Genomic DNA, 72,089 nt, shown 5'->3' on the forward strand with positions numbered 1-72,089 from the left:
GCCGCGCGCGGGCCCCGCTCAACCGCGTCTTTGGATTCCCCGGTGCATCCGTATGCACCCCAAACCCAATTTTTTGCTTTTTCGTGTCATACACGATCTTTTGCCCTACACCAAAAACATTTTGCAATCCAAAAAATACAAACACAATAATTATTTAATTATTTCACAAATAACAACATAACCAAATCTGCACGTAAGGAATTGAAATATTTCGACGATGGCTCTGATACCACTGAAGGGTAAGCAAGATCACTACGGGGAAAGCAGCGTAGTTCAAAATTTTGAACCTTACCCCGATCCCGGCAATTGGATCAACGTCAAAATCAAATCATTCACATACAAATAAATAAATCTAACATTTAGATTATCGAGTCGTTCGCATATTCAAGCCGTCCAAGCGTCCGGCCTCTAACTCGTGATATGCGGCACGCGTCCGTTGGCAAGGAGAGCGAAAAATTATGAGTTCAACATGCACACTTTTGTAGTAAAACGATCCTGAAATAATCATAACCAATGAATAAGATGAAAACTCAAAGTTCATAAATTCTCGACTTTCTTGACTCACGCGGACCTAGCCGGCAAAAAATCCCACATACCCACATCTAGAACCCTGCACAAGGATTTCATGAACTCGGTACCTACTAGACCTTCATCGCATCAATACTTAACTCAGAAAATTTCCAAATTCCAAATCTCTGTGAAGCATTCAATCAGAAAGATAGTCTTTCACCACTTGCAACCATTTAGTACTTCTAATGAACCTCAATTTAAGTATTTACTTATGCCATTCTCTAACCTACTCATCCCACTCACCCATCAAGTCCTCTATGTTCTTCAAGCTGTCATCTATATTTTTTTTGTCACCATAAAGCCTTCATGGTTAGTTCTTCTAATATGGTAGCAAATACAACTCATAGGGAATTTTCACTATTACATATGTACATAGCCATTCTTGACGCACTACTTTATTTATACTTGCCTAAACACTATCTTGTTTCCTTCGCACACATCCACGAGTCTACATCCTCAAACAACAAAATTTGTTCCTTAGGACAAGGTTACTCTTCCTCCGTTTCTGATCTTGGAGGTGGCGTAAGATCTCATTCTTCAGGTTCCTCTTTGCAACTCTAGTTTATCGCTTCCCCCACAGGGTTTAGGTATGCCTCTACCTCGCATAGATGGGTAATAAAAGTTACAAAATCATCATAGGGTCCCAAAATGTGAAGATTATTTCCAGCGTCCTGCCATTCTGGGGTTAGTAAGAAAATCAAATAGAATATTTGTAAGTCCACCATATAGGGATTCATCACATAGGTTGGAAACTGTTGTAAAGTAGGGGTAACTAAATTCAGGAAATCTACTAACTTCTCCCCCAGATGCATATATCGTCCTCCTAGCAACGCGGTCCATCCTCCCATGATGGCACGCTAAAATTGGTTTTCTTCTATCCGTAGATCCATTCCTGTCACAAACCAAAATATCTTCCAAGATTAGTCATATCAAAACTCAAAATAACTCATATCACTATTGCATCTTCAAAGTTAATTAACTCAAACCCAAACCAAACTATTTATTCTAGCTCTGATACCAACTGTAACGCCCCACTTTCCAATTACACAAAGAAGCATTAAGATATTCATTTTATGCTAATAATGACCTCGAGCGTTATTGGAAACCCTTACCAACGGAAGCATTGAATCGAACCTGAAAGCTTAACCAAAGCTAGATAAGGGGGTTTCCACTAGATTTTATTACCAAGTACAAGAAATGCTCATGACTTCCAACATTTCAAAAATGACTTAGCACATCATTGTAGGTACAGATGTAGGACACCCACATACACACACCTCTTACAACCCTAAGTACCCTACCTGCTATTCACAATACATTACTTAAGTTACAAGGGTACATAATGAAACCAAAATCCCAAAGGTAGCGAAGCTCCACCTCCTTGCCCATACTTTGATCTGGAATTTGAGACACTTGATACTTCTGATAAAGCTGGGACGTTGAATGTCCCAGGGGTATGAAACACCCGAGTTAGATAATTACATCTAAGTGAGTGAATCAGAAAAGGAAATATATGTGCGTGCAAATGTAATAATGCTATTATGAAATCTACCCATGTGGTAGCAATGCCAAGGTGTTGCAATCACCCTCGCGGTCATCATAGTCACTCCTTGGCTCACCGTAAGAGCACGAGTTCTTCCATGATGGGCCAATAACTAGCCACAGTCACCAACACAAACATGATATATGACAAAGCAGAAGGAATATGCATAGCCAAGGGAAAATATGACATGTAAGCCACAAAGGCATGATATGCAAGCCAACATCCACACACAAGTGAATCAACAAATGCTCAAAGTGTCACAAAAATGGAAGAATCACTCACCTTGATCGTTTTCCCTTCGATAGTACTATTCACAGCCCGGTTTCGAGCACTAGGGGTTGTTTCTGCAGAAATCACGCATTTTAGTGAACCAAAACTTAAATATTTTTACATGGAGTTGTAGATAATTAAAATAGGAGAATAATGATGAAAATTTCAGATCAAACGGAGGCCAGACGCACCCCCACACACCTCCAAAAGAGTGGCCACGCGCCATCTTCCTCTCTGTTACGGATTCTGTAACTGAAAATTAAAAATGCTATAACTTGCTCATTTTTTATCCGATTCACTCTCCGTTTGAACCTACGGACTTCCCTTTTCGTGCTCTATGACCTTATAGGAAGAAAATCAACTTACCTCTTTGTTTTACCCACTGTTTCAGTTGATTTCCGATGAGATGTCTCCACCCTTCTTCTTCCTTGCTTCCTTTGAGCCTTTTCTTCGTTGCTTTACTTGATGCACTCACTACACTTGTTATACTTCACTTCCACGTAGGTCTTCCTCCCCCCCTTTATATAAGCTTTCAAAGCATCCATATCTCAAGACATCCTTTCCCCTTAAATTATATCTTTTTCTTCCCAAGTCATCATTACAACCCTTGAATTATCCCTTTGAATTACCTTTAATTTCCATTTCCTTCCAATCCCAAGCCTCCAAATTACACCTCCACGTGACTTTTAGGATAAGAATCTATTATGACAATTATCTCTCTTTTCCAAGGCCAATCTCATTCTTCCAAGTCAAGCCAACATATGACTTTAGGGTAAAGGTTCATTATAACCATTATCTCTTTTCTCCAAATCCAATCTCATTCCTCCAAGTCATGCCTCCATGTGACTTTAGGATGAGGACTCATCATTACAATCATTCCCTTATTACGTTAATGCCCTGAATCAAAATACCATTCATTTTGCTACTATAATTTCCATTACAACATCCAAGCTTTATATCAAGTTCCGGGGTATTACAAATGAGATACAAAAACATGTTCTTTGTTCATCATTAAGTATTCGACTATGGTTCAAGCCTACTTGACTAAGAACCTAGATACTCAATTGAGCATAAATCTTAGTCAATTATTCTCAAGGTACAAACACTTGACACACTTCAACCTATGTCTTGCTCAATTAAAAGACTTCTTTACTCTGCTAAATAAATTATATACTCAATTGCAATAAGCCCAATTATCTATCTACTCGGTTGTTAAGATATGGATACTCAAGTGATGGTTTGAAAGTTGGTTTAAAGCTAACTTTCACATTTCATTAACTCGATTATTAGAAACCTTTACTCGAGTAGAATATATATATATATATACTTGATTTAGTATGGGGCTTTATTCGAATATTAATTTCAAATTAATTAAAATTTTACTCTATTATTCTATCATCATCATCATCATCAAAACTTATCAAAACATTAACTCAACAGCATTGAAGGTAATGATGGTAACAGATGGAAATCGACAACGATGGTGGGTGACAATGGCAGCAAGCAACAACGGCAACGGATCAGGTACAATGGCCATCAATTGATCAAATTAGGGATTTTGCGTATTTTGCACTTTACCAAAAATGGAAGAATAAGAAGAAGAAGAAGAATCCCAATCAGTTATATCAAATTTAGAGACAAAACTTTAGAGACAAAAAATTCTATCTCTGATTTTGTCTCCGATGAAAATTAACACGTCTTTGATTCCGTCATTGATAGAAAAACAAAACTAAAGATAGAAATGTTTTCTGTCTCTAAAGGTTGAAAACATTCAGAGACGGAAATTTTTCATCTCTAATGGAAAAAAAAGTTATAGAGATAGAATTATTTTCGTCTATGAGTCAAAGACAACAAAAATTCATCTCTGATTCTGTTTCTAACTTAGAAACATAAAAAATCTGTCTTTAAAACCATCTCTGAAAGCTTTTTTGGATGATTTTTGTCATTTGTCTCAAAATTCGTCTCTAAACTCAATTTTTTTTTGTAGTGCTACTATATCAATTACTCATCTCGAACTTTCCTCCCCCGGTCTAAGAATCCCCAGAACAATCATTGAGTGGGATATTGCCCAAGCATCATGGAAAAATAATCTCGTTCGTTAATGATCAGACAATATAAGCAGAACAAACACAACACAACACAAATCACAAAGGAATAAATGAATGATTTGAGTTGAGATGCATGATCCATCATGTTGGGCTAGGCTAGCGCACACAGGTTGGGCCAGCCCAATTACCAACTGCCGAACCACGCTTAGCCCACCATGGTGGCCCACTTCAACTTGACCCATGCCTTGTTTTAATTAAAAAAAAAATTAAAACATTAAAAATAAAAAAAATGAGAGAAATTAATAAATTCAGCACACATTTTACTTTGTTTATACTAACCAAAACTCTTAATTTTTTCTTCTTTTATGGGCACAAGTTACAATCATAATCAATTAAATTATTACGGTACAATAAATACAAAATTAAATTAATTCAACAAGCAGAGAGAAAACTTACATGATAGCAGTTGAACCTAAAGACTCTTAAGCTTGCCTTACTCTTAAATCTTTTAGAAATTATAAAAATGTTATTGAAATATGTCAAACTTACAAATTTTTGTTCTGAAATTTAAAATTTAGAATTTCTCCCTAATTATGATAATTTGAAATTTAAAGTTTATTTAAAGATGTAACATCTTTAATAATATTATGAGACATACAATTTAAAATTCCAATTTCAACTTTGAAGATGGTTACATAATATTAAAAACGTTATAAATAAATATCATATGTTTAATATAATTTTTATTTATATGTTAAAATAATTATAAATATTTTAAAAATATTATTTTTCAAAACAATTTGAACAGGCCAGCCCAGCCCATTCCGTGACCCAACTTGGGTTTGTTAGGAGGCAAGTCAACTAACTTGACCAGCTCATTTGACAAACTTTTGGCGGGCCTCAATTTACATCCAAATATCCAATTTTGTAATACAAACTAAGGACCACACTCGTGTTATTTGTGTGTTAAAAAAATTAAAAATTTTAAATAAAAGTTTATTAGGTGATGTTTAACGACAATAATTTATTTTTTAGGCAAAGTTTTAAACAAAATGAAATTTGGTATAGTGGTAAAATTATTTGAGAAATCAATTATTATTTAAAAATTATGAGTTTAAATCTTTGGTAATATTAATTTTTATTTTTAAGTAAAATATATAAAAATATATTTTCAAAAAATATTTTATTGACAAAAATCTAATATTTGCTTAGAAGATAATAACCCATAAATCACGGGTGCCGAGTCTAGATTTTTGACATATCATTAAAAAATAATAGGGAAAGATTGTGCCAACAAATTAATATCTCGCCTAAAATATATTTTCTCACTAAAAACTCGATTAATTATTATTGTAATTATTGAATATACAAACTATTGATTTAAATATTTTAGGAAAAATAACCAAAAATATTGTTCCCGATTCACATCTTAGTCAATTTTTTCTGCTTCGTTTCATTTAATTTTCCAAAGCAAAATATTGTGTTATTTCAACTTTGTTTTGGGATGAATATCATGTCATGTCCATCCAACAAAAAATAAAAAATGTTACTCATAAATAAATTTAATAAATAATTTAACATAACATAACATTCATAATAATTTTATTTATTTAAAATAAATAATAATTTAATAAATTACTAATTTTAAATAAAATTATAATAAATTTATGCTCAATTTATAAAAACTATCAGTTAAATTTGTCTTTAGTCCATTTAAGGGAAGAAGAAAAATGATTTGGCCTATACCATTTACCATTTTCAAGAACAAAACATAAATCTAAAGATGATGAATTACATTAAATATTAGAAAAATGAAAACAAAATTGAGATTAGGAAGCAACAATGAGAGCTGAATATGGTGTAAAATTAGGATTTAGAGCTTAATTAAAACAACACAGAAGATAATTTGTAGGGATCTAAGGGAAAGTTAAAAAAGCTATTACGGCTGCTGGCACTGTGACAGTCGTCGGAACACCACACTTGCATTTGCCGGTGCCACTATTAACACTCCACACTACTACTGAAGGCAGAGCCAAACAAAACAGCAGAAAATGCAAGGGGTATTGAACAATCATCCTGTCATCATTAGCTTTTGGGCCTGAGCATGGGCCTGGGCTTGGGCCGGGCCAACACAAAACAAAAAACCTAAAACATTTCGATGAATTGCTTTGTAAAAATATAGCCCAAAAGAGAAAAGAAAAGAAAAGAAAAGAAATCCAAACCTTACGGCAGAAGAAGGGATGAGCGAGGCCTAATTCTTCCACACTAAAACTATCCTCGTCAAATTCCCCCACCGACTGACTCATCAACCACTATATTCATTTCATTTGTACAATATCTTTCTACCCCAAACTCTAAAATAAAAAAAGAAAGAAAGAAAGAAAGAAATCCTCCAAATCCCTTTGAATCCCACAATTTTCAATGTTGTCATTTGTCGAAGACTAGAAAACCTAATGGTGTCTTGCATTCGTGCTCCGAAGGGTCACGCCATGCAAAAATTTGGTATAGCCAAGCAAGTTAAGTTTTCCATCCGAGGTTCGGATCCAATCTTTGAGGATGGAATAGGCTGTTGGGCCCACATTTAGTTCCTGCATCAGTGGAGCCAATGACTTTTTTAAGACTTAAAAGACTGACTGACACTGACTCACTGAACGAGAGGAAAAGGAAAAACAAAAAAAGAGTACATGCACACACACGCGCGCGCAGTAAATTCAGAAGCAACTTTCAGATTTGAAGATGGAATTTACCCTAGCCAACTCCTCCACGGAGACAACTCGATTACCCTCCACCTCAAAATGATCGAAAGCTGTTGATGCAATCTGCTCCCACCCATCAACGGCCTCCAACTGATATATGCTAATTGCAGCTGCACAAAACTCTTCCAAGTCCATCTTCCTGTAGGACAGTGGTGCCATCTGAAACAAGGATAAGCAGAGCAAATTAAGAAACAAGAATGTTCTCCTGAACAAAAGAAGGGTAATTAACATCACATGAGCACGCAAAAGTTTGCCAAGTCTACGATATACATAAACTCCGTAATTTCTGGTAAAAAAATAAAATAGTAGTAATCTCATGTGCCTTACCATATTTAGAATGTCAGGAACCCTAGATTCCCTCATTGCATCAGTGGCATTTCTCATGAGGGCCTGAAAAATTCAGAAAAATTCTTCATTAACCACAATGTCAATTCAGGTAACAAAACGGAAATAGCTCACAGAAAGCATTTAATAGAATCTTTTGCAATTTCGTATGCTAGTTTAGATATAGGACTTCCTGAAATGAAAACTCAAATATGAAAAATTCAAATACAGAGAGAGAGAGAGAGAGAGAGAGAGGAGAAATAACCATTTTGAAGTTATCAAGGGATATCCGCCCATCCTTGTTGGGCTCCAAAAGCATGAACTGAGCTCTAAGATAAACCAACTCATCCTCGGTTAAAGCTTTTGAAAGAGCCTGTAACAAACACAATAAAGAGAAAGCACGACGCATCAGAAAACTTCAACAATAATCACTTTCATGAAAAAATTACAAACTGCCATCTGAAGTCACATAATTGACTTCTTTTTTTTGGTCAAACCTGGCTTGCAAATTGAAGCCCTGCTGACCAATAGCCATAAAACACCAGTTCATATGATCCGTTCAGATTATAGACGTCTAGCAGCAGGTTGCCAAGTGAAGCATTCAAACAAATATGATAATGTGACTCACATGATCAATCCTGAATCTTTCATCTAAGGTTGAAAGTTCCCATACATGTATAGTATATCATATAAATATTTAACCCCTGAAATAAGTATCTCATTTCAATTGCTGACTATGAAATCCTACTATCCTACACTTCAATAAACACACATGATAAGTTGCATAAAAAATGAAGCAAGCTGTAGTTCACCAAACATCAAGTCACAAACCATGCATTTAATGATGCCAAGATTCAAAGAGAATATTCAGATCTCCTGCATACAAAATCATTCTTCATTTGTTTAGCAGTTGAATACAGATTTTTCCTAGTGAAAGGAGCTAATGTTGGGAGATAGGATAAAGCACAAATCTAAAAGATATTCTTAATCCCAGTATAAGACCATTACATATAAGTGGATATGCAACTTGCTCATGAAGATTACGGAAAAGAAAAAACCAAGGCAATAGATGATTTCTTATCATGTGATTGTGACTATTAAGGCTGTCCATTCTATAGTAAAAGGTACAGAACCATATACATTGGATGCGGCTAGTTTACCTAGACCCATTAGAGATGTGATTGGCAAAGAGTTAATTGAGGTTACTGGTTCTCCATTAAGAAATAAACTATGTCCATTCAAATTCTTGAACAGCGAGAAACAAGCTTAACCAGAACATTTTCATCATATTGATATGGCCAATGAAGAGTATTTACATGAACTTCATTGTTGGTAATTCCTTAGACAAACACAAAAAATGTACCTTTTGATTTATATCTCATAGTTGGCTTAAGCTTGATTTACAAGTTTAGGTATGAGCATCCAAGCCTAAGTGATTCAAGTGGAATCAAATGGAGAATAAATTGGAAGCAAAATGCAGTGATTAAATCTGAAATAGCTTCAACAGTTACCCATATCTTTTTACTCTTCATGTCTAATTGAGTAAAAATAAGGTAGCTTCAACAGTTACCCATATCTTGCACGTTAAAAGAAGGCTAAAGGCTTGCAGCTTTATTTCAGTAAGATTTTGAGATTCCAAGACTTTTGGGGGCTCAAAATCAGAGAAGCTGTGAAGGTAAACAAGACAGTTGATACCTCTTCAATAGTCATTCAAACAGTTTGGGCATTGGAACAAATCTAAAGGCAGATCAAACCATGTTTTTACATAAGACCCATTTAAATGTGTTGAAAATGGGTTTCAATATTTTCTGATTTTTTATCAGTTCTTGTTTGAAACTCATGTAGATGACCCCACATAGTGGGATAAAGACCTAATACGTTATCGTTCACTTGTTAGGAACTCCTAGCTCTGCTTGTAGATTAATTCCCTTAATACTTCTATGGTTGTTTGGCATTTGGATTAATCAGTGATGGGAAAAAGTTAAAGATGAGATAAAATAGTGATAGAATAAATTAATACTGTCACATTTTGGTAAAGAAGGTATCACTTGAGGTTATAACTATTCCGACATTTGGTGTATAAAATTGTTACTGAAGTATTATTTGACATTAAATATCAAATTACCCATTTGCTGAAAATATATATTTTTCATATATTCTGATATTCATATATATATATATATATATATCCTGATATTCACATTTATCATTAAATTTTCATTAAATATATAAATGTTACAACAATATTAAATTTTAAAAAAAAAAGTAGAAGCTCCAGCTGCCATGGCGGGAGCTAATCCCCAGCGGGGGAACTAACCATTGAGAGAGAAAGAGAGAGGACAAAGCAATGTTGCTTTGACACAGAGGGGTGAGATTTTGAGGGTGACAAACGATGTTTGGATCTGAGAACAACAGACGGGGTGATGATGGAGGGAGGCAGTGGTTTGGAGGCGGTTTTTGGTGGCTTCAGTAACACAGAATGAGAACAGAGACGATGATAGCAGTAGGCAGTGGCAAAGATGGTGTTGGTGGTGGAGATGGTGGCAATAGGTGGTGGTGGCGATTGGAAGAAAAGAGAGAGATAGAGAGAAGATGCAAAAATGTGGAGAGAGAACATGAGTAGGTTTCTATGGTTGAGGGCTAAAATCGTCCATTTAATGCAATTTTTAATCCCCGAGGGTTTGGGTTATTGAATTTTAGGGGTGGGGTTGGGTTCATTTTATCCCACATTTATGGAATTAGTTTATCCTAGGATTAGATAATGCCATGTTGCTTTTTTACCAAACAAAGTAACACCACTTAGATGGTAATACCATCTTATAACCCATACCAAATAGCCTGCAAGTGTTGAAGGTGTTCCTCCTATTTATGACAGGTCAAAACCTAAATAAAATAGGAGAGTTGCATTAAGTAGACAACAGACTATGTAAAACTCATGGATCAAACATTACGAATTCTATATCATAATAAGGTCCAAGCCACACCTATTAAAGATAAAATGAGGAACTCATGATTAAGCTGGTTTTGACTGTGAGGCAACCAATAGAATATGAGGCAAGTGGATGAAATGAAGAAAATTAATAGCAAATGAGGAAGTAAGACCAAAGAAAACTTAGTAAGTGTAAGAAAAGCTGTAATTGTATTTCATATATTCACAGTAGGGCCGATCACCCTATATATACACATAAAGACTTACAAAGTAGGAAATATTACAAGGAAACTACGAGGAAAGGAAACCTAATAAAATTTGTACAAAAGTCAACTAATAAACATGGAAATATTCTAACAGCCAATCCCACAATCGAAGGAGATTGATTGGGATGTCTGCTAATCAAATCAAATCGGTTTCTCCAACACTCCCACTCAAACTGACGAGTACATGTTGATCATTCCCAATTTGCATGTAATCTCATGAAATCTTGCCCATGGAAGACCTTTGGTGAGGATGTCTACTAATTGGTTTTTTGTTGGCATATAAGAAATAGTAATTAAGTCACTGTCCAATTTTTCTTTGATGAAATATCTATCGACCTCTATATGTTTGGTACGATCATGCCGAATTGGATTGTGAGCAATACTGATAGGAGACTTATTATCGCAGTACAATTTCATCGTTCCTTCTTATTTGATCTTGAGGTCATTTAAAATAATCTTTAGCTACAAAAGTTAACATACTTCATGAGCCATAGCTCTAAACTCTGCCTCGGCACTTGACCTAGCAACCGCACTTTACTTTTTACTCTTTCATGTGACCAAGTTTCCTCCTCGAAATGTATCGTAGCTTGATATGGATCGCCTATCCATAGGTGACCCTACATAATCAGCATCAAAATAGGTTTATAGAATCATACTACCAGTGTTCCGAAACATGATTCCTTTTCCTGGAGTTGCAAGTAATGTAGGATGTGGTTTACAACTAGTAGATGTTCTTCCTTTGGGTCATGCATAAATTGGTTGACGATTCCAACAGTGTAAGCAATATCAGGCCTGATATGAGACAAATATATTATCTTGCCAACTAACCTTTGGTAACTGTCTTTATTAACTGTGTTGCCTTCATCTTTTGACCCTATTCTGTGATTCGGATCAATGGGAGAGCTTGATGCTTGTTGTTAAGTTTCCCTATTTCCTTCAATAGGTCCAAAATATACTTCCTTTGGGGTAGAAATATACAATTTTTGGAGTAGGTTACTTCAATTCAAAGAATGTATCTCAGCTTACTAAGATCTTTAATTTCAAATTCTCGTGTCAGATATTTTCTTAGACCAAGTCTTTCAAAATCATCATTCCTTATAACAATGTTGAAATAATGCGCAGCTCTCTCTATGACACTTGCACTTAGCATCTTAGACTACCAAACCAAGAATCACTCAAAATACAAGAACAGAATCCGGAAACACACAATACAAAAGATTAAGAACCGAAATAGTAAGCAACCACACACACAAAACACCAGATTTTATCCTGGTTCAGTCTTCTAATGAAAACCTACATCCAGACTGCCTTGAGGCGCCATTTTCCACTATCTTGAATGAAGAACAAGAGGATTACATGCACTAACACTCTCCCACAGCCTTATACCTAGAACTATATAGAGTTTTCCTACCCAAGATTACAAAGATATCCCCTCTTTACTCTCAAGTATAACCTTGCGCATACTCCTCTCTATTTCTCGTTACAAGACAGAACAACAGAATAGCTAGAATGCCTCTCTCCCAACCTCTATTTATAACCCATAGAGGCGGTAACTTGAAAACAGAATAAGCCGGTAGTTACAACCAACTAACCGGACTAAACCATTAACTAACCCTTCTAGAATAACACAAGTGATACTTAAATGCAACAAACTAATATAAAACAGAAAAAACCCTCCCGAGATAATCCAAGAGCTAATCTAATACAAGTGATTACAACAAATTCTCCACCCACTTGATTTGATTTGCTTCCTCAGGATATTCTTTTCTGCTACCTGCACCTTCACATACTGCCCCGATTCTACTTCAGATTTGACTTGGAATCATATGCAATATCTTCAAGCAATGCTTTAGCTTTGAAACTAGTACAGCCTTTGTAAAAATATCTGCTGCATTTTCCTAGTATGAAACCTTGGTTAGAAAAACAATTTTCTTTTTAATAACTTATCTGATAAAATGATATATTATGTTTATATGCTTTGTTCTTTCATGATGAGCTTGGTTTTTAGACAAATGGATTGCACTTTGACTATCACACATCAAAGTGGTCTTAACCTCTACTCCTAGAATCTCACTTACTAATCCTTTTAGCCACAAAGCCTCTTTAAAAGCATTTGAAAGGGCTATGTACTCTGCTTCGATAATTGATAATGCTACCACATGTTGGAGACTCAATTTCCAACTAATAGTGGAGTTCCATAACCTAAAAACATACCCAATTGTGGACCTCCGTTTATCAATATTGACAGCATAATCCCATCCACATATCCTAGGATTATAAGCTAATCTTCTAGACTTTCACCACTATAAGACAAAGCATAATCAATGGATCCTTTTAGATATTTGCACATCCATTTAATAGCTAACCAGTGAGACTTACCTAGATTAGCCATGAACCGACTTATGACACTCATTCCATGTGCCAAGTCTGGTCTTGTGCAGACCATACCATACATTAAGCTGCCTACTGCACTTGAGTATGGTATATTGGCCATCTCCTTTCTTCCTTCTTCATCCTTTGGAGACTGATCTGAGGATAATTTAAAATGGGATGCAAAAAGTACACTAACAGCCTTTGCATTTGTCATTCCAAATCTTGACAACAACTTTGCTAAGTATGATTTTTGAGATAGATAGATTTTCCTATGTTGCTTATCCCTAGAAATCTCCATTCCTAGGATTTTCTTTGCCTCACCTAATTCCTTCATCTCAAGCTCAGCTTTCATCCTTTGCTTAAGAAGCTGGATTTCACTTGTGGATTGATTTGCAATAAGCATGTCATCCACATATAACAATAGATAGATAGAAATACTAGGTGTGACATGTTTAAAATATATACAACAATCATAGGAACTCCTTAGGTATCCTTGGTTTATCACAACCAAATCAAATTTTCGGTACAACTGTCTTAGGGACTATTTAAGTCCATACAGTGACTTTCTAAGGAGGCACACTTTCTCCACCTCTCCCTTAGCTTCAAACCCCTTTGGTTGGTCCATATAAATACTCTCTTCAAGGTCACCATGAAGGAAGGCAATTGTGACATCCATCTGCTCCAAATGAAGGTTCAATTTAGCTGTGATGGCCAGCAACACTCTTATAGAAGTATGCCTCACAATAGGAGAAAGTACTTCATTAAAATCTATTCCTGGGACTTCGGTAAAGCCTCTAGCAACTAGCCTAGCTTTGTACCTAGGCTTAGCATTTTCTTCAGCCCCTTCCTTGATTTTAAACAGCTATTTGCAGCCAACTACCCGCAGCCCTTTTGGTCTCTCCACCAAATTCCAAGTCTGATTTTTCTTAAGGGAGGCTATCTCGGACTGCATGGCTTCTACCCACTTATCAGAGTCCTTAGCAGATACTGCTTGTTCATATGTAAGTGGTTCTTCACCTGTTACTTCAGAAGCACACTTAGGGCATAGGCTACTAAATTTGAGTAGACATATCTTTGGGGTGGCCTGTGGACTCTTGGTCGTCGGTCCCTAGCCACACTATACCTATCTGGGTTTGGTTGGTCATCTGCTGGTTCTGGATCAGGTTCAGGTTTAGGAGAGTCCGACTCAATTTCAGGAATATTTTGGGGTAGATTAGGGGAGATTTCTAAGATCTCCACCTAGACTGACTCTTTTCTTTGATTTTTATCTAATTAAGATTTATCTTTTCCTACTTTCATGGTAGAATCCTCATCAAAGGTCACATCCCTTGTAATTATAATTCTCGGCCCTTCTGGTTCTAAATTCCATAATTTATATCCTTTGACACCAGATGGGTACCCTATAAACAAGCATTTCTTGGCTCTAAGCTCTAATTTTCCTTGCTTTACATGGGCATAGGCAAGACATCCGAACACACTAAGGTGATCTAGGTTTGGTTTATGCCCTATCCACCTTTCATATGGGGTTAGAAAGTCTATAATTGTGGATGGAGATCGGTTTATTACATGGGCTGTTGTTGTGACAGCTTCCCCCCAAAAGGTTTTAGACAAATTAGCATAGGACAACATGCATCTAACCCTCTCTAAGAGGGTTCTATTCATCCTTTCTGCAACAACATTTTGCCTAGGATTTCCGGGTGTAGTTAGGTGTCTAATAATCCCCCCATCCTTACACATTTGGTTGAAATCCGTATTACAAAATTCTAACCCATTATCCATTCTAATAGCCTTGATTTTCCTGCCTTTCTGATTTTCCACCATAGCCTTCCATGCCCTAAAAGTTTCAAATGTGTTATCTTTTGACTTTAGGACATACACCCATAGCATTCTTGAGAAGTCATCTATTATTAATAAGAAATATCTAGAGCCACCATGGGATTCAGTTTGAGCTGGACCACGTAAGTCTGGGTGAATATAGTCTAGGAGTTCTTTTGACAAGTGTATTGTTGTTTTACTGAATTTTACCTTTGTTGACTTACCATATATACAAGACTCGCATTTGCCTGAACTTATGGATTGACCTAAATCTAATATACTTTGCTTTGAGAGCTCTCTAAGGCCCTGCTCACTAATATGAGACATTCGTAAATGCCATAGAGATTCCTTAGATTTAGAGTTAGGACTTATTGAAGCAGCTTCACCACATACTGTGGTAGCCTACAAAAGGTAAATCCCATTTCTTAATACAGCCTTCATACACACTAAAGACCCTTTAGTTATTTTAACAACTCCTCCTTCACCTTTAAACTTTAAGCCATTTCTATTCAACTCCCCAAGAGAAATTAAATTTCTCTTTAATTTTGGAATATACCTAACGACAGTGAGGGTTTTATGGGAGCCATCATGCAATTTTAGCCTAATGTCTCCTATTCCTTTTACCTCACATTCATGGTCATTACCTAGTAAGACCATACCTCCATTAAAATTCTTAAAGTTTTGCAACCAGTGACGTTTTGGAGTCGTGTGAAAGGAGCAGCCCGAGTCTAGAACCCACTCTTGGCTTTCTGCACTTTCACTTACAACTAAGGCTTCAGAACTATCATAACCACTATCACAAAAGTTTACCCCTCCTCCTGAACTCTCCTTCTGGGCTAGATCCTTGTTTCTCTTTGGACACAGCCTCTTAATATGGCCTTCTTGCTAACAGTAATAGCATTTTATTGGCCCTTTTCCATTCCTAGATTTAGACCTTGATTTACCCCTATTTTTCTAATCTCTTTTAGTGCTTCTTGATCTTGTTGTTAAAGCCTCACCAGGGTTGGATTTACTATCCATCTTAATCCTTAATTCTTTAGAATTTAATGCCCCTATTACATCTTCTAAAGAAAGTTTATCTCTACCGTGTTGGAGAATATCCACAAAGTTTTCATAGGACTTAGGTAATGAATATAGAAGAACTAGGGCCTTGTCTTCGTCATCATACTTTACATTTATGTTTTCTAAATCTAAACATAGTTTGTTAAAGTCATCTAAATGCTCCTGAAGCTTTTGATTATCATGCATTTTAAGATTAAAAAACCTGGTCTTGAGGAATAATTGACTGGAGAGAGTCTTCTTGAGATATAAATCTTCCAGTCTTTTCCAAATTTCAACCATTGACTTTAACTTTGACACCTCCCTTAGAATTTTGTCTCTGAGGCTCAAAATCAGAAGGCTATAAGTCTTCTTGATCTCTGCCTGAGTCTCCTTCTGCGCAGCAGTTAGAACTGGAGTCTCGTTCTCAGTTGATATCCCGATTGCCTCTGGTTCCAGTGCCCCTTCCAGGCCTTGACTGCAAAGGAACGCTTCCATCTTGATCCTCCATAGGTAGACCCATCAAATTTATTGATGTCGTATCTTGATGCGATTGGCACCATAACGATTTGAGCCTTCTATTTTGACTCCTTAGATTTCTTGAAGAATCTTGGAATGCCACAGAGATTAAAGCTCTGATACCAAGTTGTTGAAATAACGCACAACTCTCTCTATGACACTTGCACTTAGGATCTTGGACTACCAAACCAAGAATCACTCAAAATACAAGAGCATAATCCAGAAACACACAATACAAAAGATTAAGAACCGAAACAGTAAGCAATCACACACACAAGACACCAGATTTTATCCCGGTTCAGTCTTCTAATAAAGACCTACATCCAGACTGCCTTGAGGCGCCATTTTCCACTATCTTTAATGAAGAACAAGAGGATTACATGCACTAACACTCTCCCACAGCCTTATACCTAGAACTGTATAGAGTTTCCCTACCCAAGATTACAAAGATATCCCTTTTTACTCTCAAGTATAACCTTGCGCATACTCCTTTCTATTTCTCGTTACAAGAAGAAACAACATAATAGCTAGAATGCCTCTCTCCTGACCTCTATTTATAATCCATAGAGGCGGTAACTTGAAAATAGAATAAACTGATAGTTACAACCAACTAACTGAACTAAACCACTAACTAACCCTTCTAGAAGCAAGCCTTCTAGAATAACACAAGTGATACTTAAATGCAACAAACTAATATACAACAAAAAAAATCCTCCTGAGATAATCCAAGAGCTAATCTAATACAAGTGATTGCAACAAATAATAATATCATCAACATAAACCAACAGGGTCATGATCTTACCTTCTCCATTGTGCTTTATGAACAGGGTATGATCTCCCGGACTTTATTTATATCTCAGTTGCCTCATTACCTTTGTGAACCTTTTGAACCACGCCCTTGGAGACTACTTTAACCCATACAAGGCCTTTTTGAAACGACACACCTTATTATCCCCAAATAATCCTTCGAACCCAGAAGGAGGCTCCATATAAACTTCCTCTTCGAAGTCACCATAGAGGAAGGCATTATTAACATCCAACTGCAGCAATGGCCAATTAAAACAAGCAGCAAGAGAAATGAGTATTCTAATCGTATTCATCTTGGCTACTAGAGAGGATGTCTCTTGATAGTCGATGATATAAGTTTGTGTGTATCCTTTTGCTACCAGTCTTGCTTTGTATCTTTTAAGTGTCCCATCAAATTTGAATTTCACTGCAAACACTCATTTACATTCCACTGGTTTCTTATTCTTTGGTCTAGGTATAACCTCCCAAGTTCTATTCTTTTAAAGTGCTTTCATTTCGTCCTCCATAGCAAGTGTCCAATTCTTATCTCTTAATGCATCCAGAACGAATCTTGGGATTTCTAGCGTCTAGTGAGGTAAGAAAGGCTTGATATTGTGAGGACAGTCTATGGTTGGATATAAACTCGGATATAGGGTAGATAGGATGTTTGGTGCATTCTCGGGTACCTTTTCTTAATTCAATGGGTAGGTCAAGATCATGAGGCTTACGTTCTTCCACAGAGATTGAAGAAGGGATACTAGTATTACCTTCATCCAGGCAGGAATCTTGAACTTGTGTGGGTCTAGGATCAGCCTCCTTCCTTCTTGAGTAGACAAGAGTTTCTATTCAACTCAAGGCCAGTCGTTGCAATTTGGTTGTGTGCTTATCACAACCAGTGTCTGACTGAATTGGGTTAGTGGAAGGTTGAGATGGAAGGGAACGAGATGAAAGAGGTTGAAGAAGGCTGGCTCAGTTGTTGAGAGGTGTCATGACCCAAGAATCTATTGAAGGGCAATATAGTAATAGGTTGATAATAGTTGTTAGAAGATATTTTAGATATTTTAACAATTGGTTATAAGCACATGGGTGCTGTTATGCAGTTAGTTAGGAGCAAATATGCCTATATAAGGCTATGTAAATGGATGGGATAGGGATGATTAAAATGATAAATGAAAACTGATTCTCTCTCTACAATTCTCCCAAATTTCCCTCTCATTTCTCTCTACTTCTCTCCCTCAATTCTCGCTACATTCTCTCCTCATTTCTGTCCATTTCTTCCTCTCAAATATTCTGCTCTTTATTCTATTCATCAGCTCCTTCCGATTGTCATTCCAATCCTAGGCTAAACCCTAGGATCATGACAAATGGTATCAGAGCATTGTTCCTCGGTAGTTTTTCTTGTTGATTAATTTCCGACGGGAATGGACGGCTGCTGTCCAACGCAAGCAAGATTGGTTATCGGATTTTGAAGACGACTTCGAAAACCAGAAGCAGTGGTGGAGCGAACTAAATTCAGCGAATTCGATTCCAGTTAGTCTGACGGAAGAGTGGCTCTTGGCTTGAAAAATTCGGAAGTGATGTTCGATCAAAAAAGGCGACCTCGGTTGTGGAAGAAAAGCGGAAGGTTCGACTATTGAATCCCGGAGCAGCAGGTTGATTCGCTGCTATATTTTTCGAGTCGCTGCAATTGCGATTCTGATTTAAGGGGAACCCGATTGTCAGCGGTGTGCTGCTCATTTGGATCGGAAGGTGATTCCGACCAGAGTAGTCATTCCTCGAAGCTGTTTGTAGGTGAATTTCGAAGAAACTGCAGCCATCGATTCTCAATTTTGGAGAATTCCACTGGTTGCATCACAATCGCCTTCCGCTCTGCACCTTCTTCGATTATTCCGTTGGAATTCTGTGGGTGTGGCCGCTTGTTCGGAAGGCACGATGCTGTTGCAATTTTGGGTAAAGAAGCAATTCTGACCGTATGGGTGAAGCGAGCTACCTACCTTGATCGAAAGGCAATTCCGACCCAAACGATGAACCTTTCGACCGGTGCGTTGCTGGAACTACCGCTTTGATTGGTCAGTGATTTTAACCCAAACGGTAGGAAGCGGATCTGGGCAACTTCTTGAACCCATTGTAGTTGCTACCAGATTTCAGAAATACCAGGCGAGAGCAGTTCCTTAACTATCGACTACTTCTGCTTGAGTTAATCGAGGGCCTTCTTCAGTTGCTTCAACCTTCTTCCTCCATTACCGAAATGAGAGCAAAGCAGCCAAACCAACTCTCACACGAGCTCTCAACAATTTATTCATCTGACCATGGACTAGAGCTACTTCAGCAAGGAGTGTTGTTGTGACGCTCCAGACTTAAAGGCGAAGCAAACCCAGATCGCTGCGGATTCCGTTTGAGGCGGATTAAGTCTGGGCGACTTCTTGAAGCAGTGGGTGAGGTGGCGCTCATTAGCCGTAAGCCACAGAAGCGGATTATAGGTTGCCAACTGCTTTGAGGAGATTTTTGGTTGAATCTCGGAATCGATTCCGATGGCTCTTCGTGGGATTGATCAAGCAGAGATTCAAGGTGATTTCTGAGAATTCCAAGAACTCGTCGGAAGCCGCAACAGATTCTCGGATCCAATTGACTCTCGGGGCCACTAAAGTGTGAAGTAGGTGTTGGACGGTGATTGGGTAATAGCAACTCTTGGCTGCAGTTTTGATTTGAGTTGAAGGCAGAGAAATCAGTTTATGTAGTTAAAGGTCCGAGTCTTGAAGAGGAAGGTGGACAGCTGAGGCCAAAAGAAGGAGCGTGGCTAGGAAGATCGTTGAACCAGTTCAATTCCATGTGAGAAATGGATTCTTCCAGCTCATCCAGCTCGTTGACTGTTGGTGCTTGAGGCTGTGAGCAAAGGGAAACAAGGGTTAATTTCGGCTTTGAATTTTGGGATAACTTGTTTGAAGAAGAAGCAGTATGTATATAGCTCCTTGGTCTTCAAAGTCTGTTGTTGGTGAAAAGGCAGCCAAGGGGAACAGTGCATATATGAGACCATTAGAGTCTCAATTGCAACAAGAGAAAACTTCCTTTTCAGCTGGAATGGAGCCTCAAGGGCAGCCAAAGAAGGCTGCATTTTTAGTTGGCAACAACAGGGACAAAGGGACAAGCAATGAGATACATGATGCGAGCAAGGAATTTGGTCTTATGATACGCGAGAAGTTGCAAGAGTTTGCAATGATACTATCTAAGGAGTATCATTACAGTTTTCCCACCGAATACTTTGATAACTATCATGGAAGTTTTAACAAGGAGGAGTTTCTTAAAAGGGAGCAGCCAAGGTAGGAGTTAATACACTTGAATGTGCCAAATGAGGGCTGGCAAGAAAGAAATGAAGGGTTAAACCAGATTGCAAATTTCTCTTCCAGCCAAGGCAAGTTTCTTGCGAATTATGACCTTGATAGTAGCTCTATCCACCAACAGCAGATTCAAAGTGATGAGGAATTCTTGAAGCCGGTTGTAGCTGGGGAAAAGCTAAAGGAGGCAGTTGAAGAAGTCAAAGTTTTGTCAAAGGGGACAAAATTCCCACTGCTGTATTGGTTCTTCCTCTAGTTGGTAAATCCGAATGCTTGTCTATTACATTGAAGGACGAACAGATGGCTGGAAAACTAGTTAGTCAACCCTCTATATTCAAAACAACACACAACGAAGATGATGAGAAGGGGAAAACATATGTGGTAGCTGGTCGGTTGCTTGAGTTTCAAAATGATCAACATTTGAAGGATGTAGGGTTGCAGATTTCAGCTACTACCTGCGACAAGGAGCGGCTAAATTCATTGAAGGCATTTGATGTGGACACATTGACAGCTGAAAAGTATCCAAGAACAAAGAAGAAGCGGCCTAGAAAGGGAATGATAAAAGAAAGAACAACCAAGCTAGAGAGAGTTGGTATTGGTTGAGGAGCAATGGCTAAATTGTTGTAAGTTCTTGGGGACAAGAACTCTTTCAAGGAGGGGGGAATTGTCATGATCCAAGAATCTATTGAAAGGCAATATAGTAATAGGTTGATAATAGTTGTTAGAAGATATTTTAGATATTTTAGCAATTGGTTATAAGCACATGGGTGCTGTTATGCAGTTAGTTAGGAGCAAATATGCCTATATAAGGATATGTAAATGGATGGGATAGGGATGATTAAAATGATAAATGAAAACTGATTCACTCTCTACAATTCTCCTAAATTTCCCTCTCATTTCTCTTTACTTCTCTCCCTCAATTCTCGCTACATTCTCTCCCTATTTCTGTCCATTTCTTCCTCTCAAATATTCTGCTCTTCATTCTATTCATCAGCTCCTTCCAATTGTCATTCCAATCCTAGGCTAAACCCTAGGATCATGACAAGAGGATAAGGGGTTAGACGAGTGTCAAGAGTGAGATCTTGAAGAAGAGGTGGAGAAGAAAAGAAAAAAGGAGTATCTTCGTGAAAGGCAACATCCATGGAGATAGAATTTATGAGTGGACAAATGATAGTATTTATACCCTTTCTAAGTGTTAGAATAGTTAAGGAAGATACACTTGAGAACCCGAGGGTTAAGGTTGTCACGACTACGTTGATGAAGATGTACATATACCGTTCACCCAAAAACTTTTGAAGATAAAGTGGATGAAATGGGGACAGATGGGTAGTGTTGCATTAGAAGCCAAATGAGACTCTTTTTTGTCAGGGGATCGAGAAGGGACACGGTTAATTAGATGAGTGGCAGTGGGCACAGCTTCTCCTGTAATTGTTTAGGTACACAAGACTGAAATAGTAGGGAACAAGTAACATTTAAGAGGTGACGATTTTTCCTTTTAGCCATGCCATTTTGTTTTTTTTTTTTTTTTTTTTTTTTTTTTTTGGGGGGGGGGGGGGGGGTTTGTTGTCAACATAAGAGAACTCATGAATAATGCCTTCTTTGAGAAAGAATTAATTTAGACATTGGTTGAAGTAGTCCTTGGCATTTTCCAATCGAAACCATTTTATGCACACCTCGAATTGGGTTTTGATCATTAACAAAAAGTGGGAAGAATAGTGGAAATGTCAAGTTTGTCTTTCATGAGGTGTAAACCCAAGTGACCCAAGTGCAACATCAATAAAGGAAACAAACCATCGAGCCCTAGTGCAGTTACAAACCCATGAAGGACACCATATATCACTATGAATTAATGACAAAGGGAAAGCAGATCTTTTATTAACCAAGGGAAAAGAAATTATGTGATGTTTAGCAAGTTCACAGACTTCACAATGAAAATTGTCAAGAGATACATTGTGAAATAAGGCAGGAAACATAGTTTTTAAGAGACTAAATAGGGGATGGCCAAACCAACAATGTTGTAGTAGGATCTTGGAAGTAGAAGAGGTACCTTGTGATGAAAGAGCCAACTAGTGCCCTAATCCATTAGAAGTGCTCGGTTCCTCAATATAGTAGAGTCTATCCTTAACCTTAGCAAGTCCAATTCTCCTTCCTGAAATCCGGTCCAAGAAAACGTAGTGTGTATTAAAAAAGGTAACACTACAGTTCAAAGATTTAATGATTTCATAGATGGACAAAAGGTTGGTGGATAGCTTGGGAACATGAAGAATGTTGGTCAAGGGGATAATTGGAATGAGATTGATGTTGCCTTGACCAGCAATAGGAATATGAGAACCATTCGCAATAGCGAGCCCTTTATGGCCCGAAAGAGGTTTATAAGTTTCAAACAAGGTGGGACATGGTGACATGTGGTCAATGGCTCTCGAGTCAAGTACCTATGAGGTAAGATGTGGGCATTCATTAGCATTAAAGGAACAAGTAGAGAGACACTTACTAGGAGTGGCTAGAGAGCATGCAGAACTAGAGCTAGAGAAAGATTGGATAAAAGCTCACAGCTTCTCAATTTTGTCCTTACTCAGTCCACCAAGTTCATCACTACTACCCAAATTATCTTGTGACCGATTTGCCATTTTGGCAGTGTTCGTTGACTATTGTGTTTGTCCCCTGAATTCACCAGTCAGACTCAGAACTTGAGTTTTACCATGAAGCTTGAAATAGTTTTCCCTCGTGTGGTGTGGCTTCTTACAAAATGTACACCAAAGACTATCTTTATTGGGGGGCTTAAGGCGATTAGTCTGACTCCCAACGGTCGTCTTCCCTCCATTATTCTTCCTCGATACCATGGCAGATCCCTCAGTTTGCTAAGACTACAACATGACCAAGTGTCTTCTTTCCTCAGCCCGAACAATATAAAAGACCTCACCCAATGGTGGCAACTTTTCTCTTCTAAGGATTTGAACTCGAATAGGGTCAAACATTGAATTTAGACTCACTAGAAATTCAAATACTCAGTCTCTTTCAATGAAGTCCTTCAAGGTTTGGGCACCCTCGTTATCTTCATCTTCAAATTCTGATAGTGACCAAGTTCTAACCATAGGCCATTTAGTGTATTGAAATATTCAGTCACGGAAAAACTTGTCTGCTTTGTAGACGTGATTTTAGTTTTGATCTCAAACATCAAGGCTAACATCTTGCATTTTTGAGTTTGTCTTTCGAACAATCTCCCATACCTCTTGGGCAGTGGATAGGAACATGCAGTTGCGGTTGATTTCGGGTAGAATAGAGTTCCACAGCCACAACATAATTGTCGAGTCCTCCTCGTCCCATGTTGCAAATCTTGGGTCATCTTTTGGACCCATTCCATCAAGATGACTCAGCTTCCCTTTTCCCTTTGAGAATGTTCGCACCACTTGATACCACTATAGATAGTTCTTCCATCTAATCGGTAGGACGGGTTGAGATTTTGGAAGTCGCTTGCTGCAATGTTGGGAATGGCTCCAAACAGCATGTTAGGATCAACCGAGGGGTGGCTAGGGCTGCTAGTCGTAGTGGTTGAAGACATTGCAAAGTCACAACAGCTTCACTGATTTGAATCGACCCACTGCAAGGTAACAGTCACTCACTAGAGCTGCGACACTAGACCAACGTCACTTATTAGAATCGACCCAATGTGAGGTAACTGTCACTCACTAGAGCTGCGACGTTAGAAAGGAAGTCCAAACAGTAGGGATGTGGAGCCAAGATCAAAGGTCATGGGTTCATCTCCCACTATGGTTGCCGGAGAGAACAGGGAGCACAGGAAATAGCAATAGCAACAACTTCTCAATCTGGGCATGACAACAAAGGTCAGGGATGGGATGAGAAAAAACAATGAAGGCCGACGAGAGTGGCAACAGCAATGAAGGCCAACTAGCATGACAGCAGCGATGAAGGTCGATGAGCAGAAGGCGGCGATGAAGGCCAATGGGCTTGGCAACGACAATGAAGGCCGATGGGAAAGAACCCTAGGGATGATGCTGATGAAGGCCAAAAAAACGGCCATGAAAGCCAGAGAAACTGAGGGTCACGAGGAAAAAAAATGACAATGAATCACAAGGAAAAAAAAACGACAATGAAGGTTGGAGAAACATAATGCCTTTGGAACCAAAATGCTCTGATACCATGTAAGAAAAGTTGTAATTGTATTTCATATATTCACAGTAGGGCCGATCACCCTATATATACATAAGGACTTACAAAGTAGGAAAGATTACAACAAGGAAACTAAGAGGAAATGAAACCTAATCAAATATGTACAAAAGTCAATTAATAAATATGAAAAGATTCTAACAACCAATCCCATAATCAAAGGAGATTGATTGGGATGTTTGCTAATCAAATCAAATCAGTTTCTCCAACAATAAGTAATCCATAGACATAACATAGGATATAATGGCCATACAAAAAATATGATAATATAGAGATGATTATAGGTCTAGAATTCATGTAATTGAACCCACTTAGTGGGATAAAAGGATTGTCATTCTTGTTTTCTTACAAACACCTGTCAACAAATATACCCTATGTCAAGTTGGCCTTACCTACTACAAGTTCAAGGGGTGACTCCATATACTAGAGATGTTAGAGAGTATATATAGAACTTTTTTTGCATGAGACTATCATGTTCAAGCTTTTCTAATAGATATTATTCATTATTCTATCTTGTGAGAGATATCATGGTAGTTCTAGTTCAAGTCTCAATAGATTAATAAGGGTCAAAGCTCAATACAGAACCATAGATCTTGGTCAGTTAGCAGATAAACAAACAAGATTGTGAATTCAAGTCCCAACCGTGACAGGAAAGAAGGGACGTAAGCTGCCTTCTTGTAATCTTTTCCTTGAGAGTTTGATTGTTTACATAGATTAAGTCCGATGCGCAATGGCTTTTCCCTTCTGCCTTGTGGGTGATGCCTTTAGGGTTTTTTTCACATAAAAATTAGTTTGTCTAATATGCTTCTAGTTGCATATGCAATTGGTGGATCTTGGACCCAAGTAATTTTAACAAATTGAGATAATTCAATCAAACCAACCAAATAATCCCCCTTGGTTAATCTTTGAAGCATGACAACATAAAAAGGGGAAATCCGATATTCAAATTGTTAACCTATTTGAAGTTAAAATGCCGTAGTCAGATCATCAGTTAAACTTTTTAGAACTGGGATATGTATTGCTGTCTAAATTTGCTAGACATAGGTATCATAGGGGACCATGAGCCCCATTGATCATTACATGCTGGGCCTTGTTAGGACTAGAATTTCACAATGAGTTGAAGTTTCTGGTGTTTCCAGTTAATTTAATACTATTCAACAATTGACAAGCAAGTAACATACATACACATCTTTTAACGGACTTATTGCTTTCATTACACTAATATTAAATTTTCCAGATGCTAAGATCATGCTTGCAAGGCATGCCTCAAACTCTTCTGACATTGAGGGCTAATGGATTTTTGGGAGATTCATTCTTCATCCAACATTGTCACATAAAAGCAGCAGTCAAGCCCTAATTTATGCTAGCATTTATCACTTCATTTAGTTCAAAGGCCCCCAAAGCAATTGCTGAGCTAATCTATTAGCTCAGCCACAATATTCTATTCATCTAGCCACACAAAGATGAGAAGTGGAAAGGGCTTCAACTGCATCACATGACTAGCAAATCTAACATCCTGAGACAGCCAGCATGGCACTCCTACCACCATAACTAGGCTTGCATATACAGGTTCTTTCCAAAAGAATATGCAAGACCAAGGTTCTAGTATCATTGTCTAAATTTTTTATAGTTTAATAGCATTTCCTAAACAATTCTAAGGGAATATAGTATGGATTTTTTTCCTTCCAGGATATTCTATGCAGTTGCTTGGCTCCAACCCCGTCTTCAAGGATTGCCATCCATTTGCTACATCTGGCCTCATTAATGCCGTCATGACCTGTGGCCCTCAGGTCTACCTGCAACACGAGGCTTGAGATATCTTTTCTTGGTTTGTGTTTGGGGTATCATGTGAATCCTTCAGTTGTAAGACTTACCAGGTGCCCTGTGTGTGCAGGACTTCCATAGGGATAGGAGCCTTCAATCAATGTCCACACTTGACTTCCCCAAAAGAGCCTTCCCCCATCACCTCGCCCCAGCTGGTCACTAATCCCTCCATGCGCATGGTTTGGAACAATGCAACCGTCATATGCATGAGGACACATTTCAATAAGTCATGGCATGGCAATGAACACACAAACCAATAGCATGTGGGCAGCCTTTAAGTTCAAACCACATTCTCCTGGTGCACCCCTAGGTTCAAACCTCTTATTATGCCTCATCACACTAGGCACAAGAAAAGTCTCACAGATGGCACTGAACCCACATACACCAAATCGATTCATACACGCAGCATGCTCACAGTGCACACCTTGATGCATAGAAATCATGTCATTATAAACATTTCACACACAATGCCAATAAGGCCACCATAACCATGCACTTACCTCAGTCAAAGGCTTAGGTCTGCCTTTTAGCAAAATATCCTTCCCTCCTCTAACTTTCTCTCTCTCTCTCTTTTTCCCCTGCACTTCTCTTACTTCCTTCTTCACTCTATACTTAAAAGAGCCTCTCATTCTACCACAAGTTGTGCTGGAGCAAACAGTTGAGGGACCCACTTATAAGCAAATCCAAGCAGGTGACAAGTGGTGAAGCAGCATGCTAAGTATCACTTTGTACCCACCCACTTAGCCCTAAATCGTGGCCAATTCCATTCCTTACAGCTCTAGAGCTGCGTCAGCAACCCTGGCCAGCTCATTCTAACTTCTAGAACCCTCTAGATTGCTGGAGAATGTATCGGAGTTGCTGAAGACTCTTCATCCCACTTTGATTAACTTAATCACCTCATCAATCCTCAATCCCATCTTTTACAAACTTTAACCAAAATTAATAAATTTTATATATTTGGAATCCTTTCAATATGCCTAACACAACATATCCAAAATGTGGCTAATTATTCATTCTTTTGATTCCCCAAATTCAAACTCAGAATCAGCTTCTTACCAGATTCTTTTCACCTGCCTTAACAACCAATCTAACAGTCAACTGTCCCCTCGACTGTTGGCTTCAGTTCCTCAATTCTACACATACTTGATCCCTAGAGTTGACTGATGGTCAACTGTCACTTCTACACTTGGGCAGCTGATGCCAAAGTCAACTTTAGGTCATCAGCAGCTTCTTAATGTCTCAACCTAGATTCTTGACCTCAAAGTAAGCACAGGGTGTCACAGTTGCACCCTAATTCCCAAGGTTGCTGACAACAGTAGCACAAATGCTAAACTAAAACAGTCTAGAGTTGGTGAGTATTGCTAGGTCAAATTTACAGCAAAGGAAGGTCTCATTTTTTATTGCAACCAGAATAAAGGGTATAATATTGGACACAGAATAGCCTAGACTTTACTCCAGAAACTTGTTAGAGTGACTACTCAGCACATTCCCAGTCATGTGCATCAAAATTTGTACATCATTATCCAAGACGAAAGAACTGCTGCAGGACAACATATATATATTTATTTATTTATTTATATTGGGAGGGGGAGGGAGAGGGGGTATTGTAAAGGGCATGTTAGAAATGCTTCTATAGGCAATTGATAAAAGCAATAGCCTAAATATACAGGATATAACAACAATTTCAATTAGGAAAATGGGGAAAAGTAATATAATAAGTTAATAGCAATGACATGTATGTCCAGTAAAACTAATCATGAAATAAGACTATTGTAGCCATGCAAGGTAACAAGACAGTACCTTAAGGGCCGCACGTTTGAAAGGTGTAGCATGAAGGTATGACTTGACTAACTTATAGATCAATATATCTAAAGGAATAGGATGATTTTCAGTCCTCAACCAAGGGTGAGCTGTGATGGAAAAAAAAGCATACTAGTTATAAATTATTCAAACAAGAAATATGAATTTCAGCATTCACTAATTGCTAACAGAAAATAATGTGGCCATTGTGCATATACATTAAAACCATTTTTGTTACTTCAGTGTAGAAAATCTTTTTATTACATGAAAATGATAACTCAAACTTGCAACTCACTTAGAGCTTGCGCAGCAGTCATCCTTTTTCTGTAGTCCTTGTTTAAGAGCCTTTTCACAAAATCTTTGGCTTCTGGTGTCACAGAGGGCCAAGGTAAGTCATCAAAGTTAGGATCGGCCCTTAGTACTGCACGAAAAATCCCAGATTCTGTTCTTGCCCAGAATGGTCTACTTCCACAGAGCAAGATGTAAGTAATCACACCAATACTCCAGATATCTGCTTCAAGACTATAAGATCTATGAAGGACTTCTGGTGCCACATAATATGCACTCCCAACGATATCATTCAGTCTTTCATCTGCAGAACACACACAACATAAAAATGAAATGAATTTTATGTCCACTGGTGATGTTAACCATCTTTGTAGCATCATATACACTAGTATTTTCTTCCAGTGAATGGCCCAGTTGAGAAACATGCTACTGCACAGTAAAATGAGACCTTACCCACTCAGACTTAGTCATGGGAACATTCTACAAAATAAAAAGGAAGATTACATTGAGAGAAAAAGTAAGTTGATTCAACAAACAAGAAGAAGCAGCTTTAATCTCACTAGGTATACTACATGAATTCTAACCCCCCAATCATCTCTGTTCACTATATCTTCCATAAGATTATTAAATCCCTTGTCATAACTAAAGGCTTTCTACAAAATTCTATTTGGTCTTCATCTATCTCTTTAACGTTCTTCATTTCATCTAGTCTTACCGCATGTGTGTGTAATATTCTTCTTCTCATGTACCCAAATCATTTTAATTACCTCTCACACATCATATCATCCACTGTTCCAATTTTATTATAATCTATAAATGACCTAATTTCTAATTATGTCTTATCTTGTATGACCACATATCTACCATCACATTCTCATCTGAATTACCCTCATATTTTATAATATTGGCACTTAAACTATCCAACATTTCATTCCATGCAACAAACTCATCTTATAACCATTCAATAAACTTCTCTTTTAACTTTAAAGAGATATTATGATCACATAAAATGCTAGAAGCACTTGTCCATTTTAACCATCCTGCCTTGATTATGTGAATAACATCTTCAACAATATCTCTTTTTTGACCACTTGATTCAAGATATCTTAACTAATATTGTAAGCCAATTCAAGTTGAAACAACAATCACAATCCTTAATCCCATTATGTGGGAAGTTCAGCCAGCAATATGTTTCATATGAAATGAACCCTTTCAAATAGACAGAATACCTGATTGGAAGTGTCTTTGACTCCAAAACCAGACATGTAATCTATATTTTCCACAAGTAAAATCTGAAACCCAAACAGGAGTTGAGAAAATGAAAGAAGTGTTGAACCTAAACTGCAGCAAAGCAACTTCTACAGCTTAATAACCAAGCATATCAGTGGAATATGCTCAGCTTGGGTGAGGCTAGCTTTGATTTTCCACCTAATCACTGGAGATGCCAGGCTCTGGTGGAGGAAGGTTGGACACAGATAATGAGGCAAAAAGGCCAGTGATCTCGACATGGGATATCTTACAGAAAAAGTTAAGGATCAATTCCCCCCTAGCAACACCACTTGGGTTGTTAGGGGTGCCCTTAAAAGGTTGAGACAAACAGGCACAATTTGGGAGTATGTTAAACACTTCAATTTATTGATGCTGGACACCAAAAACATGTTGTAGGAGAACAATCTCTTCAATTTCACTTCAGGCCAACGACCAACTTGAACTTCGCATGTTAAGAATTCAAGACTTGTGTTCTACCATTGATGTTGCAGACAGGCCAGTGGACTTTTGTATTACAAAGCCTTCATAGGGGGAAGCCAGCAGGCTTAATAACAAAGCAAACAAAAGCACGGTAAGAAGGCACAAGCTGGCAAAAGTGGTGGCAAACAGAAAGGTTTAGTCACATCCTTGACAAGAAGTGGCAATCAAAACAATGTTGGATGTTTTATACGCAATGGACCCCATCGTCCATGACAATTACCTAAGCATGAAAGGCTAACTGCAATAGTGGCCAAAGAGGAAGAAGGGGGCCTAGATGTGGCAAATCCTGTGCAGGTGAACCCATTCCAACGTCTAACTATCCTACACAATGAACAGATTGTTTCCCTTGTGAGCAATCTGATACATGTCCAACTGTGTCATAATCATGTTAACTACGTAGCCATGAAGTCCAAGAGCAACCCACAACTTCGTGTTAGGATGGATGATGACCATGCTTGGGTCAAAGGTTTCCAAGTGCCCAAGCCATATCAAGGTAGTGAACTTGACATCTCAGAATGTGTAAGGGTAGCTTCTGATGTTCAAGTCATTATTGGCTCATGGATTGGAAGGCTGAGTTTTACTGTGGTGTCCTTGGACAACTTTGATGTCAACCTTAGCACTGACTTCTGCCAAGTTGCCAAAGCTGTTGTTATTTAGCATTTGGGTGGACTTTTCATCATAGATGAGAGAAGTCATTGTTTCATTCTAGAGGTGACTTCAGATAGAGGCAGCATGTCAGCCATTCAGGTGGAGAATGGGCTGAAGAAGGGGGGGAAACCTTTCTAACTGCAGTGGTGGAGGAGGAGCCCAGCGATAGGGAGGAGATTCCCCTGAAAATAGCCAAGCTTCTGGAGGAATATGTCAATGTGATGCCTCCAGAGCTCCCCAAGAGTTTGCCTTTACAGCGTGCCACTGATCACCATATTGACCTGCTGCCAAGCATGAAGCCTCTAGCTTACGCACTATATTGCATGCCTCCTTTGGAATATGGTTGTAGTTTAAGAAAGCAAAAGATATTGCATGCCTCCTTTGGAATATGGTTGTAGTTTAAGAAAGCAAAAGATGGCTCATTTATGTATTTATATAGACTACAAGGCCTTGAATAAAATCACAATGAAGAACAAATACCCAATCCCACTGACAGCAAACTTGTTCAACAAGTTGGCCCAAGCCTCTTACTTCACCAACGTAGATCTTAACTCTGGGTACTGACAGGTTAGGATTGCAGAAGAGGGAAAATGACTTGTAACTCAGTATGGTGCTTATGAGTTTTTATTCATGCCTTCGGGTTGACTAATACCCCTGCTACCTTTTGTATATGATGAATAATGTTATGAATGAATATATTGATCAATTTCCTGATGATATTGTAATTTATAGTGGGTCCTTGGAGGATCACATAGTCCATTTGGGAAAGATTCTTGATCGCTTGGGAGGGGAACCAGTGTCAAGAAGGAAAAGTGCAAGTTTGCTTGTGAGGAGTGATGTTCTTGGGTCATTAAGCCAGCCAAGGTCGGGTGCATATAGATGAAAGTAAGGCAATGGCCTGGCCAACCCCTACCAAAGTCACCTTATTGAGAATCTTCTTGGGTTTGACAAATTAGTACTGAAAATTCATCCAAAGGTATGAAAAAAGGTGGCCCAAATCCAATGAGACCTTCTAAAGGACACCCTTGGAGATGGACTGAGGCATGCCACGAAGCCTTTGACAGGCTTAAGGTTGCAATGGCCAATACTGCTTAGTTTTGTTACAACTTGCATAGATATTCAGCTATATGACAAAGTTCCTTCAAGTTGGACTTATGATGAAAACACATGATGTAGACAAGGCTCCCTCCGGTGGAATGAGTCCAACAGCACACAACTATGTACAGGACAAGCAGGAGATTCTTAAGAAGGCCCAAGATAACCTGAACAAGGTAGTCAGACGCATGAAAAAGTATGCTGGTAAAAGACAAAGAGGTGGAGTTCCAAGTGGAGGGCAAACTCAAGCTGAAGTTCACACCTTAGCTGATGAGGAGACCTTGAGCCAAGGTAGAACATTGTGGATTGATGCTTAAATATGATGTGACATTTGAGGTGGTAAAGTAGGTTTTGTGGCATACAGACTCAAATTGCCTGACAGGCTGAAGGCTCACCCTACAATCCATGTTAATTTTCTATATCCATTTTGTTAAGTTATGAGAATAAAATAATCCGTGTATTCCACTAAGCGTACAATATAAGAGTATATATATAAGTATTTAAAGTTAATTACACTATTACACCTTACTTATCTTATTTAACACTCCCTCTCAAGCTGGAGCATATATATTGAGCATGCCCAACTTGATACAAATATAATTCACACGAGAATCTCTAAAGTGACATGGTGAGTAAATCAGCCAATTGAACATTGGAACCCACATATGTTGTAACTGTATCTCCAGAAATCACCTTTTCTCCAACAAAATGGCAATCAATTTCAATATACTTGGTTCTCTCGTGAAACACAGGATTAGAAGCAATATGCATTGCAGCTTGATTGTCACAAACCAACTGCATAGGCTTAACCTGTGTAACTCCTAACTCCTCAATTAATTGTTTCAACCACACTAGCGTTACGACCATTGCCCTATATTCAACTTCTACACTGGATCTAGCGACAACAGTTTGCTTCTTACTTTTCCAAGAGACTAAGTTTTCACCCACAAATACACAATATCTAGATGTGGATCGCCTGTCACTAGGTGATCCTGCCCAATCAGCATCTGTATATCCCACAATCTAGCTGTGCCCATAATTTTGATATAATACACCCCAATCAGGGGCAGCCTTAATATATCGAAAAATATGAATCACTGCATCCACTGCTATCACAAGGTGAATCCAAGAACTGACTTACCACACTCACAGCAAATGAAATATTAGGACGAGTGACTGTGAGGTAATTAAGTTTTTCAACTAGTCGACGGTAGCGCCCAAGATCAAAGAGAGGCTCCCCCTATCTCGGTAACAGCTTGATATTTGGATCCATAGGGGTATCTATGGGCTTACATCCAAGCAATCTTGTCTCCTCTAGCACATCTAAGGCATACTTCCTTTGAGAAATATAGATGCCTTGCTTTGACCGAGCTACCTCAATGCCCAAAAAATATTTCAAATGACTCAGATCCTTAGTTTGAAACTGTTGATGAAGCCTTCGATTAAGTGATGCCAACATCATCATCCCCTGTAAGTACTATATCATCAACATATAACACTAGAAGAATGTGGCGGCCAGATTGAGAACGATAAAACACAAAATGATCAACTTCACTCCGAGTTAACCCAAACTTAAGAACAGCTGAACTGAGTCGACCAAACCAAGCTTGAGGAGACTGTTTTAAACCGTATAGAGATTTCCGAAGACGACACACTAGCCCAGACTCCCCCTAAGCAACAAAGCCAAGAGGTTGCTCCACATACACCTCTTCCTGTAAATCGTCATGAAGGAAGGCATTTTTTATGTCTAATTGATGAAGAGGCTAGTGAAACATAGCATCAAGAGATAAGAATAGGCAAACAGAGGAGATCTTAGCAACAGGAGAAAATGCATCGCCATAATCAAGACCAAAAACCTGAGTGTAGCCTTTGGCAACAAGTTGAGCCTTAAGACGATCAATCCGGCCGTCAGGGCCAACTTTAACAGTGTAAACCCAGCAACAACCAACAGTAGACTTACCCTTGGGAAGAGATACCAAGTCCCAAGTCCCAAGTCTCGGTGGAATGTAAAGCAAACATTTCTTCAACCATAGCAGCCCGCCACCCTGGATGGGAAAGAGCTTCGAGAACAGATTTAGGTAGAGAAACAGAAGATAAAGGCGAAACGAAAACAAAATATCCAAGGGACAAAGAATCATAACTAACAAAGTGTGAAATGGGATGGAAAGTGGTGCGATGACGAGTACCTTTATGAAGAGCAATAGGTAAGTCAAGATCAGAAGCCGAAGGCGACGAACCAGAGGAGGAAGAGCTAACCAGCACAGAGGATGAGTCAAGAGATGGCTCCCTCGGACTAGTGATGACAGGCAGTGCTGGTTGGGCCACAGTCTGTGGACGCCGTTGATAGACCTGAAGATTGGGGCGATCAAGGCGAGAGGTAATGGGGGGTGGAGATGGAGATAATGAAAGGTCAAGAAAAGGAACAGGCAAAGGTAAGCCAGCAGACACGAACTCGAAGACCTCAGACGAAGAGGGAAAATAAGGAGATGACTCAAAGAAGATAACATCTGCTAAAACAAAATATCGAGTGAATTGAAAAGAGTGGCAACGATACCCCTTCTGAAGGCGAGAATAACCTTAGAAAGACACATTTGATGAAACGAGCAGAGAGCTTATCACGACCTAGGGCAAAATGGTGAACAAAGCAAGTACTCCCAAAGACACAAGAGGGGAGAGAATATAAGTCAACTCGAGGAAAAAGAACAGAATCAGGAATCTGGTCATTAAGGACAGAAGATGGCATGCGGTTAATTAAGTAACATGCAGTTAAGACAGCATCACCCAAAAATTGAATCGGAACATGCATATGAAGAAGGAGCGTGCGAGCTGTCTCAATTAAATGACGATTCTTGCATTCAGCCACCCCATTTTGTTGTAAGGTTCCAGGACACGAAGTTTGGTGAAGAATCCCATTAGATGCCATATAAGATTTAAATGGGAGAGACAAATATTCAATAGCATTATCACTACGAAGAACACGGATAGGCAAATTAAATTGAGTTCTAATTTCAGTACAAAATGTAGTGAATACTGAAAATAATTCTGAACGCGTTTTCATTAAATATAGCCATGTAGTGCGAGAGAAATCATCAGTAAATGTTACAAAATACCGAAAACCGTCTTTTGAACTAACATGACTGGGACCCCATACATCTGAATGGACTACTAAAAAAAGAGAACTAACACGTTTATTGCATGTACTTGGGAAAGAACTACGACTATGTTTCCCAAGTTGACAAGACTCACACTCTAAGGAAGAAATATGAGAAAGACTGGGAACCATCTTCTTGAGATTTGGAAGAGATGGGTGCCCCAGTCGACAATGGACCTATAGTGGGGAAGTAGTCATCGTGCACGCCACTGAGGAAGTAGGGGAAGATAGATAGTAGAGGCCATGAGACTCAAGCCCCGTGCCAATCGTCCGTCCGATCCTCCAATCCTGCACAAGAACATAATCAGACAAAAAAGTTATAGAGCAATTAAGATTATGAGTGAGTTGACAGAGAGCAAATTAAAGGAACATTGTGGTAAGTGGAAAATAGATGACAATGGTAAAGTAGGGAGAGGTGATGCTGTGCCAATACCCGTGATTGAGGCTTGAGAGCCATCAATCAATGTAACAGGAGGTAGAGACTGCAAAGGTTGAATATGAGATAAGAGAGAACAATTATCAAACATGTGATTAGTAGCACCAGAGTAGAAGATCCATGGGCCAAGAGAGGATGAGGAGGACTTAGTAAAACAAGCAGTAGGGTTACCGGTGTCAGCAAGGGACGTGATAGGTGAAGTAGCCTGTTGTGCTGCCCGGAACTGAGCATACTCCCCCTCAGAGATAGTCACTGGTGAGGAATCACTGGGTGTGAGAGATGTCTGACCCTCTGAAGTACCAACAACCATATTAGCAGTACTGGCTGCCTGAGGTGGACGACCATGTAGGTGATAGCAGGTCTCTCTAGTGTGACCAAGACGATTACAATAGAAGCACTGGGGCCGAGCACGACCACCACGATAACCACGATCAGTCGAGGTCATAACAAGGGCGGAGTGATCTCCAGGTATGGACATGCCATGATCAGCAGTAACAGAAGAGGCTCTAAGTAGCCTGGCAAATACCTTTGTCAAAGGTGGGAGAGAAGCAGTGTCGAGAATCTGTGTCTTAACGGATTCGAGCTCTGGGCGAATTCCATAAAGACAGAGGACAATAAACATGTGATCACGCTGTTGCTGTTGTTTCTTGATATCTGTATCAAATGGCATCAACTCATTAAAATCAATAATAGAAACTTGGAGTTTACCCAAATACGTGGTCATATCCAAATCAGTCTGTCGTAGATTGAACAAAGCACTAATCACGTCATAAATACGAGTGATGTCACTCGTATACAGCTCACAAGCCCGAGTCCATAGGGCACTACACTCCCGAAGAGGTCGAAATATCAGCATCAAAGTCAGCTCAATAGTCTGCCACAATAAAATCAGTAACTAGGCATCCACCTTCCGCCAAAGAGGTTGATCTCCCTCAAGAATAGTTGAAATAGTCTTTGATAAATGATCCTCAAGACCATGTCCAAGAAACCAAATCTCAACTGCAGATGACCAAGCGAAATAATTCTGTCCACTCAACTTCTTCGTGGCAATAACTAGTGTGCCCGAAAAATGAGGAATGGTTACAGGTGTGGACATGGTGGAGCGGCTTGTGGATGAAGAGTGTGCTAGAGATGAAGACATTGTGCAGAAAACACAACAGATCCAGAGCAGGTCGGGTTGTACGTTCAAGGAGAAGGCAGAACAAATCTAGAACAACAGTAGCTAGATCTAGGGTTGGCTGGGAAGAGGATGGCCGAATTTGGACCAGCGAGGCGACGGCAACCGGTGATCAGAGAAACCACCGCAACATGCTATTACCAGCAAATTTCCCACCGAGGACCATTTCTAATCCAATCTTGCCTGGTGATGGAATTCTCCCTCAAGCTTCCGAATTGGAATCTCTACCAAGATTTGTTTCTGATCCAATTTTGCCCAATGATGGATTTCCTACAATTTTAGGAGTGCAACAGGCTAAAGAGCTCTCGATCGTAGACCCAACCGTTCCAGTAAGAGGCAATTCTCAAACCTCTACTTACGCTCCCGCACCAAGACTAGAAATACCAGTTTTCGACGGATTGAAACCAAGGTGGTGGATTTGTAGATGTGAGAGATTTTTTCAGTTTTACAATGTAGCAAAAGGACAGAAAATTAATCCAGCAGCAGCCTACCTTAGTGATACGGCAAATTCATGGTACTAAGGTTAGCTTTAGACAAGGAGATTTGAGGTCAACTGGGCTAAATTTGCAAAAGACCTGTGTGAACATTTTGGAGAGAATTCTATGACAAATGTGATTCAAGAATTTAATAAATTGAGATAGAAAGGATCAGTGGTTGACTATCAAATTCGATTTGAGGACTTAAGGTCTTTGATGTGGAGTTCACAGCCAGCGCTAACAGAGCATTATTTTGTGCCCATCTTCATTAGCAACCTTAAGGATGAGTTGAGGCTGATGGTCAAGATGATGTAGCTAGTGACAATGAAGCAAGTTGCTGAGAAGGCAAAGTTACAGGAGCTTGCATTGGAAGCGATTTTCAACAAGAACACGATCGCAACGGTAACTCAACATTCGTTCTATCAACCATTGGAGTGGAATCAAGTAAATGTGAATTCTAAGGTTTATCCAAGCCCTAATGTAGCCAAACCATCTACCATGGAGCAAAGAAGGAAATTAGGATCATGTTATAAGTGTGGAGATAAATTCAAACCCAGCCACCGATATCGAAGACAATTATTGAACATGGAAGGAGTGGAGAACGAAAACAATGGAGAAGAAGCAGCAGAAATTGGGTGACAAAGAAGACACAGTTGTAATAAGTTTCTTGGGGACAAGAAACCTCTCAAAAAAAAGGGGGAATTGTCATGACCCCAAGGGCATTAGTAGTAATTGTTCTTTTGTGTGTATTTTCCCTTAGTTGTACATTAGGCTGTGTAATGTGTGCTTCGTTGTTAGTTTGTTAATAACTGCAGTTGTTAAGTTGCTAATAACTACATGGATATAACAGCCTATAAATAAGCTGTAGAATAGAGAATAAGGAGCTAAAGATTGAATGAAACCAAATCTATTTTCCCTCTCAATTCTTCTCTCCCTCTCTGATGTCTAAACCTTCCCCCTTTTCTTCTCATTTTCTCCCACTTTCTGTTCTTTTTTCCCCCTCCCTTTTGTTCTTTCTTTCTCAATTTCCTCCAAATCCCATTCTAAACCCTAGGAAAACCTAGGGCCATGACACATAGATTAGCTCAAACAAAGTGCTACAACTTGGTGCCATTAGAAGGCAAAAAAATTGTGCTCATTTCAGCCCTATGACAACAAGCATCTCTATACTTGAGGAGGAATCCCAGATTATCTCCTAACTATTTTGATAATTAAAGGTGTTCGAAACAATATCAATACTGGCCTACAAGTAGGAGTTATCCATTCAACATTCCATGTGAATAAGGAGCTCATACAAAAACATCTCAATTAGCTTTTTGTGGAGAGAAGAATGTGGGGTTCCCAACTAGTCTACATGCAATATTAGAACGAAATATGTAGAAAAATAGTGGTTTCATTGGTAGATTGGCATTTTACTCAAGCTACATAGAGAGATCTTCAACAGATGATGAAGCAATTACCCCATGCCCTTGAACACAAGAACCAAATTTATTTGGCAAGGGAGGACACAAATAGGTCTAACATGAATTGCATGCATATGCACAATATAGCATTGCAAATATCAGTGACACTAAAGTAGTGTTTGTTAAAATGAGCAAGATAAAGGAGTATTAAGATAAGGCCGGAATGCTTTCTGAACTAAGATATGGAATGGTCAAGATAAGACTGGGAAATATTCCAAAATTTTTATCAAACTGTTTCTTAAATTTTTTGGAATGCACTAGAGGACACAAACATCATTTTTTTCTTATTTGTAAAAACCAAGATATGCTTATCTTGAGAGGGAGGGGGGGAGGGATAAGCATATCTGAAAAAATCAAGTTAAGAAGTCATGTGACTTCTTTTCCAATGGTCACCAGATAAATTTAACAAACACGTTGGAAAGGACAAACATTCGGAATACTTCTCACATCTAACATTTTCCACCCCATATCTTGGTTAAGAAACATTACCTAAATGTATAGTAGAAGCTAGATGGTAGATTAGTTTTCTCATGACAGCAAGCAGTTTGTGTGTTGCAGGCATATTCCAAGTAGTAATAGATATCCAAAGTCTGGTAGTGTTTAACTTACAAGAGCACTTGAAGTTTTATTTAACATCTCCTACTGTCTGGCATTTCATGTTAGAAGCTTGAAGGAAGAGCATCCCCAATTCAAGAGGATCCCTGCTTTGCAAGGGTCAGGGGAGGATTGTATTTGTATGCAGTCTTCCCTTGCTCTTTCTTCAAAGAGAATAAGCAACATTTCTCTTCTGGCTAACCAAGACAACACTTTAACAACAGACGTATTTTGATTCTCACTTTTCAGCAACCAAGTCAACTCTTCTTACCCTATACAATACTTCCTAGCCCCCATTCCTACCAGGATGTTCACTTCCCCTCTCCACAATAACAAAACAGAGAGGTATACTGATTATACAACAATCATATAAACTGGCTAAGCAAGGTAAGTGCATGTTGAACAAAATCAAAATCCACTCAATTATGCCTGCAAATGTTCAAGGCAGCATCACATTTTGTGATGCAAACACGAAGGAAATAAACTTACTGACAAACAATATAAAGAAAAGACAACAATTATATGAAACCAGTGCGATATGATAAGAACTCATCATTCTTTTAGGACATGTGATAGGTTTAAATTGAATTGTGTTAAGAGTGACAAATTGATACTTACAAGAATATCTAACTAATATAACAAAAAAAAAAAACTTAGAATGATCTGCAGCTTTTACCAGTTCTGATGAAGTCAGAAAGACCAAAATCGATGAGCTTCATGTCAGCATCTTCATTTCTAGAAGTGAATAGAAAATTCTGTAATGCAGGCAATTAAAGAAACATTAATAATGCAGAAAACGGACGAAACATTAATAATGCAGAAAACGGACGGGAAAGAATTTGCAATGTAACATATACTAGTTCAAGGATTAGTGAAAGCAACAGATTATGGTTCTTATTTGGAAAATATCCTGATAATGAAAAATATAAAGATGTCAAGTTCAAGAAGCAATAACCTCAGGCTTCAAGTCACGATGAACCACGCCTTGGAGATGACAAAAGGCAACCACGCTTAAAATTTGCACAACAATAAGTTTTGCATCATCTTCTGTGTATCTACCACCTCTGTAGCCATGGAAAAGTACAAGATTTCAATTCATAGGTACCAAGAATTACATTATTATCAACTCTTCCCTGTTACCTTGACAATATTTTGTCGAGTAGTTCTCCACCTTCACACAATCTGATAACCAAATAAAATTTGCATGAGAACCCTAAATGAAGCTTAACTCGAAATATATATACGTGTGTGGGTGGGTGAGCTACTAAAGGCAGGTTTCAGAACTTTTGATCACTAAACAATATTGAGGTCAGCAAATAATTTCAACATTATCAGGAACGGCAAAGTAGATATCAAACAATAATACAATCAATAGGAACATATTCAAGAGGAAAAGAAGAGAAATATCCTGAGAGAAATGAGGTCTCATCATCTGCTTTATTTCATTTAATACGTGTTTTATGATTCTAGTATAAACCAAAAGAAAAGAATTAATAATTTGTGAATACCTATATATTACAATCGTGAACAACAGAAAACAACTAATCTCAATGAATAAATCCATAAGACAATGAATGGAGGCAAGAGATGACATACTCCATAACTATGTACACATTGTTCGCATCCTCACATGCATCATAGAATCTGATCAGATGCTTATGCCCTGATAGAGCTTTCAATATTTTCACTTCTCTACGGACATCTTCAATTGAGATGGCTGTTGTCATCTGCAAAATAAACCTTGTTTTGATACATATGATGTTCTATTGAAACATAACAAGGTAAAGGAAGTGCCACAAATAATGGAATTCACAAATTGAAAGCAAAGAAAATAAACATACAGGAATTAGAGAGTTCAAGATTTTCTATTAATGCTGTTATTTTATAGAAAACAAGTCCATTCATCATTTGTACACAAAACAAAATCCACCCAGTGGAACTAAGGCTTGTGATTGTTGTTGTATTTGTACACAAAACTAAAGGAAAAAATATGATAAGGTAACTCTTTCGTTCTCTTTGTTTCAAACCAATTCACCTCTAGGAAAGAGAGAATGAAGTTAAATTGCATAATTGTTCACAAGATTACAGAAAGGTATGACCAAGGCAGGTTATCTGACACCCTAGTAGTGCCTCATCTGAAAAATATAGGATCTTGGCCATATAATTGTAAGGATTGAAATGATATCAAATTCAGAAAAAGACAAAAGGCTTTCCTCCTCGTGCTCATTGGTAAAAAAACCACTTAAGATAGCTCTCATAACAATATTTTCAAGACATTCAACCACAGAGAATGGCCAGACGATGTTTGATCTGGTGATAAAAAGCTAACATAGAGCATATATGGCATGTTACATGACACACATATCACAAAACCACCATGGTACCTAAGAATTCAATACCACCACTAGCATTCCACAAGAGTACTACAATCTATCTCTACTGCTTGCTTGATGTGGTCTGACACTGCAAAAATGCTGCCTTTTTATGGCAAAGATGTGGTCTGACACTACACTGTGAGAGGTGCCAATTGGCAAAGATTGAAGAACAACAAGTATGGATATGAAGAAGTATGATCAAACTAACAGTAACCTAAATTGTTTTGTCAGATGTTGATGCACATCCTAAAAGCACTGGTGAGGATGTTATAACAGCATCAAGCTAAATCCAATTGAATTTCCCCTGTACTCACAGGGCCTTAAAAGGACTAAAATCATGAATGTGTACTAGTGCAGTCATTTTGTCCACTCATTCATGGATAAATTATCTCATCTCATCCTGAACTAATACTTATTCTGGTTTCAGCCAATATAATCTGTTCCACCTTCCATGTATTCTAGTGTTAATAACTTAATATCATCCATCTTGAAATTGTCATTTCAACCAAACAACATAAATGGAGGTACAGAATCAAGATGAAACTATAATTTATTTATTGCTTTAATTCATGTGGAAAAGAAAATGTTCCAGTCATCTGGTAAGCAACCTAAAGAATTTGAAAGCACGTAATATTTGAAAGGAAAAAAAATGTATTAAAAGCTTGATTATAACCAACTTATTGCTATATGCATGTGTATGATTTATTGTGTTCTGACGGCAAATCAGAATTGCAGATAGATGCAGCACCCCATCTCCATCCTTTTTTATTCTCTCTTTTTTGGATAAGTGAAGCAATTGCATAAACAAAGATGCCAAAAGGTGGCAAACCCGTATAATAAAGGCGGATAAAAAAACCTCAAAACCATATCTATCTACAATAGAGGTCACGTAAAAAAAAGGAAGAGAAAGAAGAAAAAACAAAGAGCCTGTTCAGTTTTGCTATGCTTTCAAAGCACAATTGTTTGTTTAAAAAGTTTTAGAAAAAGTGTTTCATACAACTTTGATTTTAAACCAAGGATGCTTCTTCTAAAAGACAAGGGACCTGGAGCTTTATATAAAAGGCAAAACAGCTTATAGTGGGACCCCCACTTATGACTTCTTTTTTACCAACTAAGAAGAAGCATAGGATTGCACTAAATTACCAAACAGTACTTTCATTAATGCTGCTTTCATAGCATAGCACAAAAAAGCACAACACACCACAACAGCAACAGCACAACAATACCGAGCAGGCCCGAAAAAGGGTATTCTGTATATCAAACACAAAAGGGGAGGGGGAGGAGGGAGGGAACAATCCTTGTCCCCTTCAAAATAAATGCAAGGAATTTACAACACCTTCAAACGCTCTCCTTTTTTGTATGCACCAAATGTACCACATCAGCCAAAGAGGGTAAGGTTCCACAATAGACAAATTACTCCTCAAGCAATTCCTTGCCCAATAATGTAGCAAATCACCTAAGAAACATGCAACGACAAATCAAGCCTTAATCTCACTAGGTGAAATTTGCTGCATGAATTCTATCCCACCAATTATCTCCATATATGGCCATATCTTTTGTAAGACAAATAAGTCATATTATACCTAAGTGTTTCTTGCCAAAGATATGGCCATATCTTCCTCTTCCTCTTGTACTAAACACTTATTCCATTCCATCTATTCTGCTCACATGAGGCTTTATCGATCTTTTTCTCGCATAACTAACCCATCTTAATCAATATCTCGTCTTATCTTCAATACAAGTCACTCCGACCTTATTACAAATAACCTAATTTCAAAGTTTATATAAACTGGCAAAAAAATAATAATGATCATCTCATTTCTAGTTCTATCCTTTATGTATAGACGCATATCCATCATAACATTTCCGTCTCGATTACGCTCATATTTTGTACAAGTTGGTGTTTTACTGCCCAATATTTTGTGTCATACAATGAAACTAATCTTATACCCATTGATGTGGAATATCCAAAAAGTAGAGAGAGATTAAATATGAGTGAGATCCGAGGAGAGAATTAAATTCAATGTCAATTAAAACCCTAATCTTTGATTGCATCATAAACCTATTTATAGAATGAAATACTAACTAAAATATAATTACCCCAACTACAATAATCTTAACAAAATAAACCAAAAAAATCTAAAAATCTATATAAAATAAGATAGATAACTAAATATCCTCTCATAATTACCCTTGTTATAATGATCCTAACAAAAGTCATAAAACTCAAAACCTAAAATCCTAAATATCACATGAAATTTAATAATCCTAATATCTAAATAACTCATCCTATAAAATTTTCCTTTTAAACGTAAAAGAATGTTAGTATCACATAAGACACCAAATCACTTTCCATTTTAATGATCTTGCCTTAATTTTATGGGTAAACTCCTCATTACTCTCTACATCGTTTTGGATAATTAATGCAAGATATCTTAACATCACCTCAAAACACCAAATAAAGAAAGAAAGAAAGAAAGAAAGAAAGAGGACAGAAAGAAACAGGTTTCACAAATGCCAAACTACTAAGTCGTGAAGAAGGATATGATCCTCTAACTCCCTCCCTTGGACAAGAAGCACCAGTCAGAGACAATGTGCCTTCTTTTCCTCATGTGAGAATGGAGTTAGGTGTCACCACCACAAAAAGAAACTCGCTCTAGGATACACTCTCACCTTCTAAATAGCATTCCATGGACAGGTTAACACCCCCACTCCACTTAGCACCTCATAGAAGGAATGGACTACAAATGCCCCTCTCATTGATGCCTATTATACCCAACTATCATCCCACTATCTAAAAAGGGAAACCCAAAAGAAAGTAATAAGAAGTCAAGCTCTAGGTCCAAAAAATTGTGGCTAAATCGAGTTGACCAAACAAAACTATCCTAGGTTCATAGAGTAATAACCTCTCACAGTAGCCTCTCTATCCCTACCAATAGCAAAGTCATCTAGCAAAGCTCTGCAGAAAGGCCAATGCCCACACATCCTCCATCCTTTTAACTAAAACGCATAGTTAAAATTATCTGCCAAATATCTCTTAGTCAAGAATTTTCACAATTTCTGAAATATCACTCTCATTTTGTGAATTCACGGCCCAAAGCCACTCTATGCATACTTCATGGAGGAGTTCTACTCAAACCTTAGTCAAATGCATAACAAACAAGTTTGTGTTACAAGATCCACTTAAGCACACGCCAATTGCCCATCAAACAAATATACTTTGAACTTCTCCCAAATATTCCAATCCTTCAAACTGATAGCAGATAATGGAAGTACTCTTGAAAGCAAGCCTATTGTTACTATAACAGAGAAGGCACACACATCAGGACCTTATGGCCGATGGCACTGCCCTGCACATCATGATTCTTTCCTCCAAAAATCAACCCCCCATCTTCCAAAAAATGACAAAATGATGTTGTACAGAAACACATACTGAGACCATTCTTCTATGCTTCAGCAAAAATTTATGTTCACCTTGATAGCAAAATAGCTTCTGTGTGTCCAGTCTAGTATTACTTTCAACAATTCAAAGCTAACTAGCACAAGTACAGACTTATAATGTACAAGCGTATAAGACATGAACACAACAAAATAATAAATTATTTGCATAAGCAACTCACATTTTACAAATAAGAAATAAGTGTGTTCAAAAGGTTCATATGTAATTTAGAGAACTCTATTCACAAAAAGGTTAATGTAGGGAGGACTAATAAATATAAATCTGCATTGTTGTTATTTCACAAACAATTTGACTTGCTTGTTAAACATATAATTTGTTTCAAGTCATAGACACATAAAAACCCCTCGTTTGATACAGGTATTGTCTAGGTTTTCCTAAAGTATCTTGTAATAAAAAATAAATAAATCAAATCAAAGTAAGAATGAAAAGTAATAATATGATGCATCTGAATGAGTTTTCAACATGCATTTGGAGACATCCATCAAATGTCAATGACTAATATGTTGTGGGACATCCATAAAAGTGCTTGCCATTGCTACCAAGGCTTGGCCTCAGGCAACATTACAAATACAGATACAAGAAGGAACACAGAAACAAATATAATACAACAATCCAGACAAAAATATATATATATATGGATACATCAAAGGTACAACAAAATAAATAAATCAAATATGTAAATAAATAAATGTATATATTTTGCTTGTGTTGTTTGTAAACAGAATAACTAAAAAGAATTAAAAATGTATAAGAAGAACAATTAGTCTAATGTAAAAATACAATTTCAACCTATAATACTATTATCATATAAACTATTGAAAAAATTCACCAATTCAACATAAATATAAATATTAAAGCCATAATGACAATGATATGAACAACGTACAAAAGAAAATAATTTTTTTTGAAGTACCAATTAAACTTTGTGTTCTTTATTCCACATCCAAAATTTTAACCTCAACAACATTCTAAAAACTCTATTAGATATCCCATCACATCCTCAGGAACATCCAACTACACACATGTCATTCACAAGTCCAAACCATGGACATTTATGTCCATAACGAGGTATAAATTCTTTTTAAAATACTAATAATAAGAATAATTAATTTTAGTGTCCAATATGCATTCCAGGGTATATAACAAGTACACATTACATTTACATCAGACACAGATATCGAAACTTATATGAGGCATCTGAGCTTCCTATGCGGATATGTTTTTTTTTTTTTTTGGGTTTCAAAAAGTGTTTGCCCCTTTATAAAGACATTGTTTGATTGATAATTACTCATAAAAAAATAAATAGATAACCAATGTTATGGCTTTAAATATTGCCAATTAGATATAACTTAGCTTCAACTATCAATGGCATGTGCCTCTCAACCTTTACCAACTACAAGCACAATGCATATGGTAAGTATGTTATGAATTTTCTGTGTCCATTTTACTCTATCTGCCGATAACCACTTCCAATAATCAGCCCCCCATGCATTGTCGTATTGGCATTTAGAGACCATGAATATCTAAGGAACATACTCTAAGGACAGGTTTTAATGCCGATTACGGACTTTAAATACCTATAAGACAAGCTAAGGAAGTTTTATCAAGCCAAACATGAACAGAAAATGCCAAATAACTCACAGACATGACCGTACTTATCGCTTTAACCACTTTGATTCAAGCAGATGACAATGTCATAATTGCAGTGCAATCTAAATTTATGAGCCTCTTCATTAAAAATAGCTGATATTTTCTATCAACATTTGTTAGCATGCATGTTCTCTAACAAATAGGAAATTCTTATTCAGACATACAGTTAGTTGTTATACCCTCTTTTGAGAAACCAAGGGAGCTAAAAGACAATTCTTTAACCAGAAGCAAGCACTTTGAGTCAGTGCTATTTTCTGCCTTCCATAAGCATAACCCAACAATGGATGCACGTGGCTTAACCTTTTTTTTTTTTTTTTTCCCTGCACAAGTGCATAAAGCGCAGACGAGGAATTTTTGCAAATAAACCAAAAAAGAAGGTAATGCCATAAACATGCTACTTATGCATTGTTTACATCTATATATGTAAATATTTCCTTTTTTGTTGTGACAATGAGTCCTCAATTAATCATAAGTTATAAAATAATTGTACAGTTCAGATTGATAAAAATTTCTTCTTAGATAGATTGATTTTTTTTTCTCCAATTTCTTTCTTTTTTTTTCCCCTGTAGATATGCTAGATCAATAATCTGGTTGCTTCTCACCTCTCTAAATATTATATCACTGGTAGCATGCAAATATTTGATTAAGAAAAAGTCAAGTTTTAGAAATGTAATCATTAGCCAATGAAAGAAGTAGTTACACAAGTAGAATTGCATGGAAATCGATTTTGTAGTTTGATGAATTCAAATTTACAAGGCTATCAGAGACAGTCCTAGAGATTGCCTCTGAGTCATAAGTGCATGACTCCAGCCACATTATCAAGCCAATGCTTGATCAAATTTTACTTTTTCTTGCTTTTTTGGCCCCCTTTTCCTACACCTAATATGGAACGAGTCAACAGCATGCACTTCCCAAGAAGAGACTCAAGACAACTAAATTCTTCAAACAAAATAAAATCAAAGACAAACTAGCAAATTGAGCAAGAAAATGAGCAATGCAACTTTATTTTACTGGCATTTAAAATTTTGACCAACAGCAAGCTTAACAGTCAACATAGTCAAAGTACTGATGCAGTCAAATCGAACCAAACAGAGAACTGGGAAGAACTTCAAGAAATTAGATCGGGATATAATGTAAAAAATTAAATCAAAAATAAAATTTGATGCCAAAGGAGATCGAACCTTTGCTTTAGAGATGATCTTAACGGCAAGAGGTTGGTCTCTGAGGTCACCCTTTCGGCCCTTCGCTTGGCATGTATGACCAAAATGCCCTCGCCCCACCTCCCTTCCCAATTCATACTTGCCACCGAAATTCTTACCGTAACCGAAATTCTTATCCAGTGATTGATCAGACTCCGCCGCACCGTCCTCAGGGATCGGGCCCTCCCTGGGCTTGGCATGATGTCCGAACCGCCTGGCGAGCGAGGCCTTGATGTGCTTCGCCGGGGACGGGGGCGGGAACGGCCGCTTGAAGAACTTGAGCGGCGTCGACCTCGCCGGTGACGGTGACACTCCGGGAGGAAGCGGACTCGCTGCACCGTGCGGATACGGACTCGGCCAGGGACTGGCGGCGGACGATCGAGCAGGAGTGTTCTTGACAGAGTGTACGTTCACGGCGCCGTTGTTGGCGGAGGACCTGGCGGGCGTGGGCCGGGGTCGATCGGGGCCGCCGACAACGGGAGTAGCGGCGGGGGCTTCGTTATCGGGAGTGGGAATGGTCTTACCGTAGCACTGCCCCATGGAAGGAAGCTAAGGCGCTCGCACACTCCGATCGCGGGGGGTTCGAAGTTAAGCCCTCACAGCCAAAGCATCAGTTGGTCGAAATCACACTCCGTACGGATCTCCAGTGTGAAGAGAAGAAAGAAAGGGATGGAATGGAAGGAAAGGATCTACGGCGAGAAAACGATAAAGAAATAGAATGGAAGATTCAACAGTCAGAGAGAGACAGAGGGGGAGAGAGAGAGAGAGAGAGAGATGTACAGAAATAGACACGCACACGGAGAGAGGGAGAGAGAGAGTGGGAAGAAACAAACGAAGGGGAGAGAGTGACAGAAGAGGCTCTGATGGTTGAAAGAAAGAAAGAAATATAGAGAGAAGAAACGCATAAAAAAGAAATGGGAAAATCATACATCTATCATCTCTCTCTCTCTCTCTCTCTATGTGGGCGGGGCGGATTCAGAATCCCTATGCCCATATCATCATCATCATCATCATATATGCCAATTCTAATTAACTCCATTCCCCATTAAAGCCCTCTCCCTCCCTCCATCTCTCTTCCTCTCATTCAGCTCCTACTCTTCAACCTCAACGAACCCGGCCACAAACAAACATTCAATTACTTAATTATTATAATAATAATAATATTAACTCCTTTTAATTAATTCCCAACACCCCACCCCCCCGGGGCACCGCCCTACTCCTCTCACTATTATGCGTCGACTGTCAATGGGGATGCTTTCGTTTCGTCTTTCGACACGTTTCCCCCCTTCTGGTCCAAGCAGCTGGCAGCTGCCAACTGTTGTGAATTTTATCAAAATTGCACTCGCACCGGCTTCTCTGCTTCTTTGGTTTGCAATTGCAATTGCTTACGAGTTGAGATTGGTGATGGTGAGTGGGTGGTAAATAGTCAAGGAAAGGATGGCGCACTTGTATGTAATTTCTCTCCCGGTATGAGGGCCCAGGCACCCCACACCCTGCCTCTTGTTGCCTGCCTCCCTCCCTCCCTGCTCAGAATGTTCCAAACAATAAGCCCCCGTTGACATTCTCTTTATTTTATTTTTTTTTTTTATATGCCATACAAATATCAATAAAACCAAATTTTAAGTGAAAGTTGCAAAAAAGTGCACTCTTAAAGAAAGGGTCCCTAGATGGATGAACGCTTAAATTGAAGTTTAATCTCCATCTTACAATCAAAAAAAAAAAAGCTTTAATATCCTCGAACATCAAATATGCATTGAGTCAATATTAAAATAATGAACAACTAAAAAAAAATATTCTCATCATCCATTTGTGTAACGCGATGGCCTTTTAAGCTTTAGCTCAATCTAACTTCTCACTTGTGGTTTTTGCTTATCTGCATGGAAGGAACAATCTATCTCATCCTAGGCCAATTCTTTGTGACCATGTTTTGTGCAAAGGTGACTCCATTGAAGGGTAGCAATTGTGGATGCTTTTTAGGCCTTGTAGTACCATGCAACATGATAGCCTCCAAAATACATCAGTTGCAATAGTTTATAATATCTCTAGTTGGTTCCGAATTAGGGTTTATTAAGTATGAATAAGTGTAGGTACTTTTGTTAAGTGTCTTATGTGATGACTCTATGTGTTAAGCTCTTTTGAATGGATATTTCTCATAATGTGTTATCTTTTAAGGAGATTCATTTGTTCTATTAAGATAATTCTCTTAAATAATTTAGAAATTAAAAACAATTCAAGTTATTTTTTAACATAATTGACTCTGGTATTGCATTCTACAAAAATCTTGTTAGAAATCTCAAATGTAACGAGATTAAGAATGAACACAATCTCAAATTTACAAATGTAATATTTCTAGATTCTTCTACTACTAAAATGCCACCTTTGGAGCTCTTGTTAGCATAGATAAAAATTAAGGGATAATTACACAGGTTCTTGTGAGATTTAGAAAAATTACACTTAGTATCTTTCTATTTATGAAAATTATATTTACCTCTTTTATAATTAATAATTATTGCAAATTAACCATTTTACCTTTGATTTTTATTCTCTCTCATAAAATAATTTAACAATAAAACATACATTTTAATTACAAAATATTACACAAACTAAAATATATTAAATATATCCATGGGAAATTTATTAATTATAGAAATTATACTTCATATTATATAAATATAAACATATTTCTAAGATATAAATATAAACAAAAAAGATATACAAAAATTATACTTAGAAAGAAAAGGTATATGTATTAAAAATTATATATATAAACTAAAAATATATTCTTAAAATGTGTTTTATATATTTTATTTAAAAACAAAAATTGTGCTAACAAAATTTAAATTCATAATATTTAATTTGAAATTAAGTTTATCAATGTATTAACCTCACTTTGATATAACTTTTGTTTAAAAATATCAAAAAAATAAAATTTAATTACTTGTATTATTGCCTGATTACAACAATAAATTTGTTTGAATAGAAATGTCATCGTCAAGCTGCTTAAATCTATAAAAATAAGAAAACAATCAAATTGTGCGGGGAGATCCCCGCGCAAACACTCGAATATTTAAGTCAGACACTGAATTGATAAAAACTTTATTAAAACTAATATCAAAGATATCGTACATTTTCAGAAATGAGTATCTGCTTATTTATAGAAAAGTATAAAATAATCTTAATTAATTCAGGTTTAAGATTATTACTGATAACGATTATTCCTAATTTGGTTGGGATTAGAATTATTATAGATATCGTCTATCTCTTAATGATGACATTTATTTTAATATTTTAAAATTATTTTAAAATTAAAATTCTTTATTGATAATTATTTATCCTTTTTTTAGAATATTTAAAAAGATTTTCGAATAACAGAACTATCTACTTTACACGTTTGTATCATTGTATAGAATCCACTGCATGAAAAATTTACACTTTTTAACTCAAAAAATTTTAGACTCATAAACTTTTAATTTAACGGATGTTTGGTTATGAGACAACAACTTACATGTACATACCACAATATATATATATATATATAAACATTAATCATATTTACAAGAATAAATATGAAGCATTTAAACTCTCCCAACTTGGGCCATAATTTTGCTAAATTTTAGTTACAGCTGTCCACAAATACACACGCATATACAGGACATGACGGCACACGTGATGCTTGTATGGTTGTGTGAGCGCGTTGTTTTATTTCTCGTGTTCATGCGTGTATATGTAAAATAATAATAATAATAATAATAATTTTTATATCTTTTTATATATATATAAAAGTAGAATAGTTTAAAAAAAAAATTCCTCCAAAATATTTATTAATAATTTATATTTAGTAATTTATATTAATAATTTAAAATTTTCAATTATTTTGAAATAATAAGTACTAATTACTATAAAATTAATAATAAAATTTAAATATATGAGTTTTTTAATATATTATTACGTGAATATTAAATATTTAATTAATTTATCAATTAATCAAAAATAAATACTATTTATGAGGAATATGAATAGATACTTAAAATATTAATTAAGTCACAGAAAATTATTCATTAAATAAAATATTATCTTTATATAATATATAATATATATTATATTAAAGTCAAATAGTTTATAAATTTTTTTCCCTCCAAAAATCTGTCAAACTGTTTATTGTCTCTAAAATTTGTATTAAATTTACGTGGGCTTTCAAATAAATATTGATAGACAACTTGAACTATTAATTAAGTTATAGAAAATTGTCCATTTATTTAAAATTTTATCTTTATTCTATATATATAATATTAAAATAAGATACTCACGCGAAGTGATTTGCCAAGTGTCAATTAATGGTGAATTTTTTCTCTAAAAAACTTGTATTAAATCAAAGGTAGTGATTAATTAATTATTAAATTTACTTTAATAATTATATTATAGTCTTAAAAATATGATATCTTAACAAATTCATAAAAAATTATTTAAGATTGTCAAATGCTTGAGTTTTTCAATGCTAATTAATATTTAAGGCATCACATTTTTAAGACTATGGAAGAAATCAAAATTCAAATTTTTAAAGTTTTGTTATTATTGAAAAACTTATTCTTAGTCACATTTAAGATTTTTAATTTATATTTATAATATAATAAATAGAAAATAACAATGTTTTTTAGTGGATATATTATAAATTTTATAATATTTATTTATAAATAAATATAATATAATAAATAAAAAAATTTATAAGTATTTTTCAAGTGACCTACTTAATGTGTTCATTATTCTTTAGCACATTGAATGACGATACATTGAATTAAGAGTGTTCTTTATTAGCATATTGAATAACGAATAATTAATTAAACTTAAATTTTGATAAAAGACTAAATATTAAAATAAAAAAAAATGTAATTATCAATTTTGTTAGAATTATTTAAAATAACAAGTTTAATTTTTTATTTTTAAATTAAACCCTCCCATATATTGCAAGTTTACCACTAGTAATATATTTATATGGAAAAATTACTAATAAAATGATTACAGTAGATACCAAGGAGGGAAATTATTTCCGAATATATCAAATCTATCCCTTAAAAACATCAATTCTTGTAAGATAAACAAGCTCATCATACTTTGCATTCTTGCTAGTATAATTGGTTAGTCTTGTGCAAAGACACATAAAGCAAGTTTGTTAGTTTTTCTTTTTAATTAATACCGAACGCTTGACATCTTTTTGTTAAGTCCTAATCTAAATTTGGATAATATCGAATGTTATTTTGATAAATATCTCGATATTAATTACGTAAAGGAACAAGATAAAATATAATATTTTTTTTTTTATTCACAAGGGGTGTTCGAGTTTCACCCGACTAATTTCCAAGAGCATGTGACATTCCCTCCTGATATACTGTCAAGTAAATTCGAATGCGAATACAATCTAAACACACTCAAAATTAGATATTCAGTGTAATTCATTGTCAATATACCTTTTGCCTTCCAAATTAATGAAGGTAATATTATTAATTTAATAATAGATTGAGGACAAAGTTGATTCTAAAAATGGTTAATAATTTAGCGCCATATGTCTCCATTGGATGAATTTGGACGCACAAGCAAGCAAAAAGGAGAAGAGGAGATGACGTCAAATGGAACCTACCCTTTTGGCAGCAAGCAATGGAACATATTTTGGAGGAATGCCCTTTGGTTTTATTCCAAGTCAAATATAGAATGCATACACGTCTGTTGGGTACAAGCGAATAGCCATTTCACACACAAACCTTTATTCCTTTGAAGAACATTAAAAAAGTGCAGGGTGGGTTGGTTGAAATGGCAAATACCAAACTCAAGTACTAATCTAATCTACATCCAGAAGAATCGCCATCATAGTTATAATTTAATTGGGGAACTATCAATTACTTACAGGGGAGATTAAACTAAAAAAAAAATAAAAATTAATGGTCAATGTCCTTGCACTAAATTTAGGATTATAATAATCAAAATAAGCAACGACTTAGTATTGTAATGTCTACTTGATCAAAGTTGGGGGTTATAATTTATAGTATTGTAAAGCTCAACTTTGCACTAAATTTGGGGTTATAATAATCAAAATAAGTAACAATGTAAGATTGCATTGTTTACTCGATCAAAATTGGGGGTAAACAAATTTTAAAGTTTAGGAGAATTTAAGTGTTATCCTTAAATAATTCGACATGATTATAATATTTCTCTATTATTATTATTATTATTATTACTAATCGAACCTTTCTCATTTCATCTCTAAACGAATTATGTTGTAAAAAGTATTAAAATTACATATTGGGGGCAATAAGGTTAATACTCAATACTTCAGTTTGATGTATGAATAAAAAATGCATTTGAATAGGGATAAAATATGTATAAGGCCTTCCCACGTGCCCTAACAAACAGTATGTAAACTTCGTTTTATTATGGAATTATTATAAATTTTGAATGGTTTGATTTATTTTTCTTTGAATTGATTTGAATGGCTTTTTTAATCTTAATTTGAGGTTTGTTTTATGAAATTTTAAATTTTATTTTCTTATTATGAGGTGCAATAAAATAAAATTGATTAGGATAGTGCATTATTATAGTGATTAAAGTGAGTATGTTTAATAATTGAAGTGAGATAATGGGATAGATTTAAAAATTTTGTTACTTATTAAGAGCGAAAATGAGATTTATGATTTAAGTCTCATGAAAATAAAACAAGAGATATTAGAGATTGAAACAAAATAAGTTATATAAAACCTAATCGAATTGCTATCATTTACTTTGATTTTGGCTTAATTTAGACTCGAGTTTGACACGGGCTCAAATTTGAAACCCAAACTTGACTATGAGTTCAGATAAGGTTTACCTCATTATATTAAACAAGCCTATTCATAAGCATTAATTTTAAAACTCAAATCAATAATAAGCATCATTAAATGGATTTCAGTGGGTGGGAGATGGAGACTGGATTGGGCTGGCAAAGCGAGGCCCAAAATGCACAGTTTACTCAATCCAGGCCCAAATGTTTGCATGCGTGGGAATAGGATCCATTATTCACGTGCACTATGCTTGCATGGGCCCAACTCAACAATTAATTAGTCCTGCTTTTTAATTCGAATGAAGTGATTTTATTATTGGGAGAAATGTTTTTGATCTTGTATTAAAATTAATACAATGGTATTAAAAATAAAATTAAATAAAAGGGGAACTAAAACAAGATAAATTTAAGTTTTACTATTTATCATTTCACTTTTTGAGAGCTCGCAAGTATTATCTGATTTGTGTATGGAATTAGTTTTAGTAACTTCAATATATTTTCACATCAAATAGAATTAATATGTATAAAAAAATATTCTTTTGTTCACGTTGAATTTGCCTAACACGGGCATATAGGGGGTGTGTGTCGGGGCGGTCCTCCCTCCGATTTTGCCCATATTGAGCAAACAAATGTTATGTTGTTCAATACGGATAATATAACAATTTTGTAATATACATTAATATACAGAGACTAAAGATGTGAACAATGAAAATGTTCTAAACTTTTGAGGGAAGATTAAATAGTTATTCTATTAAAGAATACAAGAATTACCAATTGAGGCCATTAAGAATATGGGAAAAGACAAGCGCATTCAAACATGTGGATAAATGGCATGCAAGTCCAGTTCATTGCCAGCAAGTTTCACTGTCTGTATATGAAAATTATCAATTCCAAGCTCCAAGCCTTACAAGGTTGGCATGCATATAAAGAGAATATTTCCATTATTATGAATTATAATAATCCAGATCAATGAAGAGAGGGAGAGAAGGGATTTGCAAAATCAGAAATCTATTAAACTCTAGTTCACACCATGAAATTAGCATATGTTATAACTGATCAGAATAGACTGAATTGTGAGTTGAGAAGTTCTTAGACAAAATTAACAGATACCTAATCATACAAGAGGTGAAATTGATTTTGAAAACTTTTTCAAAAACCAATTGAGAAAATGCTACGGAAATAGATTGAAAACCCTATTTCAAGACTCAGTGAAGACAGCAATATGTATGCGAAAACAAAACACAAAGGCATAATAAGCAGGTAATGATTACCTCAAAGCCTGATGAAGATCCAGCCAATTACTTTTGTTGCGGCTCACGACCTGAACCCTTTTCAGTCTCTTATCACACTCCCACGAACTATTCATGAGTAGTCACGGACTAGCTCCTTAACCACCTCCAGGTAGCTTTTGAACCCGTTTCATTCCTATCCTTGGCTAACCAAGACTGCAACGCCCGGCCTCTACAGGACGTTATATTATATGTTAATTTTTTTTTAAATAAATCAAACTAAAATCCTCATTACATTTGGGTAATAATAATATTCCCAAAATTAGTACTAAGAAAATGAAATTCATAATCACCAACGAAAAGAAGATCGAAGCATTAAAAACCATAATATACACGTGTTTATAGATATCATTTGCCCCTCACATCATTACAATGACCATTAAAAATCATATAACATAATGAAATGGCTGGTACTTAGCCCTGCATAGGACCCACAAAAACTTCTATCACAATCATGCTTCAACCACACCCTTGTCCTTTCAATTGCTCATCTCGCCTGAAATATGGAATATTCTAATGACATACGTCCAATATTAGAAAATAAATCTTCTAAGTGATGGTTAAAATGATAGTTACGTGAATGCATGATATAGTAACATAATGAACATATGCCCTAGCGTAACTTCTTTGCCCCACTAGCCCGGCACAAAACCCTTAGCAGAATCCCGATTTGCTTTCAGAATAATCTTAACGTTGTTCCCTTAATTGTCCTTGGGGAATTACGGCTACACTATTATGGTGACATCTCAATTTTATGCATGAGTATCAATATGCCAATAATATCATGTCATGCGAAAATTATGACTTTTCATGCATAATATATGAGCAAATATGACAAAATGATCATAACTTTCATGAGTATTATGCATAATATAAGCAATTATATCATATACAAGCTTTTGGGGAGAACCACTCACTTTTTAACTTAAGATTCAAATCACCTCGAAAAATGTGTACTGTCTCAATATGTGTGCTAAGCCTCGAAATACGTACAAACCACTTCACCTCAAGTCTCGAAGCACCCTATCCAATACATTTATTTAAAATCATTAAAACCTATTTTATTCCACAATTTACTTGCCTTTTTCTTTATTTTTCTCCAATTTTTTCCTCCAGTATTCCAAAATAAATACCTACATCAACATTTCTCCAAATATTTTTACATAATAAATCCTAAAATAATATTCTAAGAATTTAAAAAGAAAATGGAAAATACCTAAGTCCCACGCGCTGTGCGTGAAAATGAGAGTGAGATTGGCGTGTGAAGTGCCTCGGTCGTCTTCTCCGACGCCGGTATACCGGTGATGCTGGAATCTAATGCCATTTTCAACTACTCCTTTAGTCGATCTTGATGGTACCTTGAATGGCTTGAAATGATGGTTGGAAAGGGTCCAACTGGAGGGTCAAAGACCCAGCCAAACCGTCTGCCTAGGTTTTCGGCAAAGCCTCGAATCTCGCTCGATTCTACTTCTTTGCTCACTAAATTCTCCTAAAACACTCTACTACCTTCAAGGATCAAAATCCCTCTATCCTTGCTACTTGATTCTCCCTCTAAAGTGCCCGATTTCGAGCTTCAATTTTGAAAGAAATTGGCTACTTCGATCACCATTTTATACTCAAAATCGAGCCCCTAAATGACAAATCTTGCTCCTCCCAAAGCCACTAATGTCCTCTCTTGCCCTAGATTCGTTCAAACCCACCGAAAAATGGCCCCAGAACCCGATTTACAATGGCCAACTTTTGGCTACTTTTGGTCGAATTTTCTTCGGTTTCGATCCCTTTTGTGGGCCATGGATCGCTCTAGGCCAAGCCCATAGGTCCTTTAGCCCTTTTCCTTAAGTTTCCCGTGGCCAAAAGCGATGATGGAATGGGTGGCCGGAAGCTTGGTCAGCCATGGCTGCCCAACTTTTTTTGAAATTGTACTTTCACATACCTCACCTTTTGAAATGCATTTTGGCCATTTCCACAAGGCCCCTGCGTTTTTCAAAACTTCCGTTGAAACCCTCACATTCTAAATTTTTTATTTGACCCCTTAAGTTTAAGAAATAATGTCGTTTTGACCTCTCTCGGGAATTTTCAAAAATTACACTTTGGCCCAAAATTATGTTTTGATTGAGAAACCCCATTGTTTCATCCCGAGACCACTTAAGCGTTGTTCCTTATGTAATATTTGACTTCTTTGAAGGTTCCATTGTCTTTTCGGAAGCCTCTCTTGACAATTCGATTTTGCAGCCTGATCCGAAGGTGTATCGAAAACTGTTTCTGATCCGATTTATTTTAATGTCATAAATCATATCTCAAGGTGTTTGTTAAGTTCATGGGTGTTCCCTCTGGCTCATTCGCTCATTTTCTTAGGCTATTTTGATACCAATTCCTTTAAAACTTCGTATCCTTTCCTCGTTCTTATTTTAAAAGAAACCCATAAGTTTTGAGTATTACAAAGCCCTACCCCCATTAGCGTAAATGACCAAGTTGGTCCGTGCCTAAGTAACCACTGGAACCATTCACCAATTGAGTTCTAGTCATGACTTGACAAAAGTGACATAAGGCTAGGCTTCGGTTCTCAACGAGGATGGTGATTGTCTCACGATTATGGTGTTGAGCCAAATTACTCCAATCAATCTATTATTTATTTTGATATTTAACAAAACATAATTTTAGTAAAACTATTTTTGGTATATTTAAATCCTTTAATGGATTTTTGATATGTCTTATGGTGGAAAACATATTTTAAGTATTATAATATTTTATATATCAAAATGAACCAAAAAATGCTATTTTTTCTAAAACTGGAAGATTAACACATTATAAAGGGGACATATAAGAAAATATTTTTATTTTGAAAAACTATCTCTCGGTATTTTGATATCTAATATTTATTATTTTTAAAATAATTTTTAATGAATTTTTTAATAAATAGAAGGTATGTATTTTGGGGATGGTAAAATCGTTAAATTCGAAATTTGTTCTAAAATCAAAATTATATTTTCTCATTGTTATGGATTTTGATTTTTTAGATATTTTTATTGAATCCAAATAGAAGGTACTTTCTTATTTATATTTATGTATTAAAGTAAATAGAAGGTGAAATATAAATTAAAGAAAATATGGATATTTATGTAAATATGTTATAATGTATACATGCTATGGATTATATCATCAAGTAAATCAAAATTTTTTGAAATTCTGGACTGAGAGTCGACTCCTGGTGAGGGACAGTCAACTGTGGGTTATGCAAACTCGAGGTAGTCGAGAGCAGGTTTTGGCCAATCGACTATAGGCTAATGAGAGTCGACTGTTGGCTTCGAGAGTCGACTGTGTGTGTCGTGGAGTCGACTTTCAATTAGAACAGTTAACTTCTAAACTCCAAAGGTCGAATTTTTCTAGTCGTTACAGATCCGTTGGAAGCTCAAGTATATATATCAAGAAGATTTTTTTGGAGAAGACTTATGCACTATCAAGATCTATCATTCTAAAGCACACCCAGGCTCTTAAGCACTCAAGAAAAGCAATCCAAGACCTAAGCATTAAAGATACATCATTTGGAGCCCAAGACAAAGAAGAAAAAGTTTATTCTTGTTGGTAATTCTTGTATCATTTGTATATTTGCCTTGTAATATTTGTTCTTGTATTCATATCTATATTAGTCCAAGTTTGTTGGACATAAGATTTTTTATTTATATTAATTGTGAATTATGAGTGGCATCCTAGAGCCCGTTGTAATCTAGGTAGGTTGTATTAGTTTTCGAGGTGAGTTAAGGGGAAAATCTCGATGTGATGTAAAAGTTTCCTAGATGAACTTGTTGGAAAATCTAGATGTGGTTATAATGGAACCTCAAGTGTCGGGTTGACCTTGAGAAAGTGGACATAGGTGTTGGAGACACCGAACCACTATATATCTTGTGTTAATATTGTGGTTGTTTGTGTATTTATATTGCTATCATCTCAAACAACATATATATTTATAACAAGTATTTTCTTTGTATAAGAAAAGCTCAAGAGTTTGAAAATGAAAGAATTCGGTTTAATAAGTTTTTATCACTCAATTCACTTCTCTCTTGAGTGGCCATTGTGTGTCAAGGGACCAACACATGGGATCAAGAGGAAAAATGTGGGAGCAAGAGAAGAAATAAAACCTCAAGGAGCAAAGAAAGAAGAAGAAGAATAGTGTAAGCGGAAGAAGCCAAGAGAGGCTTCGGCTTCTCACACGCGATCGAGCAAGGCATGAACGAACACTTGAAATGGAGAACTCCTTCTCATTTTCTTTCTCCCACCAACGTCTTTCTCCTCATAAATGCTCTAAAGAGCAATAAATAAAGAGGCGACAAAACGTTAAATGTTCTATCATCAAAAGTGATGGAAGACTGGCATGTAGGCAGAAAGCCCCAGTGAAACAATCGACATGTGCAAGCAACAAGTTGATAGTTTCTTATTTTTTAGCCGAATCAATTGACCATTTTCCTTCTTTCCAATTACAACTTTTAACTAATTGCATCAATGCCCGTTATTAACTCTTAATAGCCTTTCCATTAACTCTTAATGGAACCAAGACCTCTTGCTAACTCTTAACGACATGTTCGTTAACTTTTAACGATCCCCATTAACTCTTAATGGTCTCTTATTGTTAACTCTTAGTAGATTTATTGATACCATATTACAGCGATGCATCACTAATTTAATGTTATGACTAGATTGCGTGTGACCTTCTAAGGTCATAGCCATGTTGCAATTAAGACATGCAAAACTCTTTAACACCGATCAAACACTTCGATCTACTGAGAGAAACACTCAATTTCCTCAAAGAATCCCAAAAGTTCCTAAGTGTTATTTAGCATAGATTTAGGACAATCTTAATTGCAATGAAGTCAAACTTCAAGGAAACCTATTACGTGTTTGATTACTGTGTACTATAATCCTTCCATTGATTACCATCCTGACCGAGTGAGAGCCATGGACTGATCAAACTCTCAAGACTTGATAACTATGCCAAGATCTAGTTTAGGATGATCGAGATAACACATCAAAAACTCTTTTCCAATCATGCGTACCTTGATTAATGATTTCTACAATCATCACATAACTATGATTGATTGCATATAATGTTCACCTCATGTTGGAAGTCAATCGATCCCATTAGCAATCATCTATCTCCATATACCAGTAGAACAAAAACCACACAAAGAACATTCCCACCTTTCAACTGGATGGTTTCACTCAAAGACAAATCCCTAACATTAGCATACAAGACAATTGTGTTACCTTCGGTTTGAGGACCAGATACACAATTGAAAGTCAATAACAAATCATTAATCTTCTCAGTCATGTGATCTGTTACATGCATCACATTTAGTAGATATTCAACCAACATCTACCCGTATGTCTACTATCTACATCTCATGCAATATGGAATATAACTTACCATCATTTATCATTGTATCTCATACTAATTAAAGATAATGACTTATGTGCTAGTCCATAGTCAATTAGTTAAAGTTCCCTTCGAATAAATCTTAAGATTATGAATCACTTTAAGAAATTATGTGTTATAGATCTTTGTCATATATTTTTAACAACTTAAGAATAAGATTATCAAGATATTTAAAAATTCCTTCATATACAATCGGAGAGTTATGAGTGAAAATATAACCATTTAGATAATGTGCAAAATCATCATTTAATCCCAATATAAAGTATACTAAATGTCATTTAAATCTAATATTAAGACACTAATACTAACACCTAATTGGAGGAATGAGCAATGGCTCGAATTTATCAAGGTTGAGCATATGAAATAGGATACCCATATGATGATATTAGCGAGGGGGCATAGAAGTATCCTAAAGATAACTTAACGATGGTGGTGGTAGAGCCAGCTCAACGGAGAGAGCTAGAAAGTTTTGTTGGAACTCGTGGTGGATGGAGAGATAGAGTAGATCTAGAGATAGAGGGAAAGGGAACTTGTGGCCGGAAGTCCAGATTGGATGGCAGTCAAAACTTGTGGCCAACAATGTCGGTAGAAAGAGTGAGAGGGGAAAATGGGGGGAAGGGACAGTTTTGGGGAAAGAGGTAGAGGTGAGCAAGAGTTCGGGTAAACCGAAATAACCAAACCGAGCCTACAAGTTCAATCGGTTTTGTTCGATTTTTCATTGGTAGCAGTTAGGTTTAGTTATTTCCTTTAAGATTTTTGGTTATTTAGTTCGGTTCAATTATTATCTTTAGTTCGGTTCAATTATTTTTTTTTCAAGAACTTCGATTATTCGGTTTGATTTTTTTGGTATTATTAACCAAAAAATTGAACCGAACGGACAACTCAACTATCTTTTATTAGGTTCGGTTCAATTTTTTTGGTAAGAATTTCAATTCGGTTACAATAGCTCAAAATTCAATTAGTTCAGTTTTGGTTAGTTTAGATGATTCGGTCGGTTCGGTTATATGCCTCAGTTCGGTTAGTGATTTTCGGTCGGTTCAGTTATGTTCCTTCCTGACCAAAGGGAGTGATCAGAGACAAGATCGCAATGGCAGGGAACGTCCTTCTAGGGGGCAGCTGGCACCTGTAAGCACTATGATGCTTGGTGAGTAAGAGAGTAAAGAAATGACTCTGTATTAGTAGGTCAGATGGTAGAATATACCTTGGCTCTTAAAATAGCTAGTTGATATAGGAGAAGGAGACTTCATCCTGTATGCATGCATCGTGCGTTTGCAGGCGATGAGACTAGTATCTGGCGTCAGTGGAGGTTCCCAGGGGATAGCATGGTGTCGATGGGACTCTCATTAGTGTGGATGGGATCCGTCATTAATGAGGATGAGATCTGGGATAGGCGCGTGGATACCTAATAGAGGCTACAATGATGTTACTGCAAATTGGTGTAGGGCCAGGATGGGCCATATGGGATGGGCTAGATTGGGCCGAGAGGTGGGCCATGTGGGATGGGCCAGATTGGGTTGAGAGGTGGGCCGAGATTGGGCTATGTGGGATAGGCCAGATTAAGCCCGAACGGTCCACAGCCCCTCAAGTTGGATGCATGAGAAACGAGCGTTCGAGCTAGAAAAGGGAAGTCTGGATGATTTGCTGTATACGCTAGTTTTAGAGAGTTGGATTGTCATTAGGACCTGGCCGAGATGGATGGACGAGTTGACGCATGGTCTCATCTGAACAGATGCTAGTTTTAAAGGCATCTGGAACCTACTTGGCTTTTTGCAGCGAATCATTTCTCTTTATGCTTTGATTCGTGGCGCGTGTGGTTTTGAGATTCGAGGCGTTATGCCAGGGAGGTGAGGTGTCATCAACTGTAACTAATAACTCTTTAAATGTGTGACTGGTAGCGATTTCATAGCGGTGGATCTACGGTGGGTGATTTTTGACCGTGAGATGTGTTGTAAGCACTATTCAACAATCTTTATAAGGATCTCTTTGGGGCTAGGGTTTCTTCGGTTTCTTGAGATTTTTCAAACTCTTGGCATCTTCGAGGCTTCTGGTTAAGGTTGTGTTTTCGGTTCATGCTCTTCAAACTGCTTGGTTTGGGTAGTTCCCCCCAGATTTGCATATTCTTTTTCGTAGGGAGAATGACATCCGTGTTTCGTAAGAAGGATATCAGGGAAAAACTGGAGATATTTCACAAGGAAGAAAATAAAGCTGCGTCAGGCTTTGCTTCGGCGGATAAAGCAGCTGGGAAGGCTTCAATCGCGCGGGCGTTAGACTCCGTGCAAGCGGACAACGCAGTTGGGAAGGCCCTAGCTGGGACAATGCCGGTTGTTCTTATTGCACAACCCTTTGATATGGTTGTTGCCACCATGGCTCTGGGCTCTGGCTCTCCGAAGCCTTTCATTTTCGAGGAGTTAGCCTGGCATAAGAAGAGTTAGAAGGGTCCTGATGGGGAGGTTCGATCGCCCAGTGGTTCGAGTCCCACTAGGAGTGGCAGCTACTTGGTTTCGTTTCAAGACCTGACGTTTCGAAATGATCTTTTCATCGACGCCTATCTTGATCTGTCGTCGAACCAAATGAGGTTACCAGGTTTTGGTTCATTAGCTGCATTTCATCAGGTCAAGGACCAGGTACTCCAGCTTGCTGCGGATTGCAGCTTGCTTGAGGTAGGCATGATGACTGTGCTTTCCAAGATGAAGATGGACCATGAAGAGGAATTACGCCTGGTTCGAGAATCAGTAAGATAAGAAGTTAAGAAGGCCATAGAGGCGGTCACTACTGAGGCCAAGAAGCAGGCTAATGAGGCTGATAGTACAGTCGGTGATCTTCAAATTCAGCTAGATGCTATCGGCGTAGAGCTGAAGAAGTTGGAGGTAGAGGTGGCATTAGCCAGATTCGAGGTGACAACAACGGAGATGAAAGCGAAGGCCAAGGTGGCAATTGCTCGATCCGAGATGGCGAGGGTGAAGATTGAAGCGGAGGAGTTAAAAAAGGAGGGGTATGAAGTGGCCTTGTCCCACGTTCGATCTATTTTTCCAAGGTTAGATCTTTCAGCCTTTAGCTTTTTCAAGGAGGTTAAGGACGACTGCCTTACAGACCCGACGAAGGAGTCTTGTGTGGTAACATAGGTTTTGGCGTGAGTCTTGTAATCTTCTTGGGTACTCTTTGCTTAATAATAGATTGTTTCCTTTTTTCCTTTCGCGATGTTTTGTTTCTGTCAAAATTTTTGTGCGTATCTTGCTTGGTCCCCATGGTTTTGGTGCTTTGGCGGGCTTGTTATGCCTAGGATTTTGGTCTGTGAGGCGGGGCTGAGTTGTCATTTTTTTAGGGATTCGGTGTCTCAATTTTGGGTTGTTGTTTTGGAGCATTTATTTGATTGTGCGGGGGCTCCATGAGCTCTTGGAATCGAGGTGTCCGACTAAGGACGGGAGGCGCTGCCTGATGGTATGGAGTGGCTCGCTGCCCTAGGTGGGGCAGGTTCGTTAAGGTGCTCATTGTGGGGAACATGGTGGAATCTCGTTGGCCACCAGTCATTCGTTGGTCGTCTCGTACGATGCCTATTAATATGCGTCGTCTTTCTATCTGCGCATCTTCTGTCTTTGTTCTTGAACTATTCCCCTATCTTTTTCATTTTTGTGCTCGATTGCTCCAATTAACTAGCCTTCAGATCAATTAAGGGTGGTGTGTTAGTCTGCTCATCAATGGCTATCTCAATTTCAAATTCTGCTTGTGCGTATAACTAGGTAAACGAAGAGGTCATTCGGATTGCGTCGAAGTTTTCTACTGATTCGTCTTTGGTTACTGTGAGGGAGAAGATTGCATCTTAGATAGAGGATGGGGAAGAGAGAGATGGGGAGAAGAAGACTTGGGAGGAAAAGTTTTTCTGTCGTCCTTGCGGCAGGGACGGACGTGTTTGTCATTCAGCCCCAGACCCTGGGTTTCCTTATATGTACGAGGTGTTGTTTACGAAGCTACGGTTGCAGCTTCTTCTAACCGAGTTTCAGAGTTTGGTTTTGGAAGCGATGAATGTTGCCCCGATGCAGTTGCACCCAAACAGTTGGGGCTTCATCAGTGGTTTCGAAGTGCTGGTTGAGTTTCTTGGTCGCAAACCTACCAAGGCGATGTTTTTTCACTGCTATCACTAGAAAAGGGTCTATCGAGGTGGCTGGATTTCTCTAATCGGCCGCATGGGGAAGTCAGTGCTAAAGGCTTTTACTTCATCCCTTAAACATTTTAAGAATGACTTCTTCAAGGTGGGCTCCAACGAAAAAGAGCTCAGCTGTTTCCTAGACGAGGAAGGTAAGGAGAAATACCCCTTATGCTGGCAGTCAGAACCAAACCCCCCAATGGAGGTGGAGTATGAAGGTCTCGATTTGGAGGACCGGGCCCTGACAGATGCTTTTAAGTTTTCCCCCCAGCTCTAGTCTGCAAAACTTGTGGAATTCAGGGCTGATCCTTGGGCCTTATCTGAATATATGGGTATGTTGTTGCTACGTGTCTTTGTTTTGGCTTTTGCTGATCGATGGCTTTTATTGGGATTTCGTGTTTCAGGGCAAAGGGTGTCGTGTTTGATGGCGGAAGAGGTGGCGAGGCGCGTGGCTAAGAAGAGCACTAGGGTGTCCTTTGAGACTCTTGTAAGTATGGGGAAAGCCATTGCTGCAAAGTCGAAGGGTCCCATTCACGCCTGATCGATTTCTGCAGTTGCCTCTAGCACCTCTTTCTCGTTAGAGGTCGAGGAAGTGCCTCTTTAGCGAAAGAGGCGTCGGGTAGCCAATGAACTGGGGCCTTCAAGCCAAGCTCTTGATGCGTCGGGTTCTTTGAGCTCTGGTTCGACTATCAATGTTACTGATTCCTCAGGATCAATCCCGATTACTAATGCTTTGGGCCCCTCGAGCTCGGCACCTTCTCAAACGATGCGTGGTCCAAGGCCAAGTGTAACACCCCGTTTTTCTCTTACCGAGCGTGTCACTATGCTGGGCTCAAATACACATAAATTATTTTTTCTTTCTTTCTCGGTACATAACTTAAACTTTAAGTACTGAATTCCAAACAAAATCCCCAGCAAATCATTCACAATGCGTAAGCGATAATCGAAACCTGATATGGTACATACCTGAATTGACCTTATATTATATCATAAAGAATCCGTACCATATATTACATCATATTCTCAAATATAAAATACATGGAGATTCCATAAACATTCTAACAAGTCTAATAATCAATAAAGCATAAGCTAAAACATATCCAAATCAGCTCGTTGAATCCATCGGCCACGCCATTACGTGCCATCTCATCTCAACCTGTTCCTTGCCTAAGCTGCAAGTCTAAACTGGAACGTTGAATGTTCCAGGGGCATAACCCATTAGAAGATGGAACTTCTAGTAAGGGTCTAAAATATATATATATATATATATGAATGCATGATGCATAACATGATCAACATGTGCCCTTAATGTAACTTCCCATGCCCACTAGCCCGACACAGAATCCGAGGCAAATCCCGAACCTCTGCAGGATAAGCTTAACGTTATTCCATCATTGCCCTAGGGAAATTACGGCTACACTCTAGTGGCGACATCCCATTTCCATGCACAAACATCAATATGACAATAACATCATGTCATGCAATTATCACGACTTTCCATGTAATATGACAAAATGAATATTGCATTCATAACAACATGCATATGTAACAAACATATGATGAATATAAGTTCTTGTGAGAAAACCACTCACAAAACCATAGTTAGGATAAGAAAACTCACATTTTCCCAAAGATTAAGACACCTCGAAAAGTGTGCGTCACCTCGATATGCGTGCCCAACCTCGAATCTCGTGCCAACTCTCAAAAGTTGCACCAATCATATCATCTCGATCACCTCAATCATAAAATGATATTTTATCACTAAATATCCTCAATATTCAATTTATTTTATTTTTCCTTCATTTTCTTCCATTTTTTCTTCTAAAAATCCCAATAAATACTATCGAGTCTATTTTCTCAAATCTAATTCCACAACAATTCCACATATGCTATGAACTTCAAAGGAAAAATACTGAACTTACCCGAATGTTGCGTTTTCATGCAAAACAAGGCTCTTTGGTGCGAAAATCGAGACATCGGGAAGCCTAAACCTAAATATTTTTGCACGAACCTCGATAAAATAATTTTCCAGATTTTTCCAGAATTTTCCCAAGCCCCACGTGCCCGCACGCGCCTAGGGCGAGTGGCGGGCGTGAAGGACCAGCGCGTGACCGGCACGCACCGGTCATCTTCTCCGGCGACGGCCGTGCTGGCGATCTGAGCTGACTTTACCAGATTCTTCCTCTTTCTTATTCGATCACAATGGTGTGACTTAGGGGCCGAAAGAAGCACCGGAGGGCGTCCAACTAGCGCCTCAAATGATCGGCCAGGCGGATTGCCTCTATTTTCCCGTGAGGCTTCGAACAACCTTCAAACTTCTTCCAAAACGCTCGAAATTCTCCAAATAGCTTCTACATCTCATGGGTTTCAAAAGCCCCTTATTTTGGAACGCCAATTCATTCGAAAAGTAGGTCGATTTGGAGCTCAAAGTCTCTGAATTTTTTGGCTTATTTGAGCACTATTTATAGGCAAAAATCGAAGCTTGAAATGGCCTTGCTTGGCCAACTCATTGCCTTAGGAAGATTTACCTACCCTAGATTAACTTAGAATCGGCCCTTGCCGACTGAAATAGCCATTTGCAGGCTTTGATAAAAACGACTGAACTTTCGATCATTTTTCTTGCTTTTTCGGCCAACCCACTGGCCGTTGTCGGCCATGTCTTCATCAAAAGGTATCCTTGAGCAACCCTCATGGGTTCCCTATGGCCGATTTCGGTGATTTGATGAGTTGGTTGGCCATGGTTGCTTGGAGGTTTTCCTGAAATTGCACTTTGGCCCCTCAAACTTTGGCTTTCTCACTTTGGTCCATTTTTACAAAGCTCCTCAATTTTGAATAATTGCATTTAAGACCCTTAAGTCCTAAAACATCCATTTGACCCTTGAAAATTTCGTAAAAACATCATTTTGACCTCTTTTTGGAAATTTTAGAAAATTATACTTAGGCCCGAATGTTTGTTTTGGCCCTAAACCTCTTTGTTTCTTCCTGAAACCACTGAAGGGTTGTTCCTTATGAAAAATCACAGGCCCCTCAAGCTTCCGTTGACTTCCCAGAAGTCGTTTGTAACAATTCGGCGTTGCAACCTAATTGGCAGCTGCATTTTAACTGTACCGAAAATTATTCTCGATCTCATTTCTTTCGATGCCATAAATCTTATCTTGGGGTGCTTGTTAATGCCATATCATTTTCCTTTGGCATCTCGACTCCAAGACATTCCCGACAGTTGATTCAGTCGTCTATACGGTAATAAATTATCGTTATACCCTTCATTTATCATTAAATTCCATTTTTACCCCCAAAGATAATTTACCCTTGGGTCCTTTAGAATTTCTCGGGTATTACACCAAGCTTGTGGGGTTGTGACGATACCAAGTCCATTCCTCAAAGCCTCTAGAGCCATGTCTTTTGCCTATAGAGGTTTGTCGCGGATCATCTCTCCATGGATGCTGATCAGAAAAGGCTTGCCTCTTTGGGAGATGAAGGGCTGTATCGATGGGTAGAAATGCTGTAACTTGCGGCTGCTAGTGCTACTCATTTGCTACTGCCGGAGCTGAAGTTGCGAAAGGTAAGGGCTAAGGAGGTCAAGTAGGATTTGAAAGCGGAGAAGTTACGGGCTGATAAGGCATTTGAAGTTGCGGAGGAGCAGGCCAAGGTGAAATTAAAGGCTGAGTTAGGCGACCTTCTTGGGTGGAGCGCGTCCCCCGAGGTGGATACTATGCGGGCAAATTCTAGCCTTTTACAAGTGGTCGGCTAGAGGAACGAGGCTCATTAGAAATTGGTCGAGCTGGGCGAAAGGGTTAAGGAGTTGGAGGCGGAATGAGATGCCTCCCGCCAAGAAGTTTCTTTCCTGGAGGCTTGTGTGAGGAGGGAAGCCTTTGTGCAATATCTTAAGGGCTTCAACACAGTGTTGGCGTAAGCTCGGCTACTTTGTTCAGAGATGGATCTCCCCAATTGTGACCCTTCCAAAGAGGTAGTGAACGGCTAGCTTGTGGACCTTGGTGTAAAGGATCCGGCTGCGGAAGATGAAGCCTTGGAAGAGGTGTGGAAAGTGGTCAGTCAGTCAGGGAAGAGTGCAAAGCAAGCCAACGAGGCCCCTGTTTCCACCCAGGCGGGTCAACCTGTCACTTTTCCCTAGAGTGGCCTCTGCTTCTTTTGCTTTCCGTGCAATGTAAATGGTTAACACTGTGATCCTAATCCCATTTTTTTAATAAAAGAGATATTTCTGAACATAGATCGACTTTGCATTTCTTTCTTTTTGCCTTATTTTTCCTTGCTGTTGATTTGTTAATGTCGAGATAGGCCCAGGATCGAGGTGTCGAGGTTGATTGGTGCCAATGGGTTAATGAGGTGGTCGTGTCTTACCTTCAGTTTTTCTTGGAACCCCTAATTGCAGTGGTCTAGAGGTTGTGTTTTGAGGACGTGTGTGACAAGGAGTCGGGAGCACGTGGCTATGAGGGTGAAGTAACGTTTGTTGATGCAGGACGCATTGCTTTCCTAGGAGGTGCGTTTAAATGGCGAGGGGATGTTTTCCCACATGAGGCGCGCCGCTTGCCTAGGGCAAGGCATTAACTACTTGGGTATGTGGCCCTATTTGAACGATGGTTCTTCGGCTGCCAGATACAGGGCATTAATATCGGGATAGGTGGCGTTTATCATAGGTGAGTGTGGATGATGCTAGGTGTTCCCCACTATGCCTATAAAAAGAGGCTTCTTTCTTTATTTCATGTACCCTATAGTTTGTGCTTGGGTGTCTTCTTTTTTGCGAGAAACTTGAGGGTTTGAGGGCTTAGAATGTGGAACCTAGCCGAGGCTCTGCCAGCCCACAGTAGCGTCTCCGGTGGCGATGTTGCTAATTCAGGTGATGTACCGGTGGTCGGAGTTAGTCATTATTGGTGGTTTTAGGTGAGTGTGATATGAGGGTTGGCTTATTCCTTAGCCTTGAGAAGTTCACACTATATTATCCTCACTCTTCCTCCTTAGAATTTCCAGGTCATGGGCCCACGACCGTCGCGCTGAGGGCTTTGACCTTCTCTTTTAGAATTTTATAACTGTACTAGGGGGAATACGACTCCGTTGAGGTATGCCTATGCTTGTTTGTTACAAAGCTTTGTTGGAGAGATGTTGAGGCTACTCGAGGCCAAAGGTAGCAGACTGAGATAACTCGAGGTCCACCGGTACTTGTTTGTTACAAAGCTTTGTTGGAGAAAAACCCAAGTTACTCGAGGCCAAAGGCAGCAGACTGAGATATCTCAAGGTCCGCTGGTGCTTGTTTGTTACAAAGGTTTGTTGGAGAGATGCCAAGGTTACTCAAGGCCAAAGGCAGCAGATTGAGGTAACTCAAGATTTGTAATAAAAGAAAAAAGACCTTAGGCCTGAATGCGTATAAGGACATAATAAGTAATAAAAGGAAGTATATTTATCTAAATGATATAAGGAGATAGCTGCTTAGCTATAATATTTTTGCAAGTTGGCTGCGTTCCATGATCTAGTCAGGGGTTTTCTTAAGAGCTTGGCAAAGTGGTGAACTCCTTTACCGACGTTGTTGGTGACTCGGTAAGGGTCTTCCCACTTGGCACCAAGTTTTCCTTGTGCAGGTTGTTTTCTTGGGCCTTCAATCTTCCTTAGGACCAGGTCCTCCTCTTGAAATCGTTTGTGCTTAACCCTTTTGTTGTATTTCCAAGCCGCTCTTTGCTTGGCAGCCTGTTCGTGAATTTGGGCATGGTCTCGGATTTCTGGATAAGGTCGAGGTCGACTCTTTGTTCTTCATTGTTGGTATCTTCCCGGAAATGTTGCCGCTTGGGGCTGGATTCTGACCCGTAAGTGAGTTGAAAAGGCATTTCCATGGTTAAGGTCTGAGTTGTGGTGTGGTATGACCACAACACCATGGGAAGTTTTTCTGGCTAGGCATCTTTGGCGCCATCGGGTCGCTTTTTTAGGCTACCCAAAATGACTTTGTTGGTGACTTCTACTCAGTCATTGGTCTAAGGGTGCTCGATCGAGGTGAAGACCTGGTGGATGCCGAGCTCTTGACAGAAGTCCTAGAGCTTTTTATTGGTGAACTAAGTGCCATTGTCTGAGCTCAGCATTCTAGGGAGACCGTATCGGCAAACGATATTCTTCTAAATGAATCTTTGGATTTTTTCGACGGTGATAGTAGCTAGGGGTTAGACCTCGATCCACTTGGTGAAGTAGTCAATTGCTACTACCATGAACTTGAGCTGTCATGCTGCGGTCAGGAAGGGGGCTGGCGAGATTGTGGAGCTTCTCTGGTAGGGAATGATGTGCATTTT

At 37.8% G+C, this 72,089-nt stretch overlaps 2 protein-coding genes across 2 annotated transcripts; both read right to left on the bottom strand.

The window, feature by feature from the left end:
• Positions 1–6,494: 6,494 nt before the first annotated feature.
• LOC127801650 (CDPK-related kinase 3-like) lies at positions 6,495–49,245 on the bottom strand. The gene is made up of 11 exons (XM_052336953.1): positions 48,122–49,245; positions 41,052–41,182; positions 40,596–40,637; positions 40,411–40,519; positions 40,132–40,210; positions 28,674–28,970; positions 28,379–28,488; positions 7,777–7,884; positions 7,515–7,577; positions 7,179–7,346; positions 6,495–7,019 (listed from the first exon to the last, which is right to left on the bottom strand). The coding sequence occupies exons 1-11, from the start codon at positions 48,677–48,679 to the stop codon at positions 6,882–6,884; spliced, it is 1,803 nt and encodes a 600-aa protein (XP_052192913.1). The 5' UTR covers positions 48,680–49,245; the 3' UTR covers positions 6,495–6,881.
• On the bottom strand, positions 34,028–40,011 carry LOC127801651 (uncharacterized). Its single transcript, XM_052336955.1, has 3 exons — positions 35,917–40,011; positions 34,345–35,597; positions 34,028–34,203 (listed from the first exon to the last, which is right to left on the bottom strand). Exons 1-2 carry the CDS (start codon positions 36,599–36,601, stop codon positions 35,560–35,562), a joined length of 723 nt encoding a protein of 240 aa, XP_052192915.1. The 5' UTR covers positions 36,602–40,011; the 3' UTR covers positions 34,028–34,203; positions 34,345–35,559.
• Positions 49,246–72,089: the final 22,844 nt, after the last annotated feature.

Source organism: Diospyros lotus, chromosome 5 (genome assembly GCF_014633365.1).
Source record: "Diospyros lotus cultivar Yz01 chromosome 5, ASM1463336v1, whole genome shotgun sequence".
Taxonomy (NCBI): domain Eukaryota; kingdom Viridiplantae; phylum Streptophyta; class Magnoliopsida; order Ericales; family Ebenaceae; genus Diospyros; species Diospyros lotus.

Bases quoted from the DNA above. Each gene is read 5' to 3' on its own strand.
- LOC127801650 (XM_052336953.1), bottom strand. From the start codon at position 48,679: ATGGGGCAGTGCTACGGTAAGACCATTCCCACTCCCGATAACGAAGCC. The intron at 40,211-40,410 runs GTTATTGCTTCT...CCTGCATTACAG, and splicing joins ATCGTGACTTGAAGCCTGAG to AATTTTCTATTCACTTCTAG. The intron at 7,347-7,514 runs GTAAGGCACATG...TCCTTGTTTCAG, and splicing joins TTCCTGACATTCTAAATATG to ATGGCACCACTGTCCTACAG.
- LOC127801651 (XM_052336955.1), bottom strand. From the start codon at position 36,601: ATGCTGATATTTCGACCTCTTCGGGAGTGTAGTGCCCTATGGACTCGG. The intron at 35,598-35,916 runs GTAACCCTACTG...GTTCTTGTGCAG, and splicing joins CACGTCCCTTGCTGACACCG to GATTGGAGGATCGGACGGAC.